Raw genomic sequence first — 71421 nt, forward strand, 5'->3', positions numbered from 1 at the left:
ATTAATAATAGTTATCATAATTATAATCCACAAATGGCTTTATAAAATAAACTGATATACATTGATGACATAATTAAGGAGCATAAGATACAAGGGTACTAAAAAAAAGAAAATAAATAAATGTTTTATTTAACCTTTTAATGTTAGTTTATTTGCTAAATATTCCAGGTGATTTCATGAAGAATTAAAACTCAAAAACGGTGCATGATGGGATCACGATGGATCATTTCTATGGACATTTTTGGTTTTTGGTGTCTAATTTAGGCTTAGGGAGGGTTACTTTAACAATATAATCTATTACAATTAGCTACCTATAAAAAATATATATAAAAGCCATGTAACACTTTGAGGCCAACAACATAAAACTGCTGAAAAAGGGTACATTTTATAAACAAGTTCTCAAATATATCCATGTTCAGAGGTGTAAAGTAACTAAGTACATTAACACTTTTGAGATACTTGTACTTTACTTGAGTATTTAAATGTATTGTTGGTATAATTTTTACTTAGCCCAGTATAATACATTTTTATTTGTTGAGTTTTTTCTGCAATGAGCACTTTTACTCCTAATACTTAAACTACATTACATTTGATTCTCGATGCAGTACTTTAACTTAAAAGTGAGTATCTGTACAGTGTCGTATCAGTACTTTCACTCAAGATGACTGCTTATTTTAAGGGTTAATTTGCTCACAGGAAAACAAATCTCATTTGTATTTTATTTCCTTAAAGGTGGGGTATTTCATTTATGTCAGAATCACTTTTTGTTATATTCCATGGAATGCTCTTAACATCCGATAGCAATGAATAAATATATTAAATGCTTTGACAATAGCCGGCCCGGCTAAAGTAACTGGATGGCCTACCTGCCTGTCAGCCTTCCATCTGTGCACAAATTTATCTCGTGCCCTCATTGGTCATGTGCGCGTTCGTGTGTGTTGGAGGAGGGGCTCTATAAGGAAGTGGCAGATTTTTTCCGGTTGTGGATTTTCAAATTCTAGCGCACTGGTTTCTCCAAAATTACCTACCCCACCTTTAAGAACTATTGTTTTGACATTAAGGAAATAGCTTATAAACCAGACTAATATTCATTTAAATAATGTCTATTATCTGTTTTTGCGAATTAATTATTCATATATATAACTGATATTTCCACTGATATTTCCACCGTGTTTTGAAGGAGTAGCTGCAGCGTGCGGAGGCGATCACGTGACCAAAACGTGCCGCACACCTGCACGTGTTTGTGCCTAATGGATCCCTTTCTGCCAGGTTGAAACCTCGTATTATACATCCATGGTTGAAACACACACACACACACACACACACACACTCTGCCGGTGTTATCAGCTGTGATGGAAGAGTCTCGGAGGGTCCAGCTCACCACGCTGTCCTGTGAAGCCCCTCTCCCCACCCAGCCGGCCCTGGTGGAGGTGAAGCCCTCCCCGGGTGTTGTTCAGGAGGAGGAGAAGTGTTTGGACCGGCCTTCAGAACCCAGCTCGGCCCGCCTGGTGCTCAAACTGTTCGACCCTGATGAGAGAAGCTTTCCGGAGTTCAGCTACACTCGGCTCCTAGACAACAAGGTGAGATGTATTTCTCTTTTCTGATTAGAAGAGTGTAGTGATGATTCAAGAGTTTAGTTTTCATATCAAAACATCGATCCATGACCAACTTTTCTTAACTTGTTAAACTGTGAGTAGCCTCTCTATGAAAAGGCAAAGTGCATGACCTCAACTTTTATAAATTAACAGACAATGAGGGTTGTTATTTGAAATCATTGTTGTTAATTGTAATTTAGCAAACACGTGCTCCTGTTTTGTAAGTCATGATTCACATTGAGCTGGAATATGACTTTTGTTCTAAATTATGATTCTTGTTTACATTTTGGACGTTTTAATAATTAAAGGTGGGGTAGGTAAGTTTCAGAAACCGGGTCGAGATACACTTTTTGTTATATTCCATGGAATGCTCTTAACATCCCGATAGCAATGAATATAAGTGCTTTGACAAAAAATCCATACAAAAATGTCATCTGTGGAAGCCGTAATAGATGAGAGTAACAAATGCGTCACTTCCAGGCAAAAATAACGGCTCCGCCCACTTTTTGGGGAAAACAACGCTGTCAGTTGAACGGCTGTCAATACAAATTCTGAAGTTTTTGCCAATCTGATCAGAAATGTAAGAAAACCGGAAACTTTTGGATCTTCAAAGAGCCCGATTCCAATGGCCAGACAGGCAAACAATTGCATTAAGCCATTAGAAATCGACGATCGGGCTCGATATATGGTTAAATATAGCAGTAGGCGATCCATTTTCATAGATGAGAGTAACATCTATGTGACTTTACGGCCCCGCCCACTTTTGGGGGAAACAACGCTGCCTGAAGCCACAGAGCTCTTCTGTGACTGTCCTTTCTTCTTAGAGGAAGTACGGAAACACTGAACTCTTGATTATGTTTTATGTTTGAGGTGCAATAAACGACACCGCAGCTTTTTGGCATGATAAAACTATTATGTTCCGCCTCGTTCGCCTACTGATTTTAATTTAACCATATATCGAGACCGATTGTGGATTTCCAATGATCGAATGTAATTGTTTGCCTGACTGGCCATCTTAATCGAACTCTTTGAAGATTCAAAAATCCACGGTTTTCAAAAAAATTTGATCGGATTGGCAAAAACTTCAGAATTTTTTTTGACCGCCATTCAAATGACAGCGTTGGTTTCCCCCAAAAGTGGACGGGGCTGTAATTGTTGCCCGGAAGTGACGTGTTACTCTCATCTATACTGTAAAAAGCACGACCAATCGGTGCCCTGTCTGTCAGCCTTCCATCTCGTGCACGCACAAATGTATCTCGTGCCGTCATTGGGCGTGCATTGCGCGTTCATGTGTGTTGGAGGAGGTGCTCTGTAAGGAAGTCTGAAGGAAGGGGCGGATTCTTTTCGGCTGTGTACTTTCAAATTGTAGTGCACGCGAGCCGGTTTCTGAAACGTACCTACCCCACCTTTAAGTGATTCAATAAAATGATTTTCAAGCTTAATAGTTAGTCCATGCATGACTGGGTTAACATTTATTAATACGCGTTTTCTCTTTCAAACTTTTAATATAATGGGGACTTAAGGTAACAGTATGGCAGAACTTTCATATCACCCAATGTATTTTTTATTTAAATATGGAGATTTATTTTCCAATTAATTCCTTAGGTTGGCTTTCTTTTAACTCTCAAGATTATTTGCGTTTTGTTAGATGCATTGATTGGGTGCTCTGAATCCATGATAGTTGTCTACTTTGTTGTGAGAAATGGCCCATGCTTTTTGCTGCACATGCACAGATTATGCATAGACTGATGTTAATATGATTGTTGGTGAGAGAGCAGATTATGTTTTTTTGTAATTGATTTGAGACGTTATCTAACTTTTAGATAAACATCACAAAAGTCCCACTGAGAAGATTTGATGAGGAAGAGAAGAGAGAGATCGACGAGCTCGCGGCTCTTTCAGGGGAGTTGGAGAAAAAATATGTAAGTAGCTCTGAATTATGAATGACTATTCCTCAACATTTCAAGGGACCATCAAATAAAACCAAGAGTTTGAATTGGACCAGAACTGACAATGATGTATTTGATTGAACTCTTTATCAGAAATGGCATCAGATACAAATGGCACAACAGTATTTTGCAACCTTTCATCGCAGGCAGACAAACCGAAGAATAAGGACCGTATCCAGGACCTGATCGATATCGGATACGGTTATGATGACGAGGATTCCTTCATTGACAACACGGAGCCTGTGAGTCTGTGTTAAATCACACATTTGGATTTCCCCATGATATAGTTTGTTTATTATCGTCTTTTAAAAAACGTGTAGCGTTTTATGAAGACGCAGTTTTGATATTCTGTGTCTCTGCCTTTTGTCGTTAATGAAAATATAATTTCATGGTTATTAAAAATGTACCACAATCACCACTGATAATAAATACTCTCTCCTGGAGCAGACACTCTGAATTAAACAACTTTTCCAATATTAAAAAAGGGGATTAGCCAAATGTCCTCTGCTCATACATTTCAAGGCCCGTCAGTGTTTCTCCATCTTTTCTTTGGCTTGTTGTAAAGTTTTTCTTATCGACCAAAGCTATTTAAATCAAATTCTACTATTGCTTTTGGTTGATGTGTGTAGTACGATGAGTTTGTGCCGGCCTCCCTCACCACCAAGTACGGTGGATTCTACATCAACTCTGGCGTGCTGCACTTCCGCCATACATCTGAGACGGAGGACCTCAAAGCAAGAGAGAAAACTCCCGAGTCCTCAAAAGTAAGTCGACGAACCCAGAAATGAAATGTTCAGTGCGTTTCTTAAGTGATTGAGTTCCAAAACTGTTCACTTTTAGAAACGTAAAGTCAATGACGGACAGGATAAGCCGAAGAAGAAGAAGAAGAAGCGCTGCAGAGAAGAGGCGGAGCAGACGATCAGCTTTTTGGATCCCAAGTCGAGGTGAGACTTCCCAAATCACGCTTACCTCATGTTTACCATGTATCCAGTTTCACTCGGATTCAACCTTTTTATTCACAACATAAATCTCTCCATGTTCAACTTGCAGCCCTATCGCTAAACTGGCATCGGACGTCAAGATCAAGAAGAAAAAGGTGTCCCGCACGTTGAGCGTCACCAGCATGTTGAAGAAGTTCCAAAGAGAGAAGGGGAAAATGGATAAAGTAAAACCAAGGAGGTCTGCGTTCACAATGTTCCCGGCAGACGCAGGCAGCGGGGGGGAACTGACAGACCCTCTCCTCAGTTTAATCGGATCAACCACTGAGCACACTCTCATCCAGGCAGTCAACGCCATGGATTTTGACATGGACTCTTTATTGGATGTTAGTGAAGCCGCTTCGTCCACACAAATGGCGCCTCCCCCTTCAACAGAAGCGCAGCTGTTCAGTCCCAAAACAGAAATGACCCAGTGTGAGGCTCGCCCTCAGGTTCTTCCTCCAATCAGTGTGCAGCTGAAGCCTCAGGTAGAGCAGATCCCGACACACAGCAGTTCTACATTACCTCAGTGTGTCCCGCTGCCGGAGGGACTTCCCCCCCGACTGGAGGACAGCATTAGGAAACTCACGGTGGTAAGGTCCTTTTGTTGTTTGCCAAAAGTGATGAAGACTCACCTGTGGATACAGTGGTGCAGGAATGAGTTCTAAAAGTACCGTACTTTTCGGACTATAAAGCGCACCTGCATATAAGCCGCAGCAGCTAAATTGTCCGTCTGTCTTGCTCTCGTTCTGTCTCTCGGTTCCACTTTTACTTTGGCGTGCTACCTGTCTCACTCTTTTCCGGCCTCCAGCTTTTCCTGCTGGAGCCGCCGCTTAAAGGTGGCGGGCGCGGACCGGTCATAGAGCCCATAGCGTTAAAGGTGGTTAATTTTACCTGTAACATCCATAGATCTAGGAGGTCCCCTAGTGGCCGTTAGCTGTACAACAAAAAATGGGGGGAAAAGTCGCGGCTTATAGTCTGAAAAGTACGGTAAGTGGAATGAGGTAGCCCAGAATTGCTAAAATGGCGATGGTTTGTTGACTGAAATAAGGTTTGTTGTTAATACAAACTTACAGGTTTTTCAAAATGTCGACACCATAAAATACAAGTTAACTAATGAACCTTTTTGGAAGTAATGTAATCGCTCCAACCATTAGACTCCTTTTAGCTTAGCGTGGTGTCATGCATCCGTCGTCATGGAGACTGTTTATAGCATAACAACGTGTGGAGATTATCCTGCTGAACAGCATTTCATAAAAATGCGTTTACCACAGTTCTGCAATATTGCTTTTTGTCGAGGGAACCCTTGGGTTGCCAACTTACAGGTCGGCCTACAAAAAACGGCATCACTGCACCGCTCTGACGTGTATTGAAAATGGCACGTATGATGTACAGATGATTTACATATTTCTTTCAGGTTGCCAAGACCTCCGAGGGAGAGTCTAAACTAAAGTTCTTCACTCCAGAAATCAACTCAATGCTGCTGGAGTGAGTTCTCAACAGCATTACAAGAACACTCCCATTCGATCTTAGAACAGCAACTTCAATTGGAATGTTTAAAAGTCAATTTAAAGACCGGTCTTTTTAATTTGGGGCAATTATAATTTTTTTGTAGAATCACTGTTATTGTTTTATGGTTCAGTGATATACATATTTCTGTTTGTTTATGCCTTGTTTTTAATTATGTTCCTCATTTGTTATTGTCATTCTCCGTAAAGCACTTGCTGCCTTCACAATGAAAGGTGCTATATAAATAGTTTATTATTATACGTTTTAGTATCAAGCATTGCACAGAACACACACACACATGTTTCCTGTACATACAATACTTACTGCTGAATTCCTATACTACTTGAAGTAATTGTGTTTCAATCTTTAGCTATCTCTAGTGATGTTAAACAGTTTCTCAGTGTGTGTCAATGCCCTCTGTGTGTGTGTTGCTCCAGTATTGAGTTGCAGTGTCGGCAACAGGGGGTCCAGCTGCGCTCCAAGGTCTTCACACACCTGTCGTCCTTCCTGCCCTGCAGCAGAGACACACTCCTCAAGCGTGTGAAGAAACTGTTCCTCGCACACACGGTGAGTTTTATGTTTTATCACACGTAGTATGTGTTTTTCAAGTTTTCGATCTGCATGTGACTTTTATCTTGAATGTGACTCTGACCAGGAGGAATGCTCTGATGTGGAGAACCGCATGCAGAACCTGAAGGAGGCCGTCTGCAGAGCCATGCCCGAGCAGATTGCAAGTTTCAATGAAAGCTGTCAAGTATATGAGCAAGCCAGGACTTCAAAGTAAGCACTTGAGCATATATCTTGTTTGGAAAATTCCTTATGAGAATATATTTGTTATTTCAAAGCCTTGTTTTCATTTTGTATTCACACTAGGGCTGTCAAGTTAACGCGTTAACGCAAAAAAAAATTAACGCCACTAATTATTTTAACGCGATTAACGCATGTGTATTTTTTTTCCTCGGCCGCATCGAGTTTAAAATACCATATTCAAGCTGATGCTGCTGACAGCCCCGCTCCTGCTGACAGCCCCGCTCCTGCCGCCCGCTTGTGGCAGACCACACTTCCACGCTCACCGGCAGGCACCGACTGGCTATTGGGAGGACCGGGAGGGTGTGTGTGTGTGTGTGTGTGTGTGGCGCGCGAGCGAGCGAGCAAGAGAGAGACCTTACGTTAGGGGTGGGCGATATGACGATATATATCGTCGTGATGATATTAGGTCTCCACGATATGCTTTTTCAGAGATATCGTGATAAAAAAATGAAAGAAAAAAAAAATAGCGGTAGGGGAAGAGGCTCTCCGTGCGCGGCGCAGGGGGCTATGACAGCGGACGGAGAGCCTCTTCCCCTCCCGCTCCCCCAGCCTCACCTACTGATTTTAATTTCACCATATATCAAGCCCGATCGATTTCACAATGTCAGCGCACCTCTGCTTTCGTTCAGTCAGAGTTGTTTGACACGCTCCCAACGTCCCCGTCCCCTTTCTTTGCAGCGAGGGAAAATACACTGTTGGCAGTCTGCACACACAGCAATAATGGACGGAGAGTCAGATTCTGATGTAGAAGAATTAGATTTAGTCCCCAAAAAGAACTCTACGTCTGTGGTATGGAAATATTTTGGATATAACACAACAGACACGGAGCAAACAAATGTAATTTGCAAAATGTGCAAAAAGGGAAATTTCAAAGCGACAGATGGCAACACGTCGGGCTTACGAGACCACCTCAAACGCAAGCACCAGAAAGAGCATGCAGAGACTGTAAGAGTGCAAGGTCCCCCGCGTGTGAATGCACAATCTACCGCAGCGACTGCCCCAAAACAAACTACCAGAGGGCAGGCATTTCATCAAGGGGCTCCTTATGAAAAGACTAGCAAACGGTGGAAAGACATAACTGACGCGGTGGCGTTTTATGTTTTTCCCTTCAGTTATGCTAAAGTCTTTTATTACACTTCAAGTCTAAAGTTTACATTTTAATTGTTTGGCACTGACTTTTCCTCATTGATGTTTTACTTAGTTATGTTTTACCCTCCTTTTCATGGTTATTGATGTTCACTGCTCACTTGTTCATTCAGGGTTTCATTTCTGAAATAAAACCAGCTTGAAATGCTATTCTGGTCTGTTACTCCTTTTTGTTTTAGTTTCTGTTACCTTGTAGGTGCTTGTACTGTTAAGTAACTTGAAAAATAACCATAATAACCGACATGAAAAAATATCGTGATATATATCGTCTATCGTGATACTGCTTGAAAATATCGTGATAACATATTTTTCAATATCGCCCACCCCTACCTTACGTGCATTGTTGTTGTTAGCATCTGGTGCTAGCTAGCTGCGCTAACGGATATAAGGAGCTCACACACACACACACACACACACTTTGTATTGTATTATTTAATGAGAGAGTGGAACCTCTCGTTGAATTGGGGCGAATATTTGTAATGTTCAGAGGTTGTTGTGTTTAATATTCATGAGAATATTTGTCATTGTTCAAATGATAATAAACATTAGCATAAAGCATATTTGTCCACTCATATGTTAAGAGTATTACAAACTTGAAAAATATTCCTCTAAGGTACATTTAGAACAGATCAAAAATGTGCGATGAATGGACAATCATGCGATTAAATATTTTAATCGACTGAGCCCTAATTCACACATATCTTTGTGCAGCTTCTCCTCAAAAACGACTATCTATAATTTGAAGCCGTACACTTGATTCTGCTCAGATCATGGTTTGGGCTCATTGTGGATCTTTTTTGTCTCATCTTAATCTCTGTTTTAATGTCAGGGCAGCGGAGGAGAAGGAAAGCAAACAGAAGGAGAATGTTGGTCCAGAGGACAACATGGAGGAGAGAGGTGGGAAAAGAGGAAGTCCAAAGAAGCTGTTCAAATGGAACGAAGAGATAAGGTCAGATTTAATCATCGTTAGATTATTTAAAATGTTAAATAACCTCATTGTAACTTTGTGCCAACATCTCTCACACAGGGAGTGCCTGTGTCACGTGTTAACCGTGAACATGGAGAGGTATAAAAGACAGAAAAGGAGTCAGGAGCTGGAGGAATATCTGAAGACCTTTTTAGACCATGAGGTCAAACTGCTGTGGCCAAAGGGGTGGATGCAGTCCAGGTTGGTCTCGGTCTCAACAGCCTGATTTATCTTACCGTTAAAACAATTCCTCTTTAAACTGTGCAATTCAATATCTTATCCATACTAATGTACCACTATTGTGTATATATTACCTGTCATAGATTGTGGTACAATGTGCACACCACTTACTTTAACTTATATTTGAATACATATTTGTTTTTCATTCTATCTTTATTGGACAGTTTAGCTTAAAGTTCTCTTTACATATGTATTTTTATTTGACCATTTATTAAACGTTCTTACTTTAATATTTGTGTTATACTAATATTTCTCTAATTTTTTTTTTATTATGATTTATTTTCAATCTAAATTTGAAACCCAATTCTCCTAAAGAAATGATTGCGACTCAACATGTGTTGTTTCAGGGTGCTGATAAAGGAGAGCAGGGAGATGTTGAGCCTCTTTGCACCGTTACCGTGAGTGTATCTCTTTTGTTTGTATGTAGTCTAGATGCTTCTGGAAATGTTACGAAAAGTTTTGATTTATTAATTTTTTAGTTTTAAAAGGATTTCCAAATTCACTTCTCACATGTGTTCTCAGCGTGAAGAGGGTCCGGCCTGAGAAGAAGCAGCCGCCTCTCATTTCTCCTCTCGCCACTCCGGATAGCTTCAGCGTCCTCCAGGAGTCTCCCCTGCTGAGCAGACCGCCTCAAGACTCGGACGATGTCATTATCGTGAGTTCAAATCCCTCCAATCCAGGTATTTGCTGCATGTATTACACGCATATATATATTCTAACAATGTTCCTGATAAATAATCGTGTGTAACTTTTATCCATGTATTTTTTCTTTTAATGTTTATTTTATTAGCTTTTCTTTTTTAATGCTTAATGTCTTTCATTTTTTGTAAAGCACTTTGAATTGCCTTGCGTTGAAAAGTGCTATATAACTAAACTTGCCTTGCCTTGTATGAGGCTCACTGGCAGTGAATGTAGGGGATTGCTTTAGTTATTGTTTGTGTTTTTTGTAATTCTTTTTTCTCTCTACGTACAATCGGTACAGACCACCGTCTCATTTGTATGCATATATTTTGCTTTCCATCTCTAAATGACAAACATTACTTATACATTGTCGAAACACAATAAAAAGATTTTTGATCAGAAATCTCTCCGATCCAGTTTCCCTAGGTTCTGAGAATAAGGAGACCTTGCTGAAGGGGGAGGGTCAAACGGGAAGGGCTTCAGTGGATTCTGCCTCCTCCAGACCTGCTGACAACCCCCCGATAAACGCCAGATCTGCTCAGACTCAGTCCCTCCTGGAGCTCCTCGCAGAGCAGGCGCTGGCTCGTGTGCAGCCGATCCCCCAGGAGCTCCTGGCAGCAGCCGTGGCTCAATACAAGCGTTCAGTCCAGCACTGGATCCTGGGGTCGGACACCGGAAGTCCTCCGGTCCCTCCTCTTCCGCCCCCTCATTCCAGCCCGGTGGGTCGAGTCTTTGTGCCTCAGCTGGTCAGCCTGCTCTCTGATGCGGGACACGTGCTGATCATCTCGGACGATGACGACGTTATGCCGCAATGACAACTCCCGGTGCAGATTTACACGCTGCACGTTTTGTTTAATCCTATTTAGTTGATGTATTTTTGGATGAAAAAACTCTAAACGGCAGATATCCTGATTTTCCGTCCCTACTATAGAATTCAAACATATTAGTTTAACTGTTCAGGTAAAAGTTTGACGGATAACCTTTTTTAATAGGTTTTTAGTAATGAAATAATGATCTGACAAAATGTTAAACTACCATCAATAGCCTTTTGTAACATTTAGGATCAAACCATGCAAGACCTAAAATAAGAAAAGACTTATTGTTTGACAAAGTACAACCCAGATATGGAATATATAGTAAATGAAGGTTTGTTCAACTTTTTTTATTTCTCTCTTGGTGGGAGCCGTTTCTAGACTGGACACATGTTGAGATGATAACAAACACGACCCCAAAATCAGCTGTGCAAATGAGTTTCTCATCAAAAGTCAAATGGCTAATGATTATGACTTTTAGTCTCCAGCTACAAGTTGAGATTTTTTTTTTTTTAAAGTGGAAATGTGCTCCCAACATTTTCACTTGTTTTGCATTTCGTCTGAGTTGGGAAGTAACCAAAGAAATGCTAGTTTTGTTTTATGAAAGGAGAAATTACTCTTATACCAATTTAGAAATGAACAGACTGATTCTGATAACACCTTGTGAAGAACTGTGCAATGTCCTTAATCAACATGTATTTGAGAGGCTTTGTTTATAATGTATGATTTCATTTGAATAAAAAAGTAACCTGTTGTGCAGCCATTTGATTTTAGATCAATTGTCTTCAAAGGTGGAGACACTGAAGGAATGAGTTAATGAGTATTGATGCCTTACACGCAATAAATACATTACAAAACACGAGGTGTGCAAAGTGGCCGACTGCTATGTTTGTGACCTGGGGTGTTTCTCAATGTCGAGGAAGGATGCTCCAGAGCCACTATTTCAAGGATGCTACGTCGAGTCCCGCCAAAGGACTGTTCCAATGTCCAGTATGCTTGGAATTCTACCGAGGCCGGCGTCCTTCGTTCGCGGTCTTAAAATCCCCACAATGCTTTGCGTACGGACCAATTTGCAAAAATCTTTGGCGGAAAATGTAAGGCGGGCCTCTCATATGACGCACACTTGCTAGCCAGTTCCATTCTTCGTTCTCCTAATGCCAGGAAGGATTCTTGCCTAGCCTCTGATGGACCTGTGGGAAGACATGTCCCACCAAGGAAGCGTCCTCGACATTGAGAAACACCCCAAGTCTTCAAATATTTCATCCAACTTTTATTATTTTGCATTGCTTTAAAACCAGGCATACCTTTTACTTTTAATTAACAGTTTCAACACTTAACTTACGTTTTCCAGTTTGACATATCAATGTTAGACCCTCGATGTTCATTTTGACCACATTTTGTTGGTGAATTGGCGAGGAAGTCTAAAGCAAGAAAGCACTGATGTTCGACAGGAGAATTCAACATTTTAATACACAGCAGAATGAACATGACTTTAGTGAAGGATCTGGAGCATTTCAAAAGTCTGGACACCACTTGTTAGTATCTTACACTACAGAAAAAAACAGCTGTACACACGACACAAACAAACATTGTTTTGTGTCCATAAAATCTTTATGGCAGTTCGAGTTTTGATTAGTGAAATGTACGAAAATACATTGTGAATTATTTCTACAGCAGCTCTCAGTCTTGAATATATGGAAGTTAGTTTGTGCGGATTACATAAAGATCAGATTAATAGTTATTTTAAGAAAATGTACCTGTGCAGAATCTCTCGAAGCAGAGAGGTTTATCTGCTACTTTGAAACTCCCTCTGGGGAACTTTGGGATTGTAGCCTTTGCAGACCATTTACATGCACACAAACATATCACACTGCAGGAAAGGGAGACGGAACAGTTTTCGCTGACAAACGTTAAGCAGATCTCCCTCGCAGATATTTAGAATAAAAATCATCACACATCACGTTGAGTCCTTAGTTTTTACGACCAGTTGATCGTCCAAATAAGCAAGACGGCCAACAGGAAATGCCCGTTGTAACTGTTGGTAGTTCCTAAGAAGAAAGAGACAAATAAATTCCCTTGATGCAGGATGTTTTAAAACTATTTAGAAAACATAACAATGCACTCGGATATTCAGGAAGGAAAGAACGTTTAAACCTCGTTAATAGGAACTCAATATAAAAGAACAATGGGGCTGTAAATATAGCTTTCAGGCATATGAACACATATGAAGCACTAATACACGTACCTTTGCCAGGGAGGACCTCCACTTCCACTGTGAAACGCGTCTGTCCCAGAACAGACTTTGCCGTAACTGTGTAATTCCCAGCATGCTCTCTGCTGGAGTTAGTAGGCAGGGCGACCACCTCTCCGTCTCTGACCCAGGTGACGGATGGCGAGGGGTTTCCTCTCGCCTCGCAGCTCAGGCTCTCCCCCTCCCTCACCCGCAGCTTAGTGGGACACATGAGCTGTGGACCGACTGGGAGAAACATGTCTGAGTTTTAGGTTCTGTGTGAGAGACATGCAAAATACCCACAACTGGCTAGAGAGAGACACAGATTGTTATTTTCATTCAATGTCTTGTGTCTCTTTGCAGTTGTATTGTCTCTCTTGTGATCACCGTTTGTCTCTAAGCAGTTGTTATTGGTCTCCGAGTAGTTTTGTGTCTCTTCATAGTTGTTTTGTGTATTTGTGAAGTTGTTTTAGGTCTCTGTAGTTGTTTTGTCTATAGTTTGTCTTTTGTGGTAGCTTTGTGTGTCCGTGGTCGCTTTGTGTGTCTGTGGTCGCTTTGTGTCTCTGTGATCGCTTTGTGTGTCTGTGGTCGCTTTGTGTGTCTGTGGTCGCCTTGTGTCTCTGTGGTCGCTTTGTGTCTCTGTGGTCGCTTTGTGTCTCTGTGGTCGCCTTGTGTCTCTGTGGTCGCTTTGTGTGTCTGTGGTCGCCTTGTGTCTCTGTGGTCGCCTTGTGTGTCTGTGGTCGCTTTGTGTCTCTGTGGTCGCCTTGTGTCTCTGTGGTCGCTTTGTGTCTCTGTGGTCGCTTGTGTGTCTGTGGTCGCTTTGTGTGCTCTGTGGTCGCTTTGTGTCTCTGTGGTCGCCTTGTGTCTCTGTGGTCGCTTTGTGTGTCTGTGGTCGCTTTGTGTCTCTGTGGTCGCTTTGTGTCTCTGTGGTCGCTTTGTGTGTCTGTGGTCGCTTTGTGTCTCTGTGGTCGCTTTGTGTCTCTGTGGTCGCTTTGTGTGTCTGTGGTCGCTTTGTGTGTCTGTGGTCGCTTTGTGTCTCTGTGGTCGCTTTGTGTCTCTGTGGTCGCTTTGTGTGTCTGTGGTCGCTTTGTGTCTCTGTGGTCGCTTTGTGTGTCTGTGGTCGCTTTGTGTGTCTGTGGTCGCTTTGTGTCTCTGTGGTCGCTTTGTGTGTCTGTGGTCGCTTTGTGTGTCTGTGGTCGCTTTGTGTCTCTGTGGTCGCTTTGTGTCTCTGTGGTCGCTTTGTGTCTCTGTGGTCGCTTTGTGTGTCTGTGGTCGCTTTGTGTCTCTGTGGTCGCTTTGTGTGTCTGTGGTCGCTTTGCGTGTCTGTGGTCGCTTTGTGTCTCTGTGGTCGCTTTGTGTGTCTGTGGTCGCTTTGTGTCTCTGTGGTCGCCTTGTGTCTCTGTGGTCGCTTTGTGTGTCTGTGGTCGCTTTGTGTGTCTGTGGTCGCCTTGTGTCTCTGTGGTCGCCTTGTGTCTCTGTGGTCGCCTTGTGTCTCTGTGGTCGCTTTGTGTGTCTGTGGTCGCTTTGTGTGTCTGTGGTCGCTTTGTGTGTCTGTGGTCGCTTTGTGTCTCTGTGGTCGCTTTGCGTGTCTGTGGTCGCTTTGTGTCTCTGTGGTCGCTTTGTGTGTCTGTGGTCGCTTTGTGTCTCTGTGGTCGCTTTGTGTGTCTGTGGTCGCTTTGTGTCTCTGTGGTCGCTTTGTGTGTCTGTGGTCGCTTTGTGTCTCTGTGGTCGCTTTGTGTGTCTGTGGTCGCTTTGTGTGTCTGTGGTCGCTTTGTGTCTCTGTGGTCGCTTTGTGTGTCTGGTCGCTTTGTGTCGCTTTGTGTGTCTGTGGTCGCTTTGTGTCTCTGTGGTCGCTTTGTGTGTCTGTGGTCGCTTTGTGTGTCTGTGGTCGCTTTGTGTCGCTTTGTGTGTCTGTGGTCGCTTTGTGTCTCTGTGGTCGCTTTGTGTGTCTGTGGTCGCTTTGTGTGTCTGTGGTCGCTTTGTGTGTCTGTGGTCGCTTTGTGTCTCTGTGGTCGCTTTGTGTCTCTGTGGTCGCTTTGTGTCTCTGTGGTCACTTTGTGTCTCTGTGGTCGCTTTGTGTGTCTGTGGTCGCTTTGTGTCTCTGTGGTCACTTTGTGTCTCTGTGGTCGCTTTGTGTGTCTGTGGTCGCTTTGTGTCTGTCGTGATCTCTTTGTCAATGTCATTACATTTGATTGTGGTTATTTTGTGTCTCTGTATTTTGTGTGTCTCTTGTGGTCACTTTTTCACTCTTTGGTCGGTTTGTCTCTTTAAATGTATTCTGGGTGTCTTTGTAGTTTTAGGTCACTTTGTGTCTGATTTATTTGCTTCTCTTTGTAGTCGTGTTGCCTGTCTTTGTGTCTTTTTGTGGGGTTCTTTGTGCCTCTGTAATGTTTTGTGTGTGTCTTTGTTTGTTTAGTTAGTAGTTTTTTCTCTTTGTAGTTATATTTCTTTTTGTGTCTCATTAGAGTTATTTTAGGTCTCTTTGCGTGGCCTTCATAGTCTTTTTGGAGTTGTTCAAGGTCTCTTTGTAGTTGTTTTGCAAACATATAGTTTGTCTTTCGTGGTCGCTTTGTATTTCTTTGTCGTCTGTAATATATCTTTTCCGATTTTTTTAATTGTTTTGGACTTTTTCTTGTGTTCTGTTATGGTGTTGCCCCTTGTGTAGTGTGTGTTGTGTCCCTTTTAGTTCTGTGTCTCTCTCTGAGTGAGATGTTGCCCGTGAGGTCTCTGACACTTTGGGTCCTTGGGCCTGTGATATTAAGCATGTTTACTAATCCTTATGGGTGAAGAGGAGTTTGAAAAGTTGTTCAGAGACCCATAAGAGACAACTTAATGATACACATGCATACAGGTTAAATCATACACCCTCAATGTGTTATAAAAGATGAGCAGTTTCACTCACAGAGGACAGCAGCAGTGAGTTTCTCTGACCCCACCACTGGAGGAGGCTGTGGTCCGTCAGCTCCCAGCTCCAGCTTGGCTTCACACCAGAACTGGACGCCATCATCTTCTTTAGTGGAGGTGATGTTCAAAGTGAAGACCTCGCTCACTGGTTTCTCATCTGTGTTGATGCTGCTCTGCGTGAGACCCAGTGCCGTCTGTCCTCTGTAGAAAGTCACTCTGAGGTTTCCCACAGGAGCAACCTTCTGTACTTCACACTGCAGAGTGAACTGCTGACCCTCAGACATCGGCCCGGTGTGATTTACGAAGCTGATGGACACATTCTCTGGAGGCTCTGAGGAGACAGAATAATGTAAACCTCACAGAAAAAGGAATGATGTCCTAACATGTAAGAAGGAGAAACGTATGAACTCACTGTAGACTGTCAGAGGAAGGTTTCGTTGGCACTGCCCTCCCTGGTCAGACATCGCATAACACACAGGCTCCATGCTCCATTCAGTCATCCTCTCCACTCTCCAGACCAGAAAACAACCAAACGTGAACTCAGGAGCTGCCTGTCGTGGCAAAGAATCCAACAAAACAAAGCTATTGATATAATGTTCAGATGAAGACTAAACAAGAGAATGCTTCCTGTGGCTGGTATAGCTTAAACCATGGTTTAAAGGTCACCTATTAGCAACATTCACTTTTTCATGTCTCTCATGTCTCACTTTTTGTCAGATTTTGACAAAAAGATTTTGAGATGTCATAATGTTGAAACAGAGGGGATTATGGGTAATGCTGCAATGATCTGTTTGGTGTTTGGAGCCAAACACTTCTTCTTTGTAACCAAATGTCTCTCAGAGGGGCGTGGGGAGGGGCTCCTTATTTTCATCTGAAGTAACAGACTGAAGTAATCAGCACTTTTGAAACAGGGCTGAAACAGAGGGGATTATGGGTAATGCTGCAATGATCTGTTTGGTGTTTCAGCCAATCAGAGACAAGTTCTGTATAAATCTGAGAGCTGTAATATATTGATGAAAAACAGTATAATAGGGGACCTTTAACATAGATAGGAGATAGATTCATTTCAATGTCAGCCGCTCACTGGCGCATGAAAACGGACATTTTGTGTCCGTTATGCATTAATGTATAATTTAGTTTTTAATGTGGTCTTATCTTCACCTAAGAACAATAATAATTCATTACAACTTTAGTCCAAGTTATCTCAGTGGGTCTCAAACGGTTTGGTCATCTATGTAAACAAATATTTCCATCTATTTAATATAGTTGTTCAAAATAAGTTAAATCATTCCAATGTCAGTAAAAAATCAAAAAACACAGTTTAAAAGGGGAGTGATTAGTAAAATATGCATAAATAAAAAGAAAGAATGCAGACTAGGTATAAAGATAGGAGAGAGGAGTATATCAATGATGTGTTATTGGTTGAGAGCATATTCTAATGGTTTTTGGAGTATTGAAATATATACAGTTCTGTTTCATACGAGTGTTGAGAGCTGTATCCATAAATCGCTTAATTTTGCTCTCAACGTGCACCAGATTGATGAATAGCTTACATTTAAAGACAGAAATCTCCTAATATATTTGTAGAAAGGCAGGAAATGGAATTAAATCGAGGGAAATGTTTCATTCCATATTTTGTGTGTGTCCCACTTCTCAAACCAAAGTTACACCCTTGCTTAGAGTACCCATACGTTCACATCCTTTTTCTTGCCACTGTATAAAACATGGATCATCCAGGGACGGGGGACCATATAAAATGCGCACTTGCAATTTCTTAAGCCTTCGATCTGCAAGCCTCGGCTCAGTCAAATAAATACAGAGGGAAAAAACCTAAATATTCAGCTTTTTACCATCTTTAGGGCCCAATGAATATCTTACCAGTGAGACGACCCAACCAACACCTGTAAACCCCGCCCTCGATAAAGAGCAGTTGGCTGTGACTGGATCTCCAAACCTGTGACGGGAAAGTGAATTGTTAATTTTTCACAGTAACATACCTCCCATACAGCAAAGCCAAGACAACACGGGGGATAGGTTCAAAGTAGGTGCTAGTCCTAGCCTTTTTCAAAGTGCTGAATGCCTGCTTCCGTGCACACATTGGACTAAAGTATAATTCTTTAAAAAAAAATTGAAATCACTTGTGAAATTAGCACAGATAATTGCTAGAGTAGGACATGGTTGGTATAAATGGACAAGGGAAAATATACTTTTGTACTATAAAATATCAGAAGATTGTTAAAAATCCATCCCAGTTTATCAAAGCTCAAGATGATGAATAACTCTGTATATCAATTTCATATGATAATACAGAGAAAAGCAAGAAATATTTTTGATTTAAAAGGTATCAAATAGCACGTTTAACTTGTAAAAGTACTTAAAGGTGGGGTGGGTAAGTTTCAGAAACCGGCTCGAGATCGCTAGAATTTGAAAATACACAACCGGAGAACAATGCGGATTCCGTCCTGGTCGTGGAACGATGGATCAGCTTTTTACTCTCGCAAGGATCCTGGAGGGGGCCTGGGAGTACGCTTATCCGGTCTACATGTGTTTTGTAGACTTGGAGAAGGCGTATGACCGGGTTCCCAGGGAGTTACTGTGGGAGGTGCTGCGGGAGTATGGGGTGAGGGGGTCTCTACTCAGGGCCATCCAATCTCTGTACTCCCAAAGCGAGAGCTGTGTCCGGGTCCTCGGCAGTAAGTCGGACCCATTTCCGGTGAGGGTTGGCCTCCGCCAGGGCTGCGCTTTGTCACCAATCCTGTTTGTAATATACATGGATCGGATTTCGAGGCGTAGTCGTGGGGGGGGGGGGTCTGCAGTTCGGTGGACTAAGGATTGCACCACTGCTTTTTGCAGATGATGTGGTTCTGATGGCTTCATCGGTCTGCGATCTTCAGCACTCACTGGATCGGTTCGCAACCGAGTGTGAAGCGGCTGGGATGAGGATCAGCACTTCCAAATCTGAGGCCATGGTTCTCAGCAGGAAACCGATGGACTGTCCACTCCAAGTAGGGAATGAGTCCTTACCCCAAGTGAAGGAGTTCAAGTATCTCGGGGTCTTGTTCTCGAGTGAGGGAACAATGGAGCGTGAGATGGGCCGGAGAATCGGAGCAGCGGGAGCGGTACTGCAGTCGCTTTACCGCACCGTTGTGACGAAAAGGGAGCTGAGTCAGAAGGCAAAGCTCTCTGTCTACCGGGCCATTTTCGTTCCTACCCTCACCTATGGTCATGAAGGATGGGTCATGACCGAAAGAACGAGATCGCGGATACAAGCGGCCGAGATGGGTTTCCTCCGCCGGGTGGCTGGTGTCTCCCTTAGAGATAAGGTGAGAAGTTCGGTCATCAGGGAGGGACTCGGAGTTGAGCCGCTCCTCCTTCGCGTCGAAAGAAGCCAGTTGAGGTGGTTCGGGCACCTAGTTAGGATGCCACCTGGGCGCCTCCCTAGGGAGGTGTTCCAGGCAAGTCCAGTTGGGAAGAGACCAAGGGGTAGACCTAGGACCAGGTGGAGGGATTATATCTCTTCGCTGGCCTGGGAGCCATCAACCAGTCAGAGCTGGTTGATGTCGCCAGGGAAAAGAAAGTTTGGGGCTCTCTGCTGGAACTGCTACCCCCGCGACCCGACCACGGATAAGCGGGAGAAGATGGATGGATGGATGGATGGACAACCGGAGAAAATCTGCCACTTCCTCACAGAGCCCCTCCTCCAACACACACGAACGCGCACATGACCAATGAGGGCACGAGATAAGTTTGTGCCCCGATGGAAGGCTGACAGGTAGGTAGGCCATCCAATCCAATTGGATGTACTTTTTACAGTATTTACGGCTTCTACAGATGACATTTTTTTATGGATTTTTTGTCAAAGCACTTAAGATATTCATTGCTATCGGGATGTTAAGAGCATTCCATGGAATATAACAAAAAGTGTATCTCGTGCCGGTTTCTGAAACTTACCTACCCCACCTTTAAGTTATTAATGGATTATTTGGCTATTAATTAAAACTCCATAGCTCTAAGGGTGAACACTTGGTCACTTACTTTAATGCTTTGGTGAGAATTGACATGTATGTTGCTTCAGATGTAATCCACATCTCCTAAGAGTGGTTTATAATAAATAAAAGGTAGACAGACCGGAACATTTGCTATTTGGAATTTAGCTGAAGACCCTTGAATCATAATTCTTTTAAAATTCATAAAAGGAAAACTTAGCAGACCAAATGTTAATTGAAGAAACCTTTAGTCACAGTAATCCCCGACATACCTGACCACCAGAGAGGAGGGGGTCAGCGTCAGCGGGCAGCCGACCTCTGAGACGCTGAGAGGAGAAGAGGGTGGAGACGGGAGGATCCTAGCTGAGGGAGAGGGAGGCGAGATCTGCAACGGAAGAGGTGGAGCAGGCGTGTAAACGGAGACGGGGGAGGAGGTAGCTGAGGGAAAGAGGGGTCAGGGAGGGAGAGGAAGAAAAACACAATCAGTTACTTCAATATGAAAAAATACAAATATTTCAAAGGCTCCCATAGTCATTTTCCATTATGAAAGATTTGGTAACGGGTAAAAGTACTTTCTCTCAAAGAATACTTCACTTTCTTTAAAGGTCTCATATTATACTGTTTTTCATCAATATATCATAGGTCTCAGATATATACGGAACATGTCTCTGATTGGCTGAAACACCAAACATGCAGCATTACCCATAATCCCCTCTGTTTCAGCCCTGTTTCCAAAGTGCTGATTCTCTGTCTGTTACTTTAGATGAAAACAAGGAGCCCCTCCCCACGCCCCTCTGAGAGACATTTGGTTACAAAGAACTCAATGGAGCTCTAGGAGGAGATTCAGGTGATAAGGGGGGGGGGGGGGGGGGGTTACCTTGTTGCTGATTGGCTAATGGTGACACAAGACAACACATCGTTATGACATCATAAAGTGGCCAAAATCTGATCAGCTCATTTTCAGACAGGTTTTTATAGAAATGGATCAAAAAGAGAGAGAATCTTTGTTCCTGAAACTTTCAGAGTCTGTTTCCACAGAGGGGACACATGTTGATGTAGAAGAGACATGAAGAAGAGGGGACACATGTTGATGTAGAAGAGACATGAAGAAGAGGGGACACATGTTGATGTAGAAGAGACATGAAGAAGAGAGGACACATGTTGATGTAGAAGAGACATGAAGAAGAGGGGACACATGTTGATGTAGAAGAGACATGAAGAAGAGGGGACACATGTTGATGTAGAAGAGACATGAAGAAGAAGGGACACATGTTGATGTAGAAGAGACATGAAGAAGAGGGACACATGTTGATGTAGAAGAGACATGAAGAAGAGAGGACACATGTTGATGTAGAAGAGACATGAAGAAGAGGGGACACATGTTGATGTAGAAGAGACATGAAGAAGAAGGGACACATGTTGATGTAGAAGAGACATGAAGAAGAGGGGACACATGTTGATGTAGAAGAGACATGAAGAAGAGGGGACACATGTTGATGAAGAAGAGACATGAAGAAGAGGGGACACATGTTGATGTAGAAGAGACATGAAGAAGAGGGGACACATGTTGATGAAGAAGAGACATGAAGAAGAGGGGACACATGTTGATGTAGAAGAGACATGAAGAAGAGGGGACACATGTTGATGTAGAAGAGACATGAAGAAGAGGGGACACATGTTGATGTAGAAGAGACATGAAGAAGAGGGGACACATGTTAATGTAGAAGAGACATGAAGAAGAGGGGACACATGTTGATGTAGAAGAGACATGAGAAGAGGGGACACATGTTGATGTAGAAGAGACATGGAGAAGATGGGACACATGTTGAGAGACATGAAGAAGAGGGGACACATGTTGATGTAGAAGAGACATGAAGAAGAGGGGGACACATTGTGATGAAGAAGAGGGGACACATGTTGATGTAGAAGAGACATGAAGAAGAGGGGGACACATGTTGATGAAGAAGAGGGGACACATGTTGATGTAGAGGAGACATGAAGAAGAGGGGACACATGTTGATGTAGAAGAGACATGAAGAAGGAGGGACACATGTTGATGAAGACGAGGGGGACACATGTTGATGTAGAAGAGACATGAAGAAGAGGGGACACATGTTGATGAAGAAGAGGGGACACATGTTGATGTAGAAGAGACATGAAGAAGAGGGGACACATGTTGATGTAGAAGAGACATGAAGAAGAGGGGACACATGTTGATGTAGAGGAGACATGAAGAAGAGAGGACACATGTTGATGGAGAAGAGACATGAAGAAGAGGGGACACATGTTGATGTAGAAGAGACATGAAGAAGTGGATTTTGCATAATAGGTGACCTTTAATGATGTGTTGTCTTCCCTTCAACTTTGCAATTTTGTCCTGGTTTTACTGCTCATATATAATCATTAAGAAATCCTCCTCCAAGTCTGCGATACACCTTTTAAAGCCGCCATTATTCCGACTTATTGCCCCATGTGTAACTCTTCTTATTGGCGTTATGGTAAATAAATGTCATGTATCCTTATACCTTATTCTTGATTCATAAAAAGGCTAAAATGTTGACTATATTCGATACCAGAATAACTTTTCTTAAAGGGGCCCTCTCCTTCTTATTGTCAAGTTCATATATAAAGAACGAAATCTGAAACGTGTTATTTTTGAAGCAAATAGATGAAACAACCTCCCGACAGACAACATTTAGGGTCTACTTGGAAGGTTAATCAAGTTGAATCACAAATGGAAAGTCTTAACGTGTTTTTCTTTTGTATATCTTCATATCTTTATATTGTTGTATTTATGAGTCATTTCCCTTTCCTTACATAATACACTCATGGGTCAATTGAATGTTGCCATCTCGTGAAATAATACTGTTTCTAGCTGATCTATTGTGAACCATTGTTTTGTAGCACTGAAAACACCCAGTGTGTTCCTCTGAGGAAGGAAGGACACCCTGCCCAAGTGAAAGAAGTCGCTCCTCTTTCTATGACCATTGTTCCCTGAACCCTGACTTTGTTCTGACGCCTATCAGATGATCTCACTCACAGTAGCTCTCCGGGGTGTGTGTGTGTGTGTGTGGGTGGGTGGGTGGGTGTGTTGGCATACCGGCTGTCAAAATTAATAGCTCTGTTTCCCACATGCCAGTCAGCAAAATGAGTGAATGATGTCCATACTGACCGTGGCAAAACAGTGTTTCTGTCTTTTGTAAAATCAGGAATCAAACTCCAGCCTTCAATATATAATCAGAAGTACTTATATTCTTTTATCTGATTACAAGAAGACGTTTCCTGTATTTGGTACGTGAAATTCTGCGCACAATGTTCAGAGCTGCCGGTGTTTTCAGAGGCAAGATTTTTCTTATTTTCCATTGAGTATATTACTTTATGTTAAGTTAAGTAGATATATGTCAAAATTGTACACAATTCAAACTATACTTTCTGTGATTTACAAGTAGTCAGTGATGGTAATACTCATATCCTTACTGAGGTTAAAATAAAAGATAAACATTCAAAATGTAATTAAAGTATGTTAATATTAGCAACAAATTATACTTGATGTATTAAACACTAATGTTGTCGAAGTGCAGATTTTGGGTTCTACAATTCAACCAACAATTGACTGTCGTGCCATCAACTTTTATTCAACTTTATGAGGTGTGGAGAAATGTCCTTATTAGCAATACATTAAATTATATATTTTGTTAGATTTACATACTACATACATAAGAAACAACAAGCTGAATGTACTAACAATTTTGATTGCACTGCAACTGCAGGAGTTCAAGTATAAAGTAGCATAAAATGGACACATTAAGTATAAATACATCAAAATCATACTTAAGTAAAGTAAATGTATACTCACTTATTTTGCCCAACTACTAATGTTTTCTTCACTGTTTTAAATGATATCACAGTGATGATGATTTCCCCTTAGTTATCCTATACCTGTAGTTCCAAACATGGGGTTTCTACCAAATCTAAGTGACTCAAGATGAATTCAAATAAAAGATATTATTGCTCCCCAAAACACTGGAGTGTTACCTCTTTAAATCTGTAAACAAGTTTGAAAATCACACAACGTGAGAAGGGACAACCCCTCTTAGGTTCAGCTGCTCTCACATTCACAACCTGTGACGAAGTACACCCACAGCAGAATTCACTGTCAGAGCTCACAAGCCCAAAATAACTTTTCTGTTTCAAATGCACCGTCTGTATCACTTGTTCTACACTGACTGTTTCCACATGGAGCCAACTTTCTCACCCCATATCCTCTCACCATGCCTGCATGCATCCAGCTGTCATTCCACCCACCTGAGATGAACAAGCAACACAGCAGAAGTGTGATTGGCCGTCCAGACGCACACATCCTTAGTCTGCAGATACTACGTCTCAAACACCGGGACTGGCTGTGTGAAGCTGGCAGAAACACAGAGTAACTTCTGAGGAGAAACACGGAGTACCTCAGGTATTTATGGGAGGGAGGGTGGGTGTGTATTCGTGTTTTTGTAGCGTTTGTCTGAAGCTGATGATGGGGCGATTCCTTCACGTTGGCCCCTGATACCAGCCATGGGCGTTCGCTGTTAGTAAATCAAGAGAGGAAGGAAGGGAGGGTCAAGAATAATGCTGTGTGTGTGTGTGTGTGTGTGTGTGTGTGTGTGTGTGTGTGTGTGTGTGTGTGTGTGTGTGTGTGTGTGTGTGTGTGTGTGTGTGTGTGTGTGTGTGTGTGTGTGTGTGTGTGTGTGTGCGTGCATGCGTGCGTGCGTGCGTGTGTGTGTGTGTGTGTGTGTGTGTGTGTGTGTGTGTGTGTGTGTGTGTGTGTGTGTGTGTGTGTGTGTGTGTGCGTGCACGCATTGGTGTTGTAACAGACAATTATTTTGTTTCTTTCTGTTGAACTGAGGACTTCTTCCCTGAGTTGAGTTAAAGCCTTGCAATTTATTTTATTTCATATATCTTCTAAAAGGCTGCTCATATATAAACATTTGAAAAGGTGGAATCAGTATCCTCATGTCCTTTACTTCAGTACTGGTAGAAACACTCCATTACAAGTTAAAGTCCTAGTTTCAATATGATACTTAAGTAAAAGTACAGAAGACTTGACAGCTAAATGTATTTGAAGTATTTAAAGTAAAAGTACTTTTCATTCAGAATGGCTCCATTGAAAAATGTTTCTACAATATTTAAATCTTTCTTTTGATCATAGGGAAAGGGACATTTTGATCTTTGATTTTCATTGTCAAAAAATAAACGTTTCCCCCTCATTTTACAGTGAGTTAATGACTTTACGTAAAGTGAAATACCAAAGTAAAGTATAAGTATTAAACAAATGTCACTTAAAGGTGGGGTAGGAAACCGGCTCGAGATACACTTTTTGTTATATTCCATGGAATGCTCTCAACATCCCGATAGCAATGAATAAATGAAATGCTTTGACAATAAATACAAATATTTCATCTGTTGAAGCCGTAGCGCTGTAAAAAGCACGACCAATCATCTGAGCCGGCCCGGCTAAAGTAACTGGATGGCCTACCTGCCTGTCAGCCTTCCATCTGTGCACAAACTTATCTCGTGCCCTCATTGGTCATGTGCGCGTTCGTGTGTGTTGGAGGAGGGGCTCTGTAAGGAAGTGGCAGTTTTTTTCCGGTTGTGTATTTTCAAATTCTAGCGTACTGGTTTCTCCAAAATGACCTACCCCACCTTTAAGTAAAGTATTTTTTTACTTTTCAGGAGTTGCTTAAACTTCCGGTAACTGCTAGAATCCACTTCAAGACACTGGTGCTTGCGTACCATGCTGCGAATGGATCTGGCCCCTCCTACATCCAGGACATGGTTAAACCGTACACCCCAGCGCGTGCTCTACGCTCTGCATCAGCCAAACGGCTCGCTGCACCCTCGCTGCGACGGGGACCCAAGTTCCCATCAGCAGAAACACGTGGGTTTGCTATCCTGGCTCCAAAATGGTGGAATGAGCTCCCATTGACATCAGGACAGCAGAAAGCTTACACACCTTCCGGACTGAAAACTCATCTCTTTCGACGCCACTTCGAGCGATAGAATTACTAACAGAGAACTACTAACAGAGCACTTATATACTAATTGTAGGTGCCATAATGCTACTTAGCCCAAGTTCATTATTTGTAATATTATTATTTGTTTACGTCACTTATTTGTTTGTTGAGCACTTCCGGTAATTGTCACATGAGTGTGGTTTGTCTATTTAAGTCACCTGTTTCATGTCGAGTGCGGATGACAGAGGGTGAGCTTGTGCTGTCATTTTTTCTGTTGACCGTTTTGTCCATAGTTACTATGTTATGATTTTGTTTATTAAATATCCCAAAAACTATCTTGCTTCACGATGGACTTTCTCTTCGAAAACGCGTCACAGTTTTTAGCCAAGTTTAGCCTCTTGGCGACTCAAACGTAACTGGGGATTGAGCCGCCACACTAATAAAGGACTGGCTTATCTAAAGCCAGTTGAGTAGCACTTGAAATGTTTTGGCTCTATGAAACCTGATGTACTTATATGATTCTGGTTTCTTCAAGTTTGTATCTTCTTGGTCGAATGCGCTTATTGTAAGTCGCTTTGGATAAAAGCGTCAGCTAAATGCAATGCAATATAATAAACCCAGTTACTGTAAACCCACGCTACCTGCCAGAAATCAACCCCCAGACATACAAACAACTACCAGCATCTGATGCTTTACTCCATGGAGATAAGACAGACTATTGGACATCATCAGGTGGACACAAACACACCTTAAAATGCTATTTGGTTACAAGTCTTCTGGAAGTGTTGTTGAGCTGTATAAGATGATGTCAGTTGGGAAGTTTCTGCACTTGTTTTTATGAACGGGCAATACATGATTTCAGCCTGTTAAATATGAACCTTGTTCTCAGTGTGTTCGTGCTCTGTATTCGACTCACACCCATTCTCACTGTTATTGCTTTCGGTAATCTCCCGTCAGACATAAGGAAGTGTGGAGTATAAAGTCTGGTCTGGCTTCAGGTGCGCTTCAATTTCTGTTTCTTGTTGAGGGTTTGACGAGACATTTTGGATATTTGAGCTTCAAAGAACTGACTTCAGGTAGGTGATCTTGTCTTTTATTTGTTGGTTGAATAACTTTAAACAGCTGGACTTCTGTAGGATATTGGGTCTATCTACATGCCGCCATGTACTGTATCTGATCTTTTAAAGCTTTCACTTTTTAACCGACCTTAAACGAATGAATAAATTATTTTCAAAATAAAAAATTCAATATCAACAATTCTATCCCCCGCGTCCAACGACCACTACACCACTGTACACACACACACACACACACACACACACACACACACACACACACACACACACACACACACACACACACACACACACACACACGTGCACACAACACGATGCACTTCCAAGCTTTTGCTGCTACGCACTAATACAGAGAAACAGAACAATAGATTGCACCATACAAATCAACATTATAGTCAACTATAATGAAATAAATTACCGAACACGTATTTCACGTAGCCTTAATGCAATATAGCAATCCTGTGTTTTGATACTATCCCGCCATTTATTTGTTGCTTATTACATCTGGCATTTCTTATTTCTATTTCCAGAATCAAATACCTAATTGCACAGGTATTTACAGATTTATTACAGAAGTTGAAAATCGGAAAATCTCCGCTGGTCCCTCCGCTCCCAAGGCCCCAATTACCCCAAATGTAGGGGGTCATTTTGCTGGTATCAACAATGGTACAGGCATACTGGAGTTACTTCTGGTGGTAATGGTAATGTCAGCAGAGATGTTGGCCGAAATGTTGGCACTGACGGTAATGTTGGCAGGAAAGTTGGAGGTAATAGCAATGTGACTATCAGTGGTAATGTTGGCAGTAATATTGGCAGCAATGTTGGCAGCAATGTGGGCGGAGATGCTGGCGATAGGTTTGACAGTCATTTCATTTCATTTCAAACCTTTATTTATACAGATAAAATCCCATTGAGATCATTGATCTCTTTTTCAAGGGAGACCTGCTCAAGTAGTTCCACATGAAACATAAAAACATAAATAGAACAACAAAAGGACATCATACAGCATCATTTACATAATTATCCACATTCATATACATCAGATCCCCATAGTCCAGCACAGGTCAAAAGGTCACAGAGCCTTTTCCTGGCCTCAAGCGAGAAACAGGACTTGTTCCTGTAGAAGAAACCTAGCCTAACCCTCAGCTTTTTAAGCAGGTTAGTGACCTGAAGTTTAAAAGAGAGACAATCATCAAGCCAGATACCAAGGTATTTGTAACAGGCAACCACTTCAATTTTTATTCCTTGCGTAGTTACAATAACTAAAACAGGCTCTGGTGTCTTTTTAGCTTTAGAAAAGAGCATTACCTTGGTTTTCTCAACATTTAAAAGAAGCTTTAGTTCAGAGAGCTGAGTCTGAATAATGTTAAAAACAGCCTGTAATTTAACAACAGCCTCTTTAATGGAGGGACCTGCACAGACCATCACGGTATCATCCGCATACAAATGTAAAGTAGCTTCATCCACATTTTCACCTAAACTGTTGATGGAGATGGAGAATAAAAGTGGAACCTTGGGGAACACCATTTGCAAAGTTCAACCACTCAGAAGACAGCCCATCAAAATGAACACATTGGGACCTTTCAGAGAGGTAGTTTACAAACCACCCCACTGCAAGGCTGGATATGCCTATACTGGCTAGCCTCTGCTTTAAAATGAGATGATCGACGGTGTCAAACGCTTTGGAAAGGTCAATAAACAGAGCTGCACAACTCTGCTTATTATCTCAAATACTCGCCACATCAGTCACCACTTTCATTGTGGAAGTGATGGTGCTGTGTTGCTTTCTGAAGCCTGACTGATGTTTAGACAGGATGTCATTTGTACATAAAAACTCCTTTACCTGTTCACTTACTAGGCGTTCAAGAACCTTAGCCAGAACTCACAACTTTGGCCTATAGTTATTTAATAAGGTGGCCTCCCCTCCTTTTAGCAAAGGCAGGACATACACTGACTTCCACAATTTTGGAATTGTGTTAGTGCTGAGGGAGAGGTTAAAAAGGACAGTATTTTTGACCGTATTTTTGGCGATGAAGTTGGCAGTAATAGTAATGTGACTATCAGTGGTAATGCTGACAGTACTATTGGCAGTAATGTTCGCAGCAATGTAATCATGAATTCTGACGGTGGTAAAGTTGGGGGAAATAGAAATATGATCATCATTGGCAACAAGGGCAGCATTGTCGGCAGTAATGTTGGAAGTAATGTTGGCAGTGGTTTTGCTGGCGGTATTGTTGGTGGTAATAGTCGTATAATTATCCTTGGAAATTCTGGCAGTACTGTTGGGAGTAATGTGGGCAGCAATGTCGGCCCCAAATGTTGGCAGTAGTGTCAGAAAAATGTTTGGTGCCATTGTTGGCAGTAATAGTAGTAATAGATAATCATTGGTAATGTTGATAACCACATTACTAACAATCAACTATTACTACTTTTACTAGGAGGGCACTCTGTAAATACTTAAAGATACTGTTCTCATTAACTGATAAAGTAATTTATTTGTCATCCATTGTTGTTTTTTATTAAATTAAGAGAGATATCATACTGACCATGATATATAAATGATGATTGAGCGATGTCGGCAGTAATACTGTCAGTAAAGTGGTACAGAAACAATTCCCAAATCCCGGTTCCCTTGATATCATTTTAATCATGACATAACACTATTTGATTTAAGGTACCGCCAAACAAGCCTCGCCTCGAAGGCACTCAACTTGCTTTTTAAGGCATGATCAAATGACCAATTGGCAACTTTAATAACTTGAGTCACAATCCATGGTATGTGGTATGTCCCATGTTAGTCACTTTTTACTGTCTCCTGGAAACAGTCTGCGTTGTCATCAATTCAGGGAATTGAAAAATAATGTATTGTCATTGAGCAACACAGGGTTGCATATTGCTATGGCAGCGTTTCTGCGTTAGTATGTTTTCTTTAGCTTTAGTGCATTGAGCTCTCAGAACTGCAGAATAATTGTTTTATCCCTTGATGTAAATGTAACCCAAATGTCCCGTAGCCTCTCTGAACACCATGGGACTCTGCGTTGTGTTTGTTATTGGTGATGGGATGTTATGCAGAGGGGTGGAAAACAGGACACAGCAGATCGGATTGCGGTGGAGACGCTGAGTAGCGATTGATTCTTCACAATGGCAGCTCTTCTGACACACCTTTTGCGGAGTGAATACAAACATTAGCGCATTAGCTACATGCTAACCAATATAATAACCAAATCAACAGACAAAACATAAACATCTCACTCCCAAACATACACAAAAGGGTAAATAAACATTTAAACTAACCCATTAATTAAATAAATAGAATGTTTGGACGTTTTTAACATAATAATGTGTACAATTATTTGCCGCCATTAACACTGCTCACCCTTTGCGGAGTGAATACAAACATTAGCGCCAAGATGGTGGCCGCACCCAGAACAACAAGAGAAGTACGGTGTCCCACAATGGACAAAAAACAACAATTTGCTGCGCAACAGCAACACCTAGTGGCCTGTCAAGGCTGTTACCTTACATAAAGAACACTGTGTATTGTTTTTAAAAGTGTAAATAGTATTTTTTTTATTATAACATGTTGTTATAATTTACCTGCCATCTCTATTAAAAGACCAGTTTAGCATATCTTCAAAAATATTTTAAGAGTGCATCCTTGAAAACAATAGTCAGAATGAACTTCTGTACTTAGTTCATATAACTGTATCTGAGCAAACCGAGGATAACAGTGAGACGTGGTCGAAAGCTATATTTAAAGCTAGTAAGTGGACCTCAAATTGAGATTCTTTGAAAGAAAATGTTTTACTTCTTTGTTTTCTAGTTGTTAGCCATGCAGACACTTTTTGCATTAATGTCAAACTCGTCTTATTATATTCTCTTGTTTTAAAAGAAACCATTGACTGTAGTTATAATGAAACAATAAAACATTTCTTTCTCCAATCTTAAGTGAGTACATTTTTGTGTCTTTCTGCATTATTATGTACTATGATGTATTTTCATGTATTGTTCGTTTGTAAATAAATTAGCGACGTCCGTTCATTATTACGTGGCAACAGCTGCATCAGCTGTCGAGTGTTTCGTCATATTTTATAATCTCTGTTAGATCAGCTGAACATTGTTCCCCCACATATTTACTTTGAGTTCATTGAGAGTGCGGTATAATGAGGCAATACCAGGCTACAGATGCGGACACACAGACACACATATATTTATATAAATATAAGCAATTTAAAGTATGAGAGCACTCTCATAATAACGTAACACAGTCAGAGACTGGATATACCCCCCCCCCCCTCTCTCTGGTCGCTGAAATGGGGAATTGAAATTACGGGCCAAAAGTTGTATTTGCAAGTATTAAAAGTAAGGACATCAAACCAACTGAGACCCGTCTGTCCGCCGCACCTGCGCACTGTACAACACACACCTACACACTGTACAACACACACCTACACACTGTACCACATGCACCTACACACTGTACAACACGCACCGACACTATAGGCCTACCACACACATGCTTGGAACAATCTTCAGCAAGAATTTAAACTGAGCAATCTCATTCCTCTGCATGTTTTTAAAGCTAGGGTAAATGAAATGCTTGCTGATACTATGGGCACTTGTAAATGTCTATAACTATGTATCCTGTAAATATAATGTATAATGTCCTTATTGTTTTATGTTTCATGTGGGACCTATATGCTGCAGGTCTCCCTTGAAAAAGAGATCTATGATCTCAATGGGACCAATCTGGTTAAATAAAGGTTTGAAATGAAATGAAAACACCTACAGCTCCTAAAGCATAATCAGGCTACAGCCGTTGTGTATTTTATTGTGAAGCACTAAATGTTCTTAGAAAAATATGGACTCTTTGTTTGTAGATATCTACTAAACTAAAGCAAATAAAGAGAGTAGGCCTGTTATACTGAGTGATATATATTTTACACACTGCTCTGCTTTCTGCACGGACCTCACAGCTGTTCTCTCTGTAAACATCGCGTTGCGATGAGAGCAGTTTCTAAAATAATATCCAGGGGATGCATGCAGAGCTGTCATTGGCTGAGATAAGTCCGGCCGTGCGTCACGCCGCCACCGTTCCCGGAAATGCATCCGCGGAGGACCCGTGGAGGAACCATCAGTGTATCCTCGGTTATAGCTCCTCCAGAGAGCCTCCTCGACGCTCGATCCTCGGTCCTCGGTGTGCATTTAGAGAAATGAGACGTCCTTCAAAATGGCACGCTGAAATTCATTTCCGGGTCACTACCGGAGGACCGAGGAGTCGAGGAGTTGAGGAGGGGAAATTTGAGTATTGAGAAGCCTCTCCTGTGTTTTTCCTCCTGTCGTTAGCTTCCCTGGTGTGTCTCGTTATCTGATTGTGTTCACCTGTGGCCCTTGAGTTTCTCCTCCCCTGCCCGGCTGTTTCTCGTCTTGTGATTACCCCTCCCTGTATTTAGTCTTGTCTCTTCCTGTGTTCAGTGTTGGTGCTTCTTTTGTTTGTGACCTCGTTCACCGTAGAGTGTTTTGTCTGTTCAAGTATAATTAAGTCCTTGAAATAAAGGTGTTGTCAAATGCCATCTGCGTTTGGGTCCTACCTGCTTCACTCTGCGTATCAGAATGCACCAACCAAGAAATGGGCCCAGCAGATCTGTTCGAGCTGGAATTATTGTATTTTTCCATTTTTTTTGTCTAACTGCTCGGATCGATGGAAGAGAGCACCCGGAGTTCAGCAGCGAGAGGCTGTGTTGTCGGAGGCGCGCCAGATGGCTAGAGAGAAACCAGGTTTGGTGAAGTTCTTACCTGGCTGGATTTCAAAGATCCTCCCGGTGTGTGATTCCCGGCCTGCTAGCCCCAGGCATGCTAGCTCCCTGTCTCCCAATTCCCAACCTGGTACCATACGCCTCGCTGGGTTCCGTCTGAAGTCAACCCATGCTTCTGCCCCAGTTCCTGCTACTGTCCAGGAGTCGTATTCTGGAACTCGTCTGGCTTTTGGAGGTCCACGGAGTATTCAGGCGGCTGCTAAGAGAAGGAGTCGCAAGGCCAAGCTAGCAGCCCGAGCCCCAAGAGCCATGGCTCCAGCCCCAGTACAGGCCCCAGCAGCCATGGCTCCATGCTCCAGTATCGGCCCACACAGCCATGGTTTCGTGCTCCAGTACCATCCCACACAGCCATAGTCCCGTGTTCCGGTTCCGTGCCCAGCAGCCATGGTTCCGGCTACGGAACCGGCCCACACAGCCATGGTTCCAGGCCCAGCAGCCATGGTTCTGGCTCCAGTACCGGCCCCAGTACCCATGGTCCCGACTCCAGTTTCGGATCCAGGACTGACTTACCGGCCAACGCCAGCTCCCCGAGTCCTGTCGGCGTACCGGCCAACGCCAGCTCCCCAAGTCCTGTCAGCGTACTGGCCGACTCCAGCACCTCGTCTCCTGTTGGCTCTCCAGCCGACTCCAGCGCCTCGTTTTCTGTTGGCGAACCAACCGTCTCAAGTCTCCTCTCCAGTTCCCTCTCAAGTCTCCTCTCAAGTTCCTACCCGAGTCCCCTCTCAAGTCTCCTCTCTAGTCTCTTCTCAAGTTCCCTCTCAAGTTCCCTCTCAAGTTCCCTCTCAAGTCCCCTCTCAGGTCCCATCACGAGTCTCTTCTCGAGTCCCCTCTCAAGTCTCCTCTCAAGTTCCTACCCAAGTCTCCTCTCGAGTTCCCTCTCGAGTCCCTTCTCAAGTTTCCTCTCGAGTTCCCTCTCGAGTCCCTTCTCAAGTTTCTTCTCAGGTCCCCTTTCGAGTCTCCTCTCAGGTCTCCTCTCAGGTCTCCTCTCGAGTTCCCTCAAGTCTCCTCTCGAGTTCCCTCTCAGGTCTCTTCTCGAGTCCCCTCAAGTTCCTTCTCAGGTCCCCTTTCGAGTCTCTTCTCAAGTCTCCTCTCAAGTCTCCTCTCGAGTTCCCTCTCAGGTCTCTTCTCGAGTTCCCTCTCAAGTCTACTCTCGAGTTCCCTCTCAGGTCTCTTATTGAGTCCCCTCTCAAGTCCCCTCTCAAGACACATCTCGAGTCCCCTCTCGAGTTCCCTCTCAAGTCTCCTCTCGAGTTCCCTCTCAAGTCTACTCTCGAGTTCCCTCTCAGGTCTCTTCTCGAGTCCCCTCAAGTTCCTTCTCAGGTCCCCTTTCGAGTCTCCTCTCAAGTCTCCTCTCGAGTTCCCTCTCAGGTCTCTTCTCGAGTCTCTTCTTGAGTCCCCTCTCAAGTCACCGCTCAAGTTCCCTCTCAAGTCTCTTCTCGAGTCCCCTCAAGTTCCTTCTCAGGTCCCCTTTCGAGTCTCCTCTCAAGTCTCCTCTCGAGTTCCCTCTCAGATCTCTTCTCGAGTCTCTTCTTGAGTCCCCTCTCAAGTCCCCTATCAAGACACATCTTGAGTCCCCTCTCAAGTCTCCTCTCGAGTTCCCTCTCGAGTCACCGCTCGAGTTCCCTCTCGAGTCACCGCTCGAGTTCCCTCTCGGGTCACCGCTCCAGTTCCCTCTCGAGTCACCGCTCCAGTTCCCTCTCGAATCACCGCTCCAGTTCCCTCTCGAGTCACCGCTCAAGTTCCCTCTCAAGTCTCCTCTCGGGTCTCCGTTCAAGTTCCCTCTCGAGATCCCTCTCAAGTCACCTCTCAAGTAAACTCTCATGTTTCTTCTCGAGTTTCCTCTCGAACCCTCTCTCGAGTCCCCACTCAAGTCCCTACTCAAGTGCCGTTGGAGGTTCCGCTGGGGGTCCTGCCAACTCCATGTCCTGAGCCGTTGGAGGTCCCGCAGACTGCTCTTCTGCAGGGAGTCCTGCCAACCCTATGTCCTGTGCCGTTGGAGGTTCCGCTGGGGGTCCTGCCAACCCTATGTCCTGTGCCGTTCCATGTCCTGTGCCGTTGGAGGTCCCGCAGACTGCCCTCCTCCCGTGGTCCTGACAACCCTATGTCCTGTGCCGTTGGAGGTCCCGCAGACTGCTCTTCTGCCGGGGTCCTGCCAACCCTATGTCCTGTGCCGTTGGAGGTTCCGCAGACTGCTCTTCTGCCGGGGGTCCTGCCAACCCTATGTCCTGTGCCGTTGGAGTTCGGCACCTGTCCCACCGGCTCCGGATCCTGTCCGGTCGACACCGGCTCCTGCCCGGCCTCCGGAGCTGTTCGGTCTTCACCCTCGAGCCCGGTCCCCTGAGTTCGCCCGCTGTGGTCTTCGCCCATCCACGAACTCTGCTTTGCCCCCGGGCCGTCCGCCAGAGACCCCCTCCTCGAACTCTGCCTTGCCCCCGGGCCGTCCGCCCGAGACGCCCTCCTCGAACTCTGCCTGGGCTGTCAGCCAAGGCCCGTCCTCCGGACCCCCTCCACCCACGCTGCTGGACATTGTTGGATTTTTGTTTTGGTCTTTAGGGACGTCTGGAATCCGTCCCTTGAGGAGGGGGTTCTGTCACGATGCTCATGTCATGTCACATTTCTATGTCTAGGTTTGGGTGTTTTTGCTGTTCTCTCTGTCATGTTTTCCTCCTGGGTTGTTGTCTGGTCCTTTTCCCTGTGTTTTTCCTCTTGTTAGTTTCCCTGGTGTGTATAGTTGTCTGATTGTGTTCACCTGTGGCCCTTGTGTTTCTCCTCCCCTGCCCAGCTGTTTCTCGTCTTGTGATTACGCCTCCCTGTATTTAGTCTTGTCTCAGTCTTGGTGCTTCTTTTGTTTGTGACCTAGTTCACCGTAGAGTGTTTTGTCTGTCCAAGTATAATTAAGTCCTTGAAATAAAGGTGTTATCAAGTGCTATCTGCGTTTGGGTCCTACCTGCTTCACTCTGCGGATCAGCAATACATGGAAATAGTTAAGTAAAGTAAAAGTAGATTACCCCAAAATCGTAGTTAAGTAGGCTGCACTTGAGTAAATGTACTTCAATACATTACACTACTGGAAATGAGCCAAATAAAATGCCTCGTGTTATATTTGATAGCTGGGGTAAGAACTCTACACTTCTGAGGAGAAATGTAAACAGTATTGTGTGTATTTATGTATTTGGATCTATATATACGTGATTGCAGGAGAATGACACTTCCAGCCCCTTTCGCTGGTCTGAACTTCCTGTTAGGGTTGCCAACTTCCAGAAACGGGACACAGGTATGATTTTTGGGTTTCTGGCGGATTTAGATTACTTTTTTTGTTACTTTATTTCGGGGTTAGGGTTAGGTTAGGGTTATGTTATTTAATTATTTTGAGGGAGCCAGCCCCTAGGGTTCGAAAAATATTTGGGGGGTCAAACCCCTCAAAATGCATAGAAAACTATGCATACCTATAACACAATACAAACACAATGGTCTTACACCTGCATTAGGCTACTACATCACATTGTACATCAGCATGTTCAAATCGGATAGGTGGGCACTAGGGACATCTGGGCACCTCGATGTACAATTGGCTATTTTGTCCAAAATGTTAAATAAAATATTTGAAAAATGGTATTAAGTAATGCAAAGTATGATGTGAACATGCACGGTACATCATTATTAGACGTAATGTTATCCTTCAACCAACCATTTTCACAGCATTTTCCCATCAATCAGCTGACTGACTCTCTCTCACACACACACACACGCACGCACGCACGCACGCAGAAGACCCGATACAGATCTCCACTCACGGGCTTTACCCAACTGTGTTTTTCTTCCCACTGTTTGTAAGACACACGTCTTTTCTTTTTAGAAGGGCCAGGGCCCAGAACCACATCCTCTCTCTCTTCTCCTCTTTCATTATCACCTCCTCCACCGGCAGCGCTCATTTCCCCACACGACTGAACAGGCTGACATGCCACACAAACAGTGGGCCCGCGTCCCACTGGAGAAAATCTCTCTCTCTCTCTCTCTCTCTCTCTCACACACACACACACACACACACACACACACACACACACACACACACACACACACACACACACACACACACACACACACACACACACACACACACACACAGGGCCGGCCCTGACCAATTTTGCCGCCCTAGGCAAGATTTTAGCTGGCAATTTTGTAAAAGAGCGATGCTTCTCAAACAGAAATAGAGGAAAATACAAAGTAGCTGAACATGGATGTAAAAATGACAGCAGAAAACAAACTGCAGAATGCTGCACCACTCCTGAATGACCACCAGAGGGCACAACAGAGACACATATTGACATTATAATAGAACATGAAAACCTTGCTGGAGTGCCCTTAAAACCCCTTTCATTATGACCCAAAATCAGTTTACAATAACTTAGTAATATGAAATAATGGCTTTTCTGTACTTGTAATTGTCGATGACTATTTAATATGATCCCTTTGTGAATGTTTAATTAAAATTCTGCAACCAAAAAGTTCATAATTAATGCTGGTTGTTTATATTTTAAGTTGCAGTCATAGTCCAGAACATAAGCCCCTGTAAAACTAAGACGTGTGGAAGTGGTGTAATATTCTCATGTCTGTAGGTAGATAACAAATGTACTGTTTAGACTTTAGAGCCACCTCTTCCCGTAAATGCACACACTCACACAGAGAGAGCAATACCAGACATTATTGCTTGGCTCACACACACGCACACATACAAACACACGCGCACACATACAAACACACAAACACAAATGCAATGTATGCGCACACAAACACAATGCACCTCCAAGCTCCCTTTGTCCTGCATTTGCTGCTACACACTAATACATAGAAACAGACAAATAAATTGCACCATACAAGCATCACAAATCAACATTATAGTCGACTTATGAATTAAATTGCACCATACAGAACTCGTATTTCACATAGCCTTGATGCATATACTAGATTCCCTTCTTTCTGCTTTCACAGTGAGCGGACATGGTGGATGAGCTGCTGCTTGGGACTCTGGACGACTTGGGCAAAGATGACTTTCAGGTTTTTAAGTGGTACCTCAATCAAAAGAACTTGGCTGGCGTTGAACCAATTGCTCTGCGCAAACTGGAGGATGCAAGCAGGATAGAAACTGTGTCACAGATGACCAGAAGCTACGGTGGAGAAATGGCCGTGAAGCGGGCTGTTGAGGTTCTGAAGAAGATGAAGAACATGAAGGCTGCAGCGGAGTTGATGGAGAAATATGCAGGTGCAGTGGATGTGTCTTAAATGCACTGATAATATCAGCAAAATCAGTTACTTCACGGTTTTCTGGTTCTGGATTTGTGTATTTTATAAATTGTAATTTGTGTATTTTTATACTTTTATCTTACTCCTTGGCTCTTTACTTTTGCTCTAACAATGTTAACTCCCCTCTGGGACGAATAAAGGTATTCTGATTCTGATTTTTAAACACGATTCTCTGCATCTGTATGTTTTATCTGCAGAGATTAACGGAGCTGCACCTTCCTCCTCCTCCTCCTCCTCTGCTGCTGCTGCTGCTTCACCTCCAGCTGCCAACACGATGTCGGCTCAGAACGAGAGTGTGATCGTCCCAGCCTCATCATCTCACACATCCAACATAAATGAGCACAAGAAGACAGCACAATAAGAAATACGGGAATACATATATATATTTTTTGATACTGAGTGACTTCTACTATAGTCCATGAAACCATTACATGTTCCTGGTCAAATTGACATATTTTCCCGTTAGAGTCCTCCAACAGTGAAAGCCACTTTTATTAAAGTCTCAATAGTTAACATTAATAAGTGGTACAGATATGATTAATTACACAATTACGATATATGCTTTGATATATAACACTATGTTATAGTTTTAATCAGATACTGTATAAGGACTTTTTAATGTCTCACAATGCACACCCTATGAAGACACATTTTATAATAATACAACAGTTTTTTTTGGTGGCTGAGAGGTGCCAACGCGCTACAGCGGCTCAAAACATTTCCATTAGACACACGCTGAAATGTCCAAAACGAAGCCAAAATTAAATCACAAATGTGCCAAAACACACGCAAATGAAGAAACATCTTCACCAACTTGAAGGAACATGCGCAGGGTTTATTGAAAGCGTTGCAAAAATTAAACGCAAGAAGCTGAAAACACAACAGAAACGGGGACACTAAAAAGTGACGCACACAACTGGGACCGGAGCGCTTGTTGATGTTTGGGGATTAGAAAGGGGGCACACTTGAAAACTCAGCTAAAATGTAAATTTGTTCAGCTTATTTTACCAATGTGATCGCATGATTCTTTCTGATATTATGGCAGATCTGCTGTGAGCTAGCTAGCTAACGTAGCTAACCTAGTCATTTAATATATACTAACAAAATACTAACAATTATGAAACAACGTCAACAAGCACAACAAGTGTCCCCTGGCTACTGTTGTGCTTTGAGTTTGAGTTATAAAGCAATAATTCAATGTCAACATAATGTTTGTTTGTTGTTGTAAAGACCAGGGCACATCCAACACTAACGATGACCAAAGATGTGACAACGACATGACACACTATCTGACAGAATGTATGTTTGAGAGCAAGTATCCATTTAAAAATGTGCTATAACAAACTGTATTCCAAATAAACAACAACAAAACATGCACTGTTTTCATTTCTTGTTTTGCAATACAGTGGAGAGAGGGCTCAGAATAATACATGTGTACAATTATACATGTGTAAAGATATAAGCAGTTCAATTTAAAGACGACTTTTATACACAGCAGGGAGGCAATAAGAGTGAATACATTGAGTTGTTAAAGCTCAACAATGTGTTTTGATGTAATGAAAATCTTAAGAATTATAATTTGAAAGTGGTAGTTTTATTATATTTCTACACATTTAAAGTGTTGATACTAAAATTTAAGCAGCTTCATCCTAACTGAAAGTGCTTGTAATCTCTTCCTGTCGTCAGCAGGTGGCGCTGTGGTCTCACATTAATGTGACTTCAGGATCCTGTGCTGCTGTCTCAAATCTTGAGTTTGATTTCAGATTGTACAATAATTTGAGTACTTATTGTCCCATTTTAGAATCTTATTTATGAAATCAGTGGATTATAATAATTCACCCATTAATGTGTTCATCAGAGCTGTAAAAGTGGAGCTTATTTATTTACTTTATATACTGCTGCTGGTGCTGGATATCTTAACTTCATATCAAAGTTGATGTATTATATTGTGGTGGAACATTATGGGACATAATTCACCGTTGTATAGTGTGTGTTGCACCACGGACCTGTTAGAGAGGGTACCTGTTTGTTGTGTTATATACAATATATATTATATATATGAATATGTTGCATTATAATATGAATATATAAAGTAACTTATTTTGTTTAATACATGTAGAGGAGTTAAAAGCACAATATTGGCTGCCAAAATGTAGTGGAGTAAAAGTATACAAGTAGCTATACATTTAAATAGGTTAAGTAAAAGTACCCCAAAATCGTAGTTAAGTACTGCACTTGAGTAAATGTACTTCAATACATTACACTACTGGAAATGAGCCAAATAAAATGCCTCGTGTTATATTTCATAGCTGGGGTAAGAACTCTACACTTCTGAGGAGAAATGTAAACAGTATTGTGTGTATTGGATTGGTGATTTCAGGAGAATGACACTTCCAGTTGTCTGAACTTCCTGTTACTGAAACCGAAAGTAAAATATTTGGCGGCAGTGAGAGTAGCCTACTAGTGAACTCCGTTTTACACGGTAAGACCTTTTGGGAATTACATTATTATTGCTCATTATTGCATTGTTCTGACTCTTGGTTTCCGGTGTGTTGTGGTGGTTAAGGTATTTCAGAATATAGATGAGTGGTTAAATTACAGCCGGAGATTGTTAAACGGGATGTTGTTACCGTTACACTGTCTGTGTTACACAATGACGGTCTGTCTCTTCTCTCTGAATGGATATTCATCGTGTTTGTTTTCAGATTGATCTAGGCTTTTTAAATCGTTTATCACATTCAATCAATTATAAAGTATTTCCGTTTATCGCTTTCTAAACCGTGCCCTTTATATATATATAGTTAATAAAGTGTACATAATGTAGTAGTGTAGAGCCGATGAATGGGAGTCGGAGGCGGTGTGTTCAGTATGGAACTCCAAACTTTATTATCAAAGAACATCCAGACAGGTTAAGTCAAGACATTAGCCGGGTAGTGACTACCCGATCCGTCACCCTACCCGATCGGTACTGCGCATGTGCGAGATGGTCCGGTGTCAGTACCAGATGTGTTCGGGGCAGAGTCCTGCACGGGTCTGATTTTCAAGACCCTCTCCCGCCCCACACCCGCGACGTGCAATACCGAACTCGCCCCGCTACCCGCACATATTGCCAATTATTTCCGCAACCCGACCCGACCCGTCGGCACAAGATCCACGACCCGACCCGAACCCGCATATATATGAGGAGTGAAAACGTGCAATTATTAACACACGCAGTTGCATATTTGTCTCAAAAAGCGTGGGATGTTGGTTATGTTCTCCATCTAGGATGACACCAAAAGCCTCCAGACGTTGGGTTTCGCTCTTGAGGAAGTGTTATTGAAAATGCTGTATTCTCCGCTAGAGAGCTTCACCTCAGCCATTTCGAATGTGGCGCGCTCAGCAGCAGATTGATGCGCTGCAGAGGTTATGATTATGCACGGTCCCGCGGCGGAGAGGTCTGAGGATTTAAACATTAAACTAAATTATCATTATTTCAATATATTTATTATGCAACACCCGCGACCCGACCCGCATGTTTACCCAGAACCGAACCCGGAAAAAAGCGTTTGAAAAAATACCACCCGCGAATCACCTTTTTTGCGGGTCACCCGTCGGGTACCCGCGGGTACCCGACCCGATGCAGGACTCTGGTTCGGGGTACCAGATATGTTCGGGTGTATTTCCGTCGCATGCGTCATATCCGTCTACTCACCTCCCTCTGCTCCCAGCGCTCTGCTGCCACACACCGGCCGTCTGCGGAACTGCAGCCGGAGGAACTCGGGACAGCTTGTTATGTGTGGGGTGCTATGGTGGGGTCCCATGTACTTGTGCACATAAATAATGTTTCTAATTATTTACAATAAAAAAATGTATATATTCTGCGTTACTTTAGCCAACACTTTTATAAGGCCACTAGATTATATAATTACGAAATGTGTAGATAGAATACATATCTTTCAGGTTGTTATTTTGTCATTATGTTTCATGTTTTATTTACCTTTTAGTATTTTTATATAGTATCTGAACTTTGGAGAGGAGTTGGGAGACACACGACACATTAAATCACATCGACAGATCAAGACAAAGCGAATGGAATTACTCCCATACTTCTAGCGTGAAAATGTTTGTGAAAACGTGTGCAAAGTCTCAGAAAATCCTAAAAATAAGCTCATATTTGAATTCCCCATAAAAAAACAAATCATTCAGTAAAAACAAGGCCCCACTGATCATCTACTCTATAAGACGATTCCAGGGATGTCTGGCTTGAGTTTCTACCTCCAGGGAAAGTGGACAAAAGTGCCCGAGATCAGCCTCTTAATTTACCCAGGGCCGAGTGCTTGGCTTTGGGCATGAAAATTCAGGAAACTCCCCTGAGTATTTTATTAAATATCTGAACTTTGGAGAGGAGTTGGGGGACACACGACACATCAAATCACATCTACAGATCAAGACGAAGCAAATGGAAGTACTCCTAGCGTGTGAAAATGTTTGTGAAAAACGTGTGCAAAGTCTCTAAAAACGGAGCAGTGGCTGTGATGCTAGCTTTGCGGCTAGCGGTTAGTTGTTGTTGTTTGAAGTTGTTGCTATGGAAACAACATGACGGAGAAAAGTATAATCTTCAACATAAAATAACGGACAAAGTAAATAATGAAGTGTCGGCTATGTTTAAATGTTCGGAATTTGACCATCATGAGTTGCCGTAAAATATGACTGATGACGGATGCGACGGAAATACACCCGAACACATCTGGTACCCCGAACACATCTGGTACCTACACCGGAAGTCCGGACGGCAAACCAAGATGGACACTTGTGTCAAGTGTCCATCTTGGGTTGCCGTCCGTTGTAATAACAATAACTCATCTCTCTCGGTTTTTCTTTTTGAGCTTTGCTAAAAGCCACTGTGTCAGTGGCTTTTAGCAAAGCTCAAAAAGAAAAACCGAGAGAGATGAGTTATTGTTATTACAACGTGACTTTACTATTATTTAACAACTCTTTTTATTGGGTTCTTTTATTTGGGGTTAAGTACATTGTCAGAATAAGTGAGAAATGGATTTAACTTCTGTTAGACAGCCATCATACTGAATACATATTTACTGTGAATGTATGCAAAAATGTATGGCATATGGCTGTCTAACAGAAGTTAAATTCATTTCTCACTTATTCTGACAATGTACTTAACCCCAAATAAAAGAACCCAATAAAAAGAGTTGTTAAATAATAGTGAAGTCACGTTGTAATAACAATAACTCATCTCTCTCTCGTTTTGTTTTTGAGCTTTGCTAAAAGCCACTGTGTCTAGTGTCCATCTGGTGTTGCCGTCCGGACTTCCGGACCATCTCGCACATGCGCAGTACCGATCGGGTAGGGTGACGGATCGGGTAGTGACAAGCTTATTACTTGTTGTGAAGCTAGCATGAATGAACCTAGCTTCCGGTGCCCTCTCTAACGGGTCCGTGTTGCAACACAATAACCAGAGGTGAATTATGTCCCATCACGTGGCACCACAGTAGCCTACTTATTCATATTAAAACAATGCATTTTAAATGGGTTATCCTTCGAGATATTGACAGTTAAGAACGTTCATCATTTTTATGGGGAATAAATCACTCAGCTGGTGAAAACTGTTGTAAAATGTACAAATAATAAGCCAGATGCATGTCGTCCGGCATTATGGGAAATGTTTTTTTTTTTATTTAAAAAACATTTGGCTTAACCCATACTAGTGTTGTCACGATACCAACATTTTGGTTTCGATACCGATACCAAGTCAAGAATTGCGATTCCGATTCTTTTTCGATACTTTTCTTAAAAAAATGGAAATATGGAATATCGGCTTTAAAATTAGGAATAACAGATGATTTTAGCAGTCAGAACAACTAAAGCAGCAGTGTTACTAAGAACAGAAACGCCAAAGAGTCACATCTAATATAAATATATATAAAAGCATTTATTTTAATTGTGTAGCAGTCAGTTTAACATTTTGGCAGCACTGTTGAGCATTTTGAAAATGTATTTTCATGCCTCTGTGCAAGGCTTAGTCTTTCTATCTTTATAGCCACTGGTGTAAAGTAACTAAGTTCATAAACTCAAGGTACAATTTTGAGATACTTGTACTTTATTTAAGTATTTCAATGTTTCTTTTGCTACTTTGTACTTCTAATCCACTACAGTTCAGAGGTACATGGTGTACTTTTACTCCACTACAGTTCAGAGGTACATGGTGTACTTTTACTCCACTACAGTTCAGAGGTACATGGTGTACTTCTAATCCACTACAGTTCAGAGGTACATGGTGTACTTCAACTCCACTACATGTATTGAATCCCTTTAGTTACTTCACAGATCTGGATGAATGATGTGAAATCTAACCAAGTGTTGAATCAGACTTTAGTTCCACCTGGAGTAAATCCACCAGCTACCCTGCAGTCTACAAAGTACTTCAAACTAGCTGCACCTTTACCAGCTTTGAGAACACTTTCATGATCAATCATTATAAAACATATCATATATATTATTCTGAAATGGACCAATCTGCACCATGACTACTTTTACTGTCGCTACTTTAATACTTTTACTTGAGGAACATTTTGAATGCAGTACTTTTACTGTAACAGAGTATTCCTACACTCTGGTGCTTCTAGTACAAGACCTGAGTACTTCTACTTTTACTGTCGCTACTTTAACTATATTTTGATGAGAATACTTTTGTACTTTTATTTGAGGAACATTTTGATTTCAGGATTATTCCTACATTCTGGTACTTCTACTTTAACTCAAGTACAAGACCTGGGTACTTATACTTTTACTCAAGTACAAGATATATACTTATACCACCTCCGTTTATAGCCTATGAAAAAAAAACTAATAGAAAACGAAGGCTAAAGCTAACGTTAGCAGATAGTGATGCTAGTTTGCTAGTTAAGTTTGCTCAACGATAATATTGCGACAGAAAAACTTTTCAGTGCACATCACGCTCTGCCGCTCCGACAGGGAGCTCTGCTCTGAACGGCCCGTTCACAGACTTCTGGCGTCTTTTTTGTCAACAAGCCGAGGCGCAGCGGCAGTTGCACTCCCACTTTGCAGCCATGCTTCTCGTTTTCTCACATGCTCTGGCAGCTCGCACGTGGCCACGTGCACGAGAGAGGGGAGGGACTTAGAGCTTGCTTGAGAGGAGCGGGACTGCAGGCACGGCTGCAGTGCAGGGAGTGGAAGCAGAGCGCTGAACACACACGGCTCTTATTAAAAACGGCGCTTCTTCTTTCGTATAACGTTAGATGTCCAACTCGGTGTCGTGTAGCCATTCCCGCATCTCTGGTCCTAGGTCGAAGAGGCTGGCTTCCGAGGGTGGTCTATATAAGGGGCAGATGGTGATTATTATTATTATTATATGGAAAAACGGCGCTTTTTCACGGGAGTACTTTTCCCCGTCATTCTTAAAGTACCGATACTAATGAAACGGAGGAATCGTACCGTTTTTAACGGCAGGGTATCGCGGTACCTTTCAAGTATCGGTACACCGTGCAACACTAACCCATACAGGTGACTACAAGTCAGGATTTGTACCAGACTCTGCTGCTTCAGTTTTGACTGTTAGCAAATGTAAATCTTCTTTCTTTTTCATCATTAAATACATGATTTCAGAATAAAATGTAGTTTTAGCCCCCTCCCTTTCACAAAGACATTTTTAAACCACATAGCCTATACGAACATATTTCAATTAAAATAGGCCTAAAATAGAATATTATATACCGACACAATGTCAATTTATCACTTTTGGTGTAGGCCAGGGTACACTTTATTATCCTGTATAGGGAAATCAGTTGCAACCTGATCTCACCAGAATGCGTGACTCCACCACGGCTCCTTAATTTACACCGCATTGCGTGGTGGAGTCACGAACTTTTGCACCACGCAAACAACGCGAATGTAAAGTGAATGAGGCTCCTTTGTCGTGGTGCACACACGCATTTCTACAACGTCCTGCAGTGAGCTTTTTATTCTATAAAACGTTTTTTAAATCTACTTTACAGCTTGTAGTAACCATAGACTGTATATATAAATGGACGTAGGGTCCGTGACGTCACCCATAGGATTCTGCAGAGTTGCCGAGAAGCCCTTAGTAGGCGGAGTCGGCCACTAACGGCTCGACAGTGACTGTAAAGGCAACCGAACAACAAATATTTGCCAGTAATAATAATAATAATAACTTGGATTTCTATAGCGCCTTTCATGATACACAAGGTCGCTTTACAAGGAAGAACAGGAGTATAAACAAACATAACAAAAGGCAGTCAGACGAACAGTTTAGACAGACAAAACATCAAATAGATTTGGGGCCAAAGTCCTTGGCAGACAGATGGGACTTGAGGGCCTTTTTTGAAGTCAAGTGTGGGGATGTTGTGGATCTCCGCAGGGAGAGTGTTCCAGAGAGTAGGGGCTGCCATACTGAAGGCTCTATCCCCGAAGGTTCACAGGTTGGTGCGGGGGGCCAGAGTCTGAAGACCGCAGGTTCCGGGGTAGGGCATGTGGGAAGAACAGCGAGCCAGCTAGCAGCTAGCACCATTAGCCTGGTAGAAACCGGACCTCGAACCTCAGCAGCGGTGATGGAAAACACCCCAGTTGAGATGGCAGGACTGAGGGAGGGTTCGTGGATAGTCCTGGGAGCGGGGCAGAGAGGAGCCCAGTCAGGGTATTCCGGAGCGGGGATTCCACGGATAGCAGAGCATGACGGTGAGCTCGTTTTGCTAATGGCAGGATGGCAGAGGCTAGGAGCTAAACAGCAGCCAAACATAATCAACTGAGCAACGGAGACGGCAGAAACACAAAACCAGAGCAGAACAATCTTTTCGCTGTGTATGTGAAAAAGATTTGACAGCAGGGAGTGATAGACACGAGGAATAAGCATTGGCAAGAAGAGCGGCGAACACCACACCAGCGTCCCCTCTAGCCAACTTCCGGTGTTGATCATTACCAAATATGGGATCCAGTGGGGGATATGGTGTGAAGCTTTTCCAGACGCGTGGTGTTGACAGCAAATCAGGTCTTCTCTTTGAATGCATTTAAGATGTTTATTTGGATTGCAGGATGATGACAGCAAAACAAGAGCCGGGTGTTTAACTGATAACTAAACAACTAACTGTGATAAAGAAATAAACCAAAATGAACTCAAAACAAACAGAAAATAAGCGAAAACACGCACGGTTGAAAAACTGTGTGGCTTCCCTTTGGTTATTCCCAATCCCTAATGCTGTGCACCTGTGTCCTCCCTAAATAGTAGGCTGTAACCTGAAATTGGCTGAGTCCCCGCCTATGCCCAGGTCAATTCAGTAGTATCACAGCACCTTCATATACAAATATTAAAATACATCAAATTGGCTGCAACAGTGACGTCAGAGTTCAACTCCCGCCTGCTCCAAATAAGGGCAAAGAGGCGGAGCCACCGAGCTGGAAGTTCCAGAGCTAGCTGAAGCTACCAAGCTAAGCTAACATGCTCCCCATCTGCACACTGCCGTGGCATTTTGCGTTTCTAAGGTAAGCGGACATGAAACTATTCAGCAAAACTATAAATAATAATCTAAGTTATTGAGTTTTTAGCATAATACTTCAGAATCTTAAAATCCCTTAACGTTTGTATACAATTGTGCTAAATTCAACACTGGAATCAAGCAAATATTAATATGTTTGCATGACATTAGTTATTTATATTTTGATATCACTTAACTATACGTTTAATACATTTAAGTCAAGCTAAGGTACATGTGATGGTAGCTATAGTGCTCTTACCTGTGAGGCCTCCTCCAAACAGCATAATAACCAGACTGTATCATTAAAACTAAGTACCAGTTCTAGATCCTTGACTTTAGACAAACAATTCAAAAGACAACATGTATTTAAAGACCAATCGTTATTTGAATGTGCCTCTTAACCTGAGATATTAGTTATACAGTAATAGTATTGACAATCTAAAAAAACTGAGCAACTCAACAGTCAACTTTATGTTTCTTATTGTCTAAAGCATTTATTATTTTCATTTTCCCCCTCTCATATTCAGTGTGGACGGATTGAGACAGCGTGGTGTTCAGAGGGCTGCAGAGACTTCAGGGAGAAACCTCTGTGATGGACGTCCTGTCTGTTGGTGTGGAGAGGACTGAGGGTCTTTCCTCAGCGAGGAGGACCAGGGCTGATGAAGGAGCCCATGCTGGGCATAGCTGATACCAACTGCACAGGCCTAGTCTGTCACGTTATTTGACTAAATGTGTTTACTTATACATTTAATAGGTTTACACCTTCTGTCCATATGTGCTTTTTATTTAAAACATTTGATTAACTTTTGGTTCACATTTCAATAAACTGTATTTGTATTTGCATTTCTTTTGTCCATTATTCTTACTGAAAGTGTTAGATTACAGATTCACATCTGACTGAAGATTGGCCCCATTTATTTGTGACATTGGAAAACGTGCCCCCCCTGTCAAAATGTTTGAGATTTTTTTTCTCAATTCCTGCATTCTAGTGAATTTTCATAGTAACACTGCACTTCAGACAACCTACAACTGGTGATGGTGTCTAGGTCTTTAAGTGTTAAACAGCTGAGAGCAGTCACTGCTGTTTTTTGTGGTCTTCTTTCACACACACATCTTACCAAGTGTGTATGAACATCCTCACAAACCAACAAAGAACATGATCTATATCAAATTTAAGACAGAAAACTCCACACTGGTATCTGATCGTCAATCACCGGATAACTTTATTTTAACTATATACAAACTCCCACTGACGTCATCATTTGATTCCAAAAGTGGGTCTGGACTCGCGCCCATAGAGGCTGTTTACCAGTATAATGGCTCCCCCCAAAGTATAATTTATGGGTGGCTCCCCCCAAAGTATAATTTATGGGTGGCTCCCCCCAAAGTATAATTTATAAGTTTGTTTTACTCACTGAGCACTCATTGCCACCAATGCAAATGCAAATGAGTGCTCACTGAGTAAAACAAAAAATAAAACACAAATTATACTTTGGGGGCCCCCCAAAGTATTAACATGCTGTGGGAATCACTGATATTATTGCAGAACAAGTGTGTTATTTATGAAAGCAGTGTGTTTGTGTGTTTAGGGGCTGTAGATATAATTATTTTGTAATTGTAATGTTTTTTTTTATTTCAACAGTGAGCTACAAAGACAATCAGATTATGAATGAACAGTATGAAGTTCATCAACATTGAACTATATGTTATTATCAAAATAATATGTAACTGTTATCAAAACGTAGTGCAACTGTAGAAGCTTGCTCTGTTGTCTCACTGAAAGAATAACTTTTACCACGTTTTTTACAGACAATATTGAGAGATAAATAGCAGCAGTTCTCACTATGTGTTAAATATCTTTGCCTTCAATACATTAAATTAGAAAGCTGACAAAGTCATATTGCTTGTTAACATCTAAATGTGACTTTTTGCATGGAATAAACCCTCAACTTCACTGATGTGTAGGTGATCTAGTATTTAGTATTGTTTAATGGAATATATATCAGTGTATTCAAGTCAATACTTCATTCATTTAAACCAATATCTTTCTTGATTCTTTGTACAGTATGAAAAAAGAGTCTTTGTACCTGAGCTGAAGTTCACTGCTGTGAGGAGTCCAGTTCTGTCTCTCACTCTCTGGTCCAGCCTGTCTGCATCACCTGGACACTTTAAACAAACAGATATATATATATATATATATATATATATGTAAAGAACCATGTGTACAAACAATATAACTGATTCTCTTCTGTTGAACATGTTGGATTGTGTATTGTCCGAGTCATGGTCCTTTTTATTTGACTGTAACTTTGGAAGTTGTGTTACCAATGCTTACTGTTTATTTGATACCCATTTGGTAATGCAATTAATAAAAACACTAAGGTTTGGGTTCGTTCTTCAGATGACTGTGACGTTAACGTGTAAACTCAATAATTAACTCCAGCTCAACCAACCATATTGTAATATCCAAGTAATCATCTTGAAATATGACATTAATAATTGTAATATCACACATCTTATTGTGAGGTTGATTTCACATACACTACTTCGACGTTAGCTTGTCTCCATACTTGAGCATAGCCAATTTAAATTAACCTTAGCGATGCATACAGTTCCTCCTACATAATAAAATATCTCTAAGTTACAAGGATGTAACCTTATTTTATCAACCTCAAACAGAAGCCGTTTGTTGTACAGTATTATCCCACTTAACGCTTAACACTTGTCTAACCTTTAACCTTTATATATACAGTCTATGACAGCGACGTGCAGTCAGGGGAGGCAGAGCCTCACCTGTCATACTCCAATGTAACGGAAAAATAACTAAAGAAAAACGAAATAGTAATAATAATAAAATGTCTCCACTGATCTGTGTTGTAAATGTGATTTCTTTTTGATTCCAATCGCAATTTGCCGAGCTCCGCTACAACTACGGGTAGCGATGAGAAGTGAGGCAGGGACGAGCTCTGCCTCTCGTAAGCCCACAGTAACTGGCTGGAGCGCGGGCACTAATTTAACGCGGGCACTTATTTTGTGAGCGCTCTCAAGCCAGTTACTGTGGGGTAAGGTGAGGCACAGATGAGCTCTGCCTCACCTCGGAATGCGTCACCCCGCAGAAACTGTCTGGAAAGCGGGCCCTAAGCACATGCCTGCACCATCTCACTGTATGTCACCAATGTAATGTTTGTAGATCCCTTTATTACATTTATCCTCGCCATCCATAGTCTCTAAATAACTTATTTCACGTATATATGATATTTAGGCCCGCTGGTCTCATACAACGGCAATGAAAAAAGCACCAGGGGAGGCAGCCACAACCTCTGCCGCACTGAAGGGGGCGCAAGTGAGCCCACAGGTTCTTGTTGCTACTGTTATTCTATGCAGAGACGGTAGACGCAAACAACAAACTAGACTTTTTAAACTACAGGAAGATAAGGAGGACTTTTACAAAAAAGTAATAGAGATTGTTGTCCAGAAGGAGAGCATGGACTTCATCTTCGAGTCAAGGTAAGACCCCAATTGTAATGAAAATGGGATCTTACTAAGAAAGAACAATCCAATATTTAGATTTTGGTATCCTTTTGTTGAACGGTCTGTTTAAAATGAATCGAAGCATCAGACAAAAAATCTTTTGAAAATAACCGAATATTTCAATTAAGGTCAAAATATAATATTTGTAAATCTGACTCTGAAAGAGTCAGTGCCTCACCAGCCATGAACCTCACCGCACGTCACTGGTCTATGATTTTAACTTGGAGGCTACGATTAGCATCGTTAGCAATGATGTAGCTACCACTCGCTTACATCATTAACACATAAATAAGTACTCGAATTTCACTTACCGCAAAACCGCATTCATGCACCGTCAGAGCGAGTCACAATAGTCCGATATATATAAGCATGAAGAACAAACAACCACGGCCGGGGTCAAGTTGTGTTTCCTGGATGAGCTGAGCAGGCAGAGTCCCTGTAGCTAGCTTCACGGAGCAGCTAGCGGAGAGACCAGAAGCTAACAGCGGCAGGCACTGGACAGAGCCGTCTCTCAATGTGACCACGCCCTAATTTATGCAACAACTTTAAGACCTAATATAAATAAAAGGGTCGCGTTAGAAAACAATTCACTCACAGATCCATAATCATGAAGGTGGAACCTAACTATATTCATAATAATATTTATTGCATCCAGGGGTAGAAACATGTTTTTTTCTGCTGTAAAGTTGGGCATTTTAACATGGGGGTCTATGGAAATTGCTCCTTCCTGCAGTCAGTCCCTATCGGCCAATATATGAACTGCAGTATGTGGCACTTCCGTATTGTCTTCCCGGCTCTTCCCCAGAGAGGAAGAGCCGCTTGGTAGTAACTCACGGGAGGCTTCTTTTATTTTATTTGTATTCATAATAATTTGTATTTTTCGTCAGAATGTATTATAGCAACCCTGTCTCCTAAAAAATACGTTCCCACAGAACTAAACTGCATTCTCAATTACGTTTAGCTAGAAACTTATTTTCTCCCATGTTACGTTCGTTATGAACGTTTATTTACTACATATCTTCTAGAAACATATTTTCTCCCATGTTACTTTTCTTATGAACGTATCTTAAAGATGTTTATTTTCTACATATCTTTGCCATTTATTGTCTTGCTTATAATAATGATAATAGTCATTTATAAATATCATTTTAGAGCACACATTTGAAATCAGTAGGCGAGGCTGTAATTTCGCCAGCTGTTGCTCTCATGAGCGAGGCAGAAAATAATAGTTTTAACATGCCAAAAAGCTGCTGTGTCGTTTTTTGCACCTCAAACATTAAAACAAATCCAGAGTTACGTGTTTCTGTACTTCCTCTACTACGACTATTATCATTATTATAAGCAAGACAATAAATGGCAAAGATATGTAGAAAATAAACGTATTTAAGATACGTTCATAAGAAACGTAACGTGGGAGAAAATATGTTTCTAGCTAAACGTAATTGAGAATGCAGTTTAGTTCTGTGGGAACGTAATTTTTAGGAGACAGGGTTGCTATAATAAATTCTGACGAAAAATACAAATTGTTATGAATACAAATAAAATAAAAGAAGCCTCCCGTGAGTTACTACAAGCTATAAAGTAGATTTTTAAAACGTTGTATAGAATAAAAGCTCACTGCGGGACGTTGTAGAAATGCGTGTGTGCACCACGACAAAGGAGCCTCATTCACTTTACAGTGGGGATGTTTGCGTGGTCCCGACACGTAAATGTAGCAGAGTTCGTGACTCCACCACGCAATGCGGTGTTAAGGAGTCGTGGTGGAGTCACGCATTCTGGTGAGATCAGGTTGGGGAAATCAGGTGGTCAAAGTGCAAAGGTACACAAACATAAAAGTAATAAAAGCTAATTTAGATTACTAATGTACTGTTTAGAGCCACCTTTTCACCCTCCTCACACACACACACACACACACACACACACACACACACACACACACACACACACACACACACACACACACACAATCACATTGCACCTCCAAGCTCCCTCTCTCTTGCATTATACAAGGATCACAAATCAACATTATAGTCGACTTATGAAATGAAATTGCATCATACAGAACTCGTATTTCACGTAGCCTTGATGCATATTATAGCAATCCTGTGTTTTGATACTGCCCCGCCATTTATTTTCTGCTTATTACATCTGGCTTTTCTTATTTTTCTTTGCAGAATCAAATACCTAATCTGCAAAATGATTCCCTTCTTTCTACTCTCACAGTGAGCAGACATGGTCGATAAGCTTTTGCTTCGGACTCTGAAAGACTTTCGCAATCAAGCCTTCCTGGAATTTAAGAGGTACCTCAATCAAAAGAACTTGGATGGCGTTGAACCAATTCCTGTGAGCGACCTGGAGGACGCAGACCGGGGGGAAACTGTGTCACAGATGACCAGAAGCTACGGTGCAGAAATGGCCGTGAAGGTGGCTGTTAAGATTCTGAAGAAGATGAGGAACAAAGACGCTGGAGAGAGGTTGACGGAGAAATATGCAGGTGCAGTGGATGTGTCTTAAATGCACTATAATATCTGCAAAATCAGTGACTTCACGTTTTTTTTAAATACTGTTACTGGTACTGGATTTGTGTATTTTGTAAATTGTAATTTGTGTATTTTTATACTTTTATCTTACTCTTGGCTCTTTACTTATGCTCTAACAATGTTAATTTCCCCTCTGTGGGACAATTAAAGATATTCTGATTCTGATTTTTAAACATGACTCTGAGTGAGCAGACAGGGTGGGTGAGCTGCTGCTGGAGACTCTGCAAGACTTGGACAAAGGTGACCTTCTGGATTTTATGTTGCGCCTCAAACTAAAGAACGTGGCTTTCTTCCAACAAATTCCTAAAAGCAAATTTGGGGACATAAGCCGGAAGCTAACTGTGACACAGATGACCAGATTATACAGTGAAGAATTGGCCGTGGAGGTGGCTGTTGAGATTCTGAAGCAGATGAGCAAAATGTACGCTGCAAAGGAGTTGACGGAGAAATATGCAGGTGCAGTGGATGTGTCCTAAATGTACTATAATATCTGCAAAATCAGTTACTTCACGGTTTTTTAAATACTGTTACTGGTACTGGATTTATGTATTTTGTAAATTGTAATTTGTGTATTTTTATACTTTTATCTTACTCTTTGGCTCTTTACTTATGCTCTAACAATGTTAATTCCCCCTCTGTGGGACAATTAAAGATATTCTGATTCTGATTTTTAAACATGACTGTGAGCAGACAGGGTGGGGGAGCTGCTGCTGGAGACTCTGGAAAGCTTGGGCACAGAATACTTTGGGAAATTTAAGTGCGGGCTCTATATAAGGACCTACAAACATATTACTTGGCGCAAACTGAAGGACGCAAGCCGGGGGCAAACTGTGAAACAGATGACCAGAATCCTCGGTGAAAAAATGGCCGTGAAGGTGACTGTTGAGGTTCTGAAGAAGATGAAGAACATGAAGGCTGCAGCGGAGTTGAGGAAGAAATATGCAGGTGCAGTGGATGTGTCTTAAATGCACTTATAATATCAGCAAAATCAGTGACTTACTGTATTTGTGTATTTTGTAAATGTTATTGTTGTATTATGTATTGTATTGTTGTATTTAGAGATGTCCCGATCCGATCACGTGATCGGGGATCGGAGCCGATCACGTGATTTTCAAAAGATCGGGGATCGGGAGAAAAAAATCGGGGATCGGGATTTTTTTTTTTTTTTAGAAAATATTTTTTTTTATTTAATGTTACAAAACAAAAATGACCATGTTCACGTCTTAAAGTCATCCTGAGGACTTAGTTTTGGTTTAAAATTACACAACATCTTGTATGTGTTGCTTTCTTTGGGCTTGTTTTCAGACCTGGTTGCTTCTTCCTCTGAAATCTGGCAACAGAGTGGGCGCAGTGTCTAATAGTAGCAGCAAGCTAACGAGAGGCTACGTTCAGCTGGTGACTCGGGAGTCAGGACAGAGAAAATGTCAGAAGTTTGGAAGTATTATAAAATTGAAAGCGAAGGCAGTGTAACAGCCAGATGCAATGTTTGCAAGGCAGAGGTTCCGTGTGGTGGAAAGAACAGAGCTACGTTCAACACGACCAATCTAATACGCCACCTGAGAAACAAACGCCAACAACAACACGACGAGTACACAGCGGCCACTCGGGGAACGGCACTGAAACAACCGACACTTTCAGAGACTTTCAAAAGGAAAGAGAAACTGCCCCAGAACAGTGACAAGGCCAAAACAATAACAGCCAAGATAGCTGAATTCATCGCGTTGGATGACCAGCCGTTATCTGTTACCTTTTTTTTCTCTTAATGCATTGCATAAAGATCGGATCGGGAAAAATCGGTATCGGCAGATTGTCAAAATCAAATGATCGGAATCGGATCGGGAGCAAAAAAAGGTGATCGGGACATCCCTAGTTGTATTGTTGTTGCTCCATATGCTCTTTACTTTTGCTGTAACAATGTTAACTCCCCCTCTGTGGGACGAATACAGGTATTTTGATTCTGATTTTTAAACATGATTCTCTGCATCTGTATCATTTATCTGCAGAGATGAACGGAGCTGTACCTTCCTCCTCCTCCTCCTCCTCCTCCTCTGCTTCTTCATCTCCAGCTGCTTCACCTCCAGCTGCTTCACCTCCAGCTGCTTCACCTCCAGCTGCTGCCTCGATGTCGGCTCAGAACGGGAGTGTGATCGTCGCTCCGAGAGTCGCAGGCTCACTTCACACATTGAACTTAACCATCAATAAATGAGCACAATAAGAAATACGGGAATACATAAATATATATATATATATATATATATATATATGTTGATACTGAGTGACTTTTACTATAGTCCATGAAACCATCACATGTTCCTGGTCAAATTGACATATTTACCCATTAAAGTCCTCCAAAAGTGCAAGCCAATTTTCTTTAAGTCTCAATATTTAACATTAATAAGTACACACATAATTATTTACACAGTTACGATACATTCCTTGATATATAACACTATGTTATAGTTATAAGCAGAAATAAGGAACTTTTTAATGTCTAATAATAATGCACACCCTATGAAGACACATTTTATAATAATACAACTGTTTTTTATGGTGGCTGAGAGGTGCCAACGCGCTACAGCGGCCCAACACATTTCCATGAGGAGACACGCGCAGGAGTTTCAAAAATATTATGAAAACACAAATGTGCCAAAACTAAGAAACATATTCACCAGCGTGAAGAAGCATGCGCAGGGTTTACTAAAAGTGTTGCACAAATTAAACTCTGCAAAGCTGCAAGAAGCTGAAAACACAACAGAAACGGGGACACTAAAAAGTAACGCACACAGCTGGGACCGGAGTGCTTGTTGACGTTCTGGGATTATAAATGGGGCACACTTGAAAACTCACCTAAAATGTACGTTTTTTCATCTTATTCTAAAAATGTGATTCTTTCTGATATTATGGCAGATCTGCTGTGAGCTAGCTAGCTAACGTAGCTAACCTAGTCATTTAACAAAACACTAACAATTATGAAACAACGTCAACAAGCGCAACAAGTGTCCCCTGGTTTCTGTTGTGCTTTGAGTTTCAGTTAAAAAGCAATAATTCAATGTCAACACAATGCTTTTCCTTTGTTTGTTGTTGTAAAGACCAGAGGCCTTTACTACGAAGCAGGATTTTCGCTTAGCCGGCTAACTTCAGGGAAAACTCGGGGTTTCCGGTCCTACGAAGCTGGTTCTCTTTTTAGCAGGCTAGATCTCCATGGTAACTTATGCTGAACGGCTAGCCTGGTCCGGAGCAGGTTAGGTTCCAGGATAAGAGATCAACTCAGTGAAAGCACCGCCTGCTGACCAATCAGAGCTCAGTGTGCGGAGTTTAAAGCGATCAAGTCATATCACAGGAGAAAGGAAATACAGAAAAGCTGCCGTTGCAGGAAAGACGGCCGGCAAAAATCACCGACTGTGTGAACGTGAACATTAATAGAATATCACCTCCATCTTCAGAGCAATCTGACTATTATAACATTAGTGTTAAGAAAGCTTACTTAAATATCGGCCACAAAATAAGTAACCGGATCAGAGTACATTAAGTACAGTCCGCGGCATATCACTTCATAATGTATCATATATCTCCTTATCCGAGTCAGCTGAGCCGTATCTGGCCGTGCAGCACTCACAGTGTCACATACTGTATGCAGAAGTATTATTTTAAGCAACACATTAAGTTGACGAAACACTCGAGACAAATGTAATTAAAGTCAGATCGTGTTTTAGACGGGGCAGTGATATCATAAACCTGTTAATGTACGCATTCAAACACTTGTTCTGTTCCCAGCTGTATTCACCTTGCAGGTGCAGCTCTGTGGCATTTATCCTGGATCAAGTGTTTAAGTCATGGATGTTTAAAGTTTAACTTCTTCATATGTCTAATATTATAGTTGACTTTTCATTCAGGAAGTATGACGCTGCGCTGTCAGTGCGCTTCTCCATGTTTGTGATTGGTCGAATGCTCAAAATACCACCCCTTTCATGTGAACGTGCACCTAACTAGATAGGACACGGCTGGCTTGAGCGATCCACTTGATAACCAGCGTCGTAGTACCGTTTAGCGAGAGCGCGTATGTTTTGGATTAGGCCAACCGTATCCAGGTTAGGTTGAACCAGCTTCGTAGTACAGGCCTCTGAGCAAATCCAAGACTAACGATGACCAAAGATGTGACAATGACATGACATAATATCTGACAGAATGTACATTTGAGACCAAGTATCCATTTAGAAATATGCTATAACAAAATGTATTCCGAATAAACAACAAAAACAAAACATGTAGTGTTTTAATTTCTTGTTTTGCTCCAATAGTTAAATGCTCATCAATTATGTTGTCAGTTCAGTTGTTAAGATCAGCCGTGTCTTGTGCCCATCTCAACGTCCAAATACAGCCAATCTCTCCCAGACCCACCTGGTGACGTACTTGCTAGAAGATTCATCTGGACACCTCCTCGTACAACCTTTACGTGTAATTCATACCGGGAGCCGGGATTCGATCTGGGAAGTGGCGAGATCCAAACGAGGGGCACTGAAAAAGCTCTCTGCCAGAGTTGGGAACCACCTTCCTCCAGATCCTTCCCAATCCAAACAAAAGCCTTTCACTGCCCACCGCCAAGGATGAAATATAGACGCCGAATGTCAGCCATCATTGGGGCAGAGGTCCCAGAGGTTCCTGTCCATAACCCCCTCTGGGAACCCATTTGGTACCCATTGTTAACCTCTAAATCAGAATCATTGCTGTGGCAGACCCCTGAATCTCTCACTGCAGACGTCCTCTGGACTCACACAGACAAGATGGCCACAGGAAGCCACACTCGACTCACAAGGGCCAACCTACTGTCGTCTTAAAGGGTCAGGAAAGGAGTGAGGGACAGAAAGCTCCACAGCTGGCATCAGAAACAAGGTAACTGGTGCCTGGGGAAACATGTGTTGCTAAATGATGGTAAAACCCCCCTAAAACAGGTGCAAGGGTCTTTTGAAGTGTCAATGATCAATGTGTGTCCTACAGTATAGGATGTAACCCATCACATTGGTTAAAAGACTGCTCCTATTAAAGTATGATCCTTTACATGTCCACCACACACTCTTATAATAATAATACATTACATTTGTAAAGCGCTTTTCCTGGTGCTCAAACGCTTACAAGCAAGTAAAAACAAATGAACAACAAAAGTAAAAAGTGCTAAGCTAGGTGGAATAAGGGCGAGGGAGTTCCAGAGTGTGGGGGAGGCTGCTTCGAAGGCCCTGTCACCCCAGGTCGGGAGCTTTGTCTTGATGGGCAGGGTTAGAATTACTAACAAAGAACTGCTAACAGAGCACTTATATACTAACAAAGGACTGGCGTATCTAAAGCCAGTTGAGTAGCACTTGAAATGTTTGGCTCTATGAAACCTGATGTACTTTATGATTCTGTTTTCTTCAAGGTTGTGTCTTCCTGGTCGAATGCACTTATTGTAAGTCGCTTTGGATAAAAGCGTCAGCTAAATGCAATGTAATGTAATGTTGGCAGCAATGTTGCCGCTGGCAGTAATGTTAGCGGTAAAGTTGGAGGTAATAGCAATGTGACTATCAGTTGGCAGTAATATTGGCAGCAATGTGGGCCAAAATGTTGGCACTTGGCACTAGCAGTAATGTTGGCGGTATTGTTGGCGGTAAAGTTGTAGGTAATAGCAATGTGACTATCAGTGGTAATATTGGCAGTAATGTTTGCAGCAATAATAATAAATGATGATTGAGCGATGTCGGCAGTAATACTGTCAGTATAGAGGGGTGCAGAAACGAGTCCATCATTTTAATCATGACATAACACTATTTGATTTGAAGGTGGGGTAGGTAGTTTTGGAGAAACTAGCTCGAGTGCGCCAGAATTTGAAAATACACAACCGGAAAAAATCTGCCACTTCCTTACAGAGCCCCTCCTCCAACACACACGAACGCGCACATGACCAATGAGGGCACGAGATAAGTTTGTGCCCCGATGGAAGGCTGACAGGCAGGTAGGCCATCCAGTTACTTTAGCCGGGCGGCTCAGATGATTGGTCGTGCTTTTTACAGTACGGCTTCCAGAGATGACATTTTTTAATGGATTTTTTGTCAAAGCACTTCAGATATTCATTGCTATGGATGTTCAGAGCATTCCATGGAATATAACAAAAAGTGTATCTCGAGCCGGTTTCTCAAACTTACCTACCCCACCTTTAAGGTACCACCAAACAAACCTCGCTTCTCAACTTACTTTTTAAGGCATGATCAAAATGAACTTTAATAACTTGAGTCACAATCCATTGTATGTGGTATGTCCCATGTTAGTCACTTTTTACTGTCTCCTGGAAACAATTCAAGGAATTTAAATATAATGTATTGTCATTGAGCAACACAGGGTTCTTTAGCAGCGGTTCTACATTAGTATTTTTTAAGCTTTATTGCATTGAGCTCTCAGAACTGCAGAATAATTGTGTTTATCACTGGATATAAAGAACACTGTATTTTGTTTTTTTTTAAAGTGTAAATAGTATTTTTTTTGTTGGTATTACTGTTATTACTAAATTATAATTTGCCTGCCATCTCTATTAAAGGACCAGTTTAGCCAATCTTCAAACATATTTTAAGACACAATTGAAGACAATGGTGAGAATGAACTTCTGTACTTAGTTCATATAACTGTATCTGAGCAAACCGAGGATAACAGTGAGACGTGGTCGAAAGATATATTTAAAGCTAGTAAGTGGACCTCAAATTGAGATTCTTTGAAAGATTTTTTTTTTATTTCTTTGTCTTCTAGTTGTTAGCCATGCAGACACTTTTTGCATTAATGTCAAACTCGTCTGATTATATTCTCTTGTTTTAAAAGAAACCATTGACTGTAGTTATAATGAAACAATAAAACATTTCTTTCTCCAATCTTAAGTGAGTGCATTTTTGTGTCTTTCTGCATTATTATGTACTATGATGTATTTTCATGTATTGTTCGTTTGTAATTAAATTAGCAGTAAGTAAAAGGTTTATCAATTATACACGACAAGAGGTTCTTGAACAGGATGTTTTTCATCTTGGAATATTTGGGGAAATTATATTTAGGTTTGTGGGATAAGGTCCGTCTCCAAGTGTGGCAAATGTCTCATGTTTACTCGTAAAATGTTCACGATAAGCATCGATCTGGAAGAGAACACTCGTTATGTATTGCATGCGTATCCATGTGATAGTTAATACATTTAGTTCAAGGGAAAACAATTGTAAGATTATGAGATATAAGACTATTTATTTTCTATATTTATTCATCCTTAAATCTAAATACTGCTCTATTGTTTTTTCAGGTATTGCAATGTGTATGTTCTTTGACTTTTAAAGTGAAAGGAGAGGTGGAACAATTTCTCAGATTTCTCACTTAAGTAAAAGTAGAAATACTACATTGTATAAATACTTTGTTACAAGTAACTTATTGAGTAATGGCATCATAATATACTGAAAGGAGGCAGGTGAACAGATCAAAGGGGGCTTGAGCACCTGCCGTAGAATGTACTTTTTTTTAAATTTACAAAACAATTAAATTGTCTAACATAAAAACACGTCTAAAATATGTTAATCATATTGAACCACATACATTTCAATATCCCTTAAAACTGTCACAAAAGTAGATATTCCAGGAATACATTTTTATAGTAACACAAATCGATGGTGTGCCCTTTTTTGAATTTGGTAGGCACAATAATTTCAGTACTTATTGTCCCATTTTAGAATCTTATTTATTAAATCAGTGGATTCTAATAATTCACCCATTAATGTGTTCATCACAGCTGTAAACAGTGGAGATAATTTATTTATTTTATATACTGCTGCTGGATATCTTAACTTCATATCAAAGTTGATGTATTATATATATTAATATGTTTTAACTTATAATATGAATATGTAAAGTAACTCATCTTATTAAATAAATGTCGAGGAGTTAAAAGTACAATAGTGTACAGTGGAGTAAAAGTATACAAGTAGCAATAAATGGAAACAGTTAAGTAAAGTAAAAGTACCCCAACATCGTAGTTAAGTAGGCTGTACTTGAGTAAATGTACTTCAATACATTACACTACTGGAAATGAGCCAAATAAAATGCCTCGTGTTATATTTGATAGCTGGGGTAAGAACTCTACACTTCTGAGGAGAAATGTAAACAGTATTGTGTGTATTTATGTATTCGGATCTATATGGATGATTTCAGGAGAATGACACTTCCAGACTCTTTCGCTTGTCTGAACTTCCTGTTACTGAAACCGAAAGTAAAATATTTGGCGGGAGTGAGAGTAGCCTACTAGTGAACCCTGTTTTTTACACGGTAAGACCTTTTGGGAATTAAATTATTATTGCTCATTATTGCATTGTTCTGACTCTTGGTTTCCGGTGTGGTGGTTAGGTATTTCAGAATAGAGATGAGTGGTTAAGTTACAGCAGGAGATTGTTAAACGGGATATTGTAATATTTACTGTGTTACACAATGAAGGTCTGTCTCTTCTCCCTGAATGGATATTCATCGTGTTTGTTTTCAGATTGATCTAGGCTTTTTAAACCGTTTATCATATTCTGTCAGTTATAAAGTATTTCCGTGTATCGCTTTTTAAACCGTGCCCTTTATACATAGTTAATAAAGTGTACATAATGTTGTACTTATTCATATTAAAACAATGCATTTTAAATGGGTTATCCTTCGAGATATTGACAGTTAAGAACATTCATCATTAATTGTATGGGGAACAGAGATCACTCAGCTGGTGAAAACTGTTGTAAAATGTACAAAAAATAAGCCAGATGCATGTCGTCCGGCATTATGGGAAATGTAGTTTTTTTTATTTAAAAAACATTTGGCTTAATCAAGCGGCAAACTGTGGGGTAGAGCCGGGTACACTGTAATATCCTGTGGGAGTAAGGTGGTGAAAGTGCAAAGGTACACAAACATAAAAGCAGATTTAGATGACAAATGTACTGTTTAGAGCCACCTTTTCCCCCTCCTAACACACACACACACACACACACACACACACACACACACACACACACACACACACACACACACACACACACACACACACTCTTGCATTTGCTGCTACACACTAATACAGAGAAACAGAAAATAAATTGCACCATACAAGGATCACGAATCAACATTATAGTCAACTAACAAAATAAATTGCACCATATAGAACTAATTGCACAGGTATTTATTTACAGATTTATTACAGATTCTTTGAATACTAATCTGCAAAATGATTCCCTTCTTTCTACTTTCACAGTGAGCAGACATGGTGGATAAGCTGCTGCTTGGGACTCTGGACGACTTGGGCAAAGATGCCTTTCAGGATTTTAAGTGGTACCTCAGTCAAAAGAACTTGGATGGCGTCAAACCAATTCCTGTGAGCAAACTGGAGGACGCAAGCCGGGGGCAAACTGTGACACGGATGACCAGAAGCTACGGTGAAAAAACTACCGTGGAGGTGGCTGTTGAGATTCTGAAGAAGATCAGCAACAGGAAGGCTGCAGCGGAGTTGAGGAAGAAATATGCAGGTGCAGTGGATGTGTCTTAAATGCACTTATAATATCAGCTAAATCAGTTACTTCAAGGTTTTCTACTGGATTTGTGTATTTTGTATATACATTGTATATTTTTATACTTTTATCTTACTCCTTGGCTCTTTACTTTTGCTCTAGCAATGTTAACTCCCCCCTCTGTGGGACGAATAAAGGTATTCTGATTCTGATTTTTAAACATGATTCTCTGCATCTGTATGTTTTATCTGCAGAGATGAACAGAGCTGCACTCTCCTCCTCCTCTGCTGCTTCACGTCCAGCTGCTTCACGTCCAGCTGCTTCACCTCCAGCTGCTTCACCTCCAGCTGCTGCTTCACCTCCAGCTGCTTCTTCACCTCCAGCTGCTTCACCTCCAGCTGCTTCACCTCCAGCTGCTTCACCTCCAGCTGCTTCACCTCCAGCTGCTGCTTCACGTCCAGCTGCTTCACCTCCAGCTGCTGCTTCACCTCCAGCTGCTTCACCTCCAGCTGCTTCACCTCCAGCTGCTTCACGTCCAGCTGCTTCACCTCCAGCTGCTTCACCTCCAGCTGCCAACACGATGTCGGCTCAGGATGGGAGTGTGATCGTCGCTCCGACAGTCTCAGGCTCACTTCACACATTGAACCTAACCATCAATAACTGAGCACAATAAGAATTAGGAAATACATATTACATTTGTGTTGATACTCAAATTTACATAGTTACCCGTTCGAGTCCTCCAACAGTGAAAGCCAATGTTCTTAAAGTCTCAATAGTTAACATTAATAAGCGGTACACATATGATTAATTAAAAAACGATGCCAAAATGAAAACACAAATGTGCCATAACACATGCAAATGAAGAAACAACTTCACCAACTTAAAGAAAGATACGTAGCGTTAACTAAAAGCTGAAAATGTAAAACGCTGCAAAAAGCTGAAAACAACAGAAATGGGGACACTAAAAAGGGACGCACACAGCTGGGACCGGAGTGCTTGTTGATGTTTGGGGATTATAAAGTGTCACTGTTGTTGGAAGTGTATTTTAACAATGTGATCGCATGATTCTTTCTGATATTATGGCAGATCTGCTGTGAGCTAGCTAGCTAACGTAGCTAACCTAGTCATTTCTAATATACGAACAAAATACTAACAATTATGAAACAACGTCAACAAGAACATCAAGTGTCCCCTGGTTTCTGTTGTGCTTTGAGTTTGAGTTATAAAGCAATAATTCAATGTCAACATAATGTTTGTTTGTTGTTGTAAAGAGCAGAGCAAATCCAAGTCTAATGATGACCAAAGATGTGACAACGACATGACACACTATCTGACAGAATGTATGTTTGAGAGCAAGTATCCATTTAAAAATATACTAAAACAAACTTTGTTCCAAATAAACAACAACAAAACATGCACTGTTTTCATTTCTTGGTTTGCAATACAGTGGAGAGAGGGCTCAGAATAATACATGTGTAAAGTTATAAGCAGTTCAATTTAAAGACAACTTGTATACACAGCAGGGAGGCAATAAGAATGAATACATTGAGTTGTTCAAGCTTAAAAATGTGTTTTGATCAAATGAAAATCTTAAGAATTATCATTTTTAAGTGGCAGTTTTTCTATATTCTTACACATTTAAAGTGTTGATACTGAAATGTAAGCAGCTTCATCATAACTGCAGGTGCTTGTAATCTCCTGTCGTCAGCAGGTGGCGCTGTGGTCTCACATTAATGTGACTTCAGATTCCTGTGCTGCTGTCTCAAATCTTGAGTTTGATTTCAGTTTGTTTTTTGTGAAATGTATACAGGTTTCTTTACAAACAGTTCAGATCAAATTACATATCTGAACCAATTCCATATTTTTTTATGACAAGCATAACTTTCTAACTTTTGCTGGGATCTGCCTGCTACAATAGATAAATGCTATTCAATAATGTTGTCTGTTCAGTTTATTAGATCAGCCGTATCTTGTGCCCACCTCAACGTCCAAACAGCCCCATCTCTCCCAGACCCACCTGGTGACGTAGCCTACTTGCTTGAAGATTAATCCTGACACCTCCTCGAACAACCTTTACGTAAGCCAATCAACACGCCAGGAGCCGGGATTCGATGTGGCGAGATCCAAGGGAGGGGCACTGAAAAAGCTCTCTGCCAGAGTTGGGAACCACCTTCCTCTATTAGTTGTGTATCATAAAGATAAAGCAACACTTCCTCAGAATAAAGCAAAACTAAGAGTTTAAAAGAAAAAAAAACTGATCAAGCAAATAAAATAAATTTCAAAAATAAAAATTGCAAACAAATCATTTGTGTAATCATGTAAACTATAAGTCTTTTTTCTTTGTTTTAACATAGGTTTTTGTTTGCAGTTCTTGTTTCTTCTTTCTCAATGATCAGACTGTTGCTCTCGCTGCAGCTCTTCTCGTTTGCACTCCCTCATTTTTTGTTTTCGATTTTGACTATGATTTTGACACAAACATCCCAGGTGGGCGGGACTTTCAGGGGTGTGTCCCCATTGGCTACTCAGTTTTTGAGTGACAGCCACACCACAGATCATACAGTGCAACTCATGCAGCAAATTCCGGAGTCCACTCGGCCACGTTCGTGTTGGTGTCTCCTGGGGAGTTTCATGAACATATCGGACTTCTCTTATGGATTGCTGTGCATTAGACTTGTGTTGTGTAGTTTATACTTAGTTCCCACTTTAAATGTTTTAATACCTGAACACACTGCTGCTGTTAAATAATTTCCCAATTTGGGATTGTAAAAGTACGGAGCCCCTAAAGGGACATGGAAAAAAAAAAAAGAGAGAGACAAAAAAAAATAAAGTCAGGATAACGGATTCGTTTCTCGTGCGCACGAGAAACGCATCCGTTATCCTGACTTTATTTTTTTTTGAGAAAGTTACCGATGCACCAAGGAGGAAGTGGAACACGAGACAACCATTTCATTGCAGACTTTTATGTTTACGTGGGGAAATGACAGTGCATACATTATTTGAGATATATTTTGAAGTCAGACTTAATTGTATGGACATTTCGGCCAGGGGTGTAGAGCTATTGGTTTAAGCACCGGATTGGCAAAAAACAGGAGAGTCTGTAAACCAGTCTGCTTTATTGATCTATGAATTAGGTCCGTGACTCTCAGAGTACCTGCTGCCCCGCAGCTATCACACACACACACACACACACACACACACACACACACACACACACACACACACACACACACACACACACACACACACACACACACACACACACACACACACACACACACACACACACACACACACACACACACACACACACACACACACACACACACACACACACACACACACACACACACACACACACACACACACACACAGGGGCGGACTGGCCATCGGGACGAATCCCGATGGGCCGGTACTGAAGTGGGCCGGTCGGACGATGTGGGCCGGCCGGTAACCGGCAGGGCTCGACATTAAATGGCCCGCTGGCCCGGAAGCACTATTTAGACACCCCGGGCCAGCATAACGTACTTTCCACTTGCCCACTCGGGCCACTAAAAATATAAAAATGGTCCTGTGGTATTGGTATTTTGACTAGCAATTTAGTTAAATTGTTTCGTTTATCAACGCTACAACATAGCGTTCCGTGAGTCGGTTGTCGTTGTTGTTGGGTGAAAACTAAGCAAACAGCTGTTTGCTGCGGAGCGCAGCGGGAGCAGGCTCCGGTGAGCGGGAGCGCGCTGCTTCCCTACAGACTATCGCGCCACCTAACCATTCGCCAAATGTTTTTAATACCAGCGGTAACCGGCCAAGCGTCGGGCAAAAAACAATCTTCAAATAAAAGAAAGTCAGGTATTACAATATAAAGGTATTGGCAAAATGTCCCAGCAGTTTAGGATAATGAAGGTTCTAATCAAATAAATTACATAGCCATTACATGTCTAACTCCTAATGACAGGAAGGCAGAAAGTGCATTATACAAATAATAATAATAATAGCAGACATTTTTTAACAATGACCACAATATCATTATTTTAATAAACCAAATATGAACAATTGAGGAAAATGAGGAAGAACTGATGATTAAAATGTTGTAGTACAAGTAGTAATGTAGTTAGTGCATACATTACTATTGCAACAAATGTGTTAATTTTCTTCATTATTAGTCGATTTGTTTTTTGGACGAATGCTCCGGGCCAGTGGTTACAATGGTGGGACCAGTGATAATACAAGTCCACCGGCCCGGAGGTAGACATTATTTACCCTTAATGTCTACCGCTAGTAAATTGTCTACCCCCCCCCAGTCCCCCCGAAAATGTACTAGCGGTATTTACTTGCGGTACCGAAGTGGGCCGGTCGAGAGTCCCGGGCTGATTTGTAGTCCCAGTCCGCCCCTGCACACACACACACACACACACACACACACACACACACACACACACACACACACACACACACACACACACACACACACACACACACACACACACACACACACACACACACACACACACACACACACACACACACACACACACACACACACACACACACACACACACACACACACACACACACACACACACATACACGCCGGTACCGAAGTGGGCCGCCCGTTGACAGTTTACGTGGGCTGGGCTGGGTGCGAGTACCGGGCTGATTTTTAGTCCCAGTCCGCCCATAGATGTTCAATGAAGGTAAACACAGTGTAGGCGGTGCGTAAAAGCTCTTTGAGCGCTGGTGCTGCTCTTCTCTGATGCGGCTTTCACACCAGCGCTTTTCAGTTTCTAGCTCCGAGCGGGAGCTTTTCTGCTTCAGCTCCGGTTTCCCTTTTCAGCTCCCGCTCTGTGCACACCGCCCACTGGCGCCCCAGAGCTGCCCTTGCTGCGTCATGACGTCACCGTTTACATCGCTGATTTGCCATCCAACGGCAGCCATTACGGCGCTCACAACAACAACTGCGTCGGGTCGATGATCGTGTTGCTTTTAATCACACGAAGCCAGAATAAATTGAATAACGACTTCTCCAACCTTATACTTTTCTCCAGAGTGCCTTGGTTCATTGTTTATTAATGTGTTTCTGCAGCATTTACCGACCGCTGCAGTGCTGCTCTTCCACGGAGTGTATTCTCCCGTTAGCTCCCGGTTAGCTCACACTGCAGCGGCCGCTCTAAAGTATTCACTGTCCCACTCACACAAGCAGCTGATGCAAGTGAATGTGTGTCAGTCTGAATTGACACTGTTTGGTATCACAACGCTGTTATGAAAGTTTCTCTGGTATAAAACGGGTGATGTTAGCATAGCAACCGAAGCTAAACTGACTACTTGCATCCGATAGCTGCAATAATACAAAACAACACGTCTGCCTCTCTCCACAATGATCGATAACTGTGAACGGATGGTCAAAGTAAGGCACAAATAAACAGAATCACACGAAGCCTGGTTAGTGTTGCCTGACTTTATAAAGTGTGTTTATAGGCACTAGTACTACTGCTTGTAGGCAGGCATGACAGTCGACCCATGGGAGGTGGGTTTAGTTTCCTGCACGCCTCGACGTAAGCGACGTCACCTCTTAGCTCCAAAGCTCTTGCCTCTGGACCGACAATTTTTTGGAGCTGGAAATGAAGCGGATTCCGGAGCTAAGAGCCGGCGCAGCTCCGGTGTGAACTGGAAAACCCGGCGCTTTTCAGGCTCTAGCTCCGAGCCGGAGCTGAAAAGGCGCTGGTGTGAAAGGGGCATTAGTTACACGTCCCGCTGTCTCCTGGAGTGACCACACACCCCTGGCCGAAATGTCCTTAAAGTGAAGTCTAAGTACGATATATATCTCAAATAATGTATGCACTGTCATTTCCCCACGTAAACATAACAGTCTGCAATGACATGGTTGTCTCGTGTTCCACTTCCTCCTTGGTGCATCGGTAACTTTCTCCAAAAAAAATAAAGTCAGGATAACGGATTCGTTTCTCGTGCGCACGAGATACTAACCCGTTATCCTGACTTTTTTTTGTTCATGTCCCTTTAGGGCAGGGGTGGGGAACCTCCGGCCCCCGGGCCATATACGGCCCGCGAGACAATTTGGTACGGCCCTCGAGGTAATTTATAAACACACGCAAAAAAGAAAAAAATGTAAGAAATCTAGACCGCAACAAAATTAAACAAGCGAGTGCCTGTTTTTCCTGGCCAAGGTCAGGGTCCTTGAACACAACACGAGCCTAACGTGTCATCACGTGGTATATGTCTCGACTGACAGGGGTGCAGTTCTGACGGAGAGCACCAGAACGCCACTCCAGCACTTCAGAAATTGCAGTACCGATAAGGAGCCGTATGCCGCAGTTTCTGCGTGGCTGTGTCTTTAGTTGTAAGCCCAGTGGCGATCTGTCCATCTGTCATGCTGATCATACAGTCAATAACTTTGTTGTTATTAGCATCTGGTTAGCTAGCTATGCTAACGAATATAAGAAGCTTTTTCTACAACCAGTGAGGTAAAGGCACATCTTTATATGATCATTATAGTTATAAAAAAATAAGAGAATAAAGTATAGGTTTAACAGGTATAAAATACTATATGACAGTAAAAAAAAAGTTGTTATTAATAAAGAAGAATACAATTTGAAAGGGGAGTGATTTGTCAAATATTCATAAAGAAAAATAAATCTGCTTCCAGTTCTGTTTCATATGGGTGTTGAGAGATGTATCCATAGATCTCCTAATGTTGCTCTCAAAGTGCACCAGATTGATGCTTTTAACCTCAACATTTCTTTGCACAGAATGAAATGAATGGGCTGTGATTTTAGTTTTTTTAAGCAGAGGTCAATCATTTGTACGGCCCTCTGAGGATATTGTAAAAATTGAAATGGCCCTTGAGAGGAAAAAGGTTCCCCACCCCTGCTTTAGGGGCTCCGTATAAAAGTGTCTGTCTATCTATTTATTTATTTTATAGATTAAAATGTATTTTCAAGCTAAAGGTGATACACTATATAAACTGTATACTATTATTTTTCAAAGACATGTTACATTTCAAAAGCATATTTTTCTATGTTTAGTACAAACAATTAAAGGCTGTGCTTTAATTTAACAAATTCTACAATATAAAAGTGGCAGATTTGCTTTATTAAACAGACCTAGGCTGCATACCAACACAATTAGAAACACGCTCACATCTTACTATGTTGGTCTGAAGAGCTGAAGCATTCATACACAATGGATAACAACTGTGTTGTCTCATTCTATATCCTGTGAGAAAATAATATACATTTATAATTAAAAATTCGACATACTATTCCTAGCCCGAGGAATATATGAATAATCAACAGATTTGAATGGAATCTCTAACATTTTTGTGTAGAATAAAGACAAAAGAGTGATTATACAAATTACATTTATTGAAATTTGAACCAGAAGATTACGTCTCAAAGAATGTTTTAAATAAAAGGACATAAAACAAAAAGGTGGATAATAATAACATCTATTAAATGTATATGTAAAGACATTTGGTCAAATGAAATGACACTGAGCAACGCCCAGCGTGGAAGAAGATGGTGCAGGTCTTTCTTCCTGCACTGTACAATCGCTGGAGGACTGGGCTGTAACTCAAAAAACTGAGTAGCCAATGGGGACGCACCCCTGAATGTCCCGCCCACCTGGGACGTTTGTGTCAGAATCTCAAACAGAAAGTGAAGGAGCGCAAATGAGAGTACTGCAGCGAGAGCAAAAGGCTGATCATTGATAAAGAAGAAACAAGAACTGCAAACAAAAACCTATGTTAAACAAAGAAAAAAGACTTATAGTTTACATGATTACACAAATGATTTGTTTGCAATTTATATTTTTATTTTTGAAATTTATTTTATTTTGCTTGACTCAGTTTTTTTCTTCTTTTAAACTCATAGTTTTGCTTTATTCTGAGAAAGTGTTGCTTTATCTTTATGATACAATACTAATCCCATACATCCAGAGCCTTCCCAATACAAACAAAAGCCTTTCACAGCCCACCGCCAAGGATGAAATACACCCGCCGAATGTCAGCCATCATTGGGGCAGAGGTCCCAGAGGTTCCTGTCCATAACAGGTCCCTACTGTTAACCTCTAAATCAGAATCATTGCTGTGGCAGAGGTGAACCCCTGAATCTCTCACTGCAGACGTCCTCTGGACTCACACAGACAAGATGGCCACAGGAAGCCACACTCGACTCACAAGGGTCAACCTACTGTCGTCTTAAAGGGTCAGGAAAGGAGGGAGGGACAGAAAGCACCACAGCTGGCATCAGAAACAAGGTAATGGTGCCTTGGAAATGATGCTAAATGATGGTAAAACCCCCCTAAAACAGGTGC

General features: G+C 41.8%; 4 protein-coding genes and 1 long non-coding RNA gene across 6 annotated transcripts; 4 read left to right on the forward strand and 1 right to left on the reverse strand.

Moving 5' to 3' along the window:
• Nucleotides 1-1192: 1192 nt before the first annotated feature.
• Nucleotides 1193-11567, forward strand: LOC117454320 (ubinuclein-1-like). The gene is made up of 14 exons (XM_034093513.1): nt 1193-1580; nt 3419-3517; nt 3691-3786; nt 4174-4308; nt 4385-4488; nt 4595-5114; nt 5939-6009; nt 6468-6597; nt 6686-6810; nt 8816-8935; nt 9014-9154; nt 9541-9591; nt 9716-9873; nt 10292-11567. Exons 1-14 carry the CDS (start codon nt 1353-1355, stop codon nt 10687-10689), a joined length of 2376 nt encoding a protein of 791 aa, XP_033949404.1. The 5' UTR covers nt 1193-1352; the 3' UTR covers nt 10690-11567.
• Nucleotides 11568-12129: 562 nt separating this feature from the next.
• LOC117453969 (intercellular adhesion molecule 1-like) lies at nt 12130-24259 on the reverse strand. Its single transcript, XM_034093016.1, has 7 exons — nt 24112-24259; nt 20079-20244; nt 17699-17774; nt 16233-16371; nt 15819-16151; nt 12932-13162; nt 12130-12734 (listed from the first exon to the last, which is right to left on the reverse strand). The coding sequence occupies exons 1-7, from the start codon at nt 24164-24166 to the stop codon at nt 12664-12666; spliced, it is 1071 nt and encodes a 356-aa protein (XP_033948907.1). The 5' UTR covers nt 24167-24259; the 3' UTR covers nt 12130-12663.
• LOC139434819 (uncharacterized) lies at nt 24183-26140 on the forward strand. The gene is made up of 2 exons (XR_011644116.1): nt 24183-24265; nt 25525-26140. It is a non-coding gene; the product is annotated as an uncharacterized lncRNA (long non-coding RNA).
• A 14274-nt stretch (nt 26141-40414) lies between these two features.
• Nucleotides 40415-57840, forward strand: LOC117449874 (uncharacterized). Of its 2 annotated transcripts, none has more exons than XM_034087780.2 (5): nt 40415-40480; nt 53262-53532; nt 53771-54034; nt 54269-54523; nt 55582-57840. In XM_034087780.2, exons 2-5 carry the CDS (start codon nt 53271-53273, stop codon nt 55782-55784), a joined length of 984 nt encoding a protein of 327 aa, XP_033943671.1. In that variant the 5' UTR covers nt 40415-40480; nt 53262-53270; the 3' UTR covers nt 55785-57840. The 2 variants fall into 2 exon arrangements, with proteins under 2 accessions (XP_033943671.1, XP_033943678.1); XM_034087787.2 differs by having other exon boundaries at nt 40421-40480; nt 53213-53532.
• Nucleotides 57841-61835: 3995 nt separating this feature from the next.
• On the forward strand, nt 61836-64512 carry LOC139434823 (large ribosomal subunit protein eL22-like). The gene is made up of 3 exons (XM_071204782.1): nt 61836-61891; nt 62844-63114; nt 63351-64512. Exons 2-3 carry the CDS (start codon nt 62853-62855, stop codon nt 63758-63760), a joined length of 672 nt encoding a protein of 223 aa, XP_071060883.1. The 5' UTR covers nt 61836-61891; nt 62844-62852; the 3' UTR covers nt 63761-64512.
• Nucleotides 64513-71421: the final 6909 nt, after the last annotated feature.

The sequence above is a fragment of the Pseudochaenichthys georgianus genome, chromosome 1 (genome assembly GCF_902827115.2).
Source record: "Pseudochaenichthys georgianus chromosome 1, fPseGeo1.2, whole genome shotgun sequence".
NCBI classification, from domain to species: Eukaryota; Metazoa; Chordata; class Actinopteri; order Perciformes; family Channichthyidae; genus Pseudochaenichthys; species Pseudochaenichthys georgianus.

Bases quoted from the DNA above. Each gene is read 5' to 3' on its own strand.
- LOC117453969 (XM_034093016.1), bottom strand. From the start codon at position 24,166: ATGTGTGCGTCTGGACGGCCAATCACACTTCTGCTGTGTTGCTTGTTC. The intron at 20,245-24,111 runs GTGGGTGGAATG...TCTTTCCCTCAG, and splicing joins GTGTTGCTTGTTCATCTCAG to CTACCTCCTCCCCCGTCTCC. The intron at 12,735-12,931 runs GTACGTGTATTA...CTTTCTTCTTAG, and splicing joins GGAGGTCCTCCCTGGCAAAG to GAACTACCAACAGTTACAAC.
- LOC117449874 (XM_034087780.2), top strand. From the start codon at position 53,271: ATGGTCGATAAGCTTTTGCTTCGGACTCTGAAAGACTTTCGCAATCAA. The intron at 53,533-53,770 runs GTGCAGTGGATG...CTGAGTGAGCAG, and splicing joins GTTGACGGAGAAATATGCAG to ACAGGGTGGGTGAGCTGCTG. The intron at 54,524-55,581 runs GTGCAGTGGATG...ATTTATCTGCAG, and splicing joins GTTGAGGAAGAAATATGCAG to AGATGAACGGAGCTGTACCT.
- LOC117454320 (XM_034093513.1), top strand. From the start codon at position 1,353: ATGGAAGAGTCTCGGAGGGTCCAGCTCACCACGCTGTCCTGTGAAGCC. The intron at 1,581-3,418 runs GTGAGATGTATT...TCTAACTTTTAG, and splicing joins CTCGGCTCCTAGACAACAAG to ATAAACATCACAAAAGTCCC. The intron at 9,155-9,540 runs GTTGGTCTCGGT...GTGTTGTTTCAG, and splicing joins AAGGGGTGGATGCAGTCCAG to GGTGCTGATAAAGGAGAGCA.
- LOC139434823 (XM_071204782.1), top strand. From the start codon at position 62,853: ATGGTGGATAAGCTGCTGCTTGGGACTCTGGACGACTTGGGCAAAGAT. The intron at 63,115-63,350 runs GTGCAGTGGATG...TTTTATCTGCAG, and splicing joins GTTGAGGAAGAAATATGCAG to AGATGAACAGAGCTGCACTC.